This window comes from Hyaena hyaena, unplaced genomic scaffold (assembly GCF_003009895.1).
Source record: "Hyaena hyaena isolate Hyena2069 unplaced genomic scaffold, ASM300989v1 scaffold_10, whole genome shotgun sequence".
Classification (NCBI taxonomy): Eukaryota; Metazoa; Chordata; class Mammalia; order Carnivora; family Hyaenidae; genus Hyaena; species Hyaena hyaena.
Genome location: NW_024080642.1, coordinates 5,255,837 through 5,327,925, shown reverse-complemented (window position 1 = coordinate 5,327,925; position 72,089 = coordinate 5,255,837). Strand labels below are relative to the sequence as shown.

The following is a 72,089-nucleotide window of genomic DNA, read 5'->3' as shown; positions in this document are numbered from 1 at the left end:
AAAGTCAAAAAAAAGCAAGAGCATGCACTGTAGTCTGTGAATACCCCCTCATCCTCACCTATTTCCTCTCTGCTTCTGTCCCTCCCTCATCTATTTCTTCTTTTCTCTCCTTTTATTTATCTCTCAATATCTTTGTCGTTATCTGATCACTCCTCCATTTCAGGTCTCCTATGTCTTTCAGTATCATTTCATAATGATCCTTCTGAAATCTTTTGCCATTTATATTATTTTCTTCATTAATTTTTCCCATTTTTTAATCCAAAATTTTTTGCCATTTCCTTCTGCCATCCCAAATCTCAGCTTTCTGTTTTGAAGTGTTGCAAGCAGAATATTTTAAAATGTTTGTTCATTTAATAAAGTTTTATATTTTTATACATTTAATGAAACAATACAATTGAACATTTTATGCTTCTCATTCTAAGGAAAAGAACTAAGTGTATGTATTTGGGAGCTCTATCATTTTGCTATCATTTATGTTATTATCTGTCATTTAGTGAATAGAAAATATTTTATACCTAATATTAATTCATTCTCATATTCATAGTTAAGGATATAGAGAAACAATACAGCAATTTACTTTTTCACTGGAATCTCAGAACTGAAATAATATTTCTTGCCTCCAGAAAGATTTTATATCCTGCTCTTCCTCTATTCTCACTAAGCAATATAAATGCTAAGAACTAACTTCCTAGGGGTGCCTGGGTGGCTCAGTCAGTTAAGCGTCCGACTTATGCACCCTTTTAAGCTTGGCTTCTTTCATTAGCAATACACCTTAAGTTTCCTTCCATTCTTTTTTTTAGTCTTAAGAACTCATTTCTTTTTAAATTTCTTAATAATGTTCCATTGTATGCATGTACCACATTTGGTTTATACACCCATCTACTGAAGGATATATTGGTTGCTATAAAGTTATGGCAATTATTAATAAAACTGCTATTAATTAAAAAAATGTAATAGAGTGATTGTTATGAGTTCAAGGAAGGGGCAAGTTATGAGTTGTTTAACTGGTAGAGTTGGTTTTGCAAGATGAGAAATTTTTAGAGAACTTTTATGCAACAGTGTGAATACTTAACACTATTGAACGCTACACTTTAAAATGGTTCAGATGATATATATTCACCATATTTTTTAAAAAACATAATTGGCAATTAATGTAGTCTTCTAGACAAAGTCATTTTCATGGTGTTGAAGAGCTTCAATGTTTTGCCCTTGTTTTCACAGTCTGGTATACAGTTTTGATTCTGTCCAGTTTCTTAGCAACTAGAAATGTGTTTGAAATGGCATCCAGAGTAATCCATACAACATACCATTTCTAGTTAAAAGATTCACAAAGTTCTATTGAAAATGAAGACAGTATGTTCCAGTGTTTCTCCACTTATAGGATTAGTGACCACCAATAGTTTTATACCTGAAAGTTTTCCTTTGAGAATATGTCCTGTCAGCCATCTCTGATTCTTGATATTGACCACAATCTTCAACTGAATGTTAGTTTTGTCTTCAGTTAGTAGGAGCGGCTGCACCTTCTCCTGCATCTATTACAACCTCAGACTATTCATTTGTCCCAGTGGCAATGTTTCCTTTGATCTTAAAGGGAAAGTCACAACTGGCCATTCTATAGCTTCTTGAAGTTTTAGACTATTTTCACAACCATTTAAATTAATTTATTTGGACCCTCAGTAAGGTAAACAATACTTGGCAAATATCTGTGAATATTTATGAAGCATGATGATGTCAGAGAGGAAAATTGGAAAGTAGAAGGAATTTGGTTAACAAATTTCTTAGGACAAACAGTTTAAACTGTCTAGGCTAGATTTCTAAGGATGGATATAGTACACCAAAATCATGAACATTATGGGGTGCCTGGGTGGTTCAGTTGGTTAAGTGTCCCACTCTTGATTTCGGCTCAGGTTAGAATCTCACAGTTCATGAGATCAAGCCCCACATCAAGCTCTATGCTGACAGTATGGAACCTATTTGAGATTCTCTCTTTCTCTCCCTCTCTCTCTGGCTCTCCCCTGCTCCTCTTGCTCTCTGTCTCTCTAAATAAATACATGAAAATAAAACAAAACAAGTATGAACATTTTAACGTTCATTTTGAAAGTATTTCCAACCTTCAAGAAATTTTAATATAGATAATTTATTTTACCCATCTTCCCCAGGTGCTGGCATATTGCATAGCCATAGTAGAGTATAAAAACCTGGAAAGTAATTTTTTATAATATGGGGTTAACTAATCTAACTAAACTACAGACTTTATTCAAGTCTCATCAATTTTCCCATCACCCCCCCCCTTTTTTAAAAACTACTTTGGTGGAACCCAGGCTAGGATCACACATTGCATTTTGTAATACTCTCCTTTGTCACTTCTAATCTTGGATAGTTTCTTATTTTCATTGTTGTTTGTTTGTTTGTTTGTTTGACAGCTTTTACACTTTGGGATGTCATTCAGTTAGTGTTTTTCCTCATGTTTTCTCATAATTTGGAATTCAGTTTATAAATTCTGAACAGGAATACCACAGTGTATCATACTGGGGGATGGGAGAGGAATATGTCATGTCTTTATGTCTTAAGAACTTTGATAGCTTTGGTTGAGGTGGTCCTAGCTTAATTTCTCTGCTGAGGAGTTAGTATCATTTTTCGCCTTTGTAAGTAATACCTATCTTGTACAGAAATACTTTGTCCTACTAACCATATCACACACTGATAGATCTTGCCTGCAAAATTATTACTGTAGTGTGTGGCAAATACTATTTTAGTTGCACCCTTCTTTCTTCATTAACTGAGATTCTACTGAAGAAATAGTATGTCCCCTCGACCTCTACATATTTATTTACATTACTATGTACTAAACATCTGCTTTATTTTATAGGTATGGACACTTTTAAGAATTTTAGATGGAGGAGGAGAGGAGATGGAGTCTACTAGGAAGACAGCCTCATAGGTGTGTGATTGCAAACTGAGGGAGATAAAAACAGGCCGGGACATGGATGTTCAGAGCGGAGGGATCCCCTTCTGCTGAGAGACAAAGGAAAGAGAAAACGTGGCTGGGGAAATGTAGGATTGTATCCGGACAAGAGAAAAACCTCTGCCAGGGACTGAGAGGGATCCTATCCTATCCCCCAACTGGGGGACAAAACAAGTTACCTCTGGGTTAGGTAGTACCCAAGGGGCTCAGTTGGCATCAAGAGGAACCAACCCCTGCTCTAAAGTGCCTAGCTTGCAGGACTACATTTCAGGAAGCATCATTAACTGCACAGAGTGAGAGCGTGGAACATGGCTGGGCATAAGGCATTGACGGCCCACCTGGTTTCCACCTGTGGCACAGAGAGGACAGATCCAAAGGAATGATTTGGGACACCTGGTCTGAGGAGACGGGACTGGGGGTTGCCATTTTTCTCCCCACAACCACCAAGGCGGGGCCTTAGGGGTAGGCCCTTGGGACTCACAGTGGAGGCGGGACCTGCCTACACGAATCCACACCCATCTATGCTGGGGAGCTGCTTTTTTTCCGGGAAAGGGGTAGATGCTGCGGAAATCGATCTTCTCCCCCAAGACCAGCACTGCTGTACTGCCGTGATTAACTCTAGGTCAATTCTTGCTATTCAGATATATTACCCCTTTTCTCACTCTTATCCCTCCCCTCCTCTAGACTGGTTATTCTGGTTATAGGTTTGCTTAAATAGACATATTTAATCCATCATCCTGATACATGTTCTACACCTCCTTCTTTACCTTCTCTCTCTCTCTCCCTCTCTCTCTGGAACAATCAGACTATAATGTTTCTCTGGATAACATAATCTTCATTTCTTTCTCCTCACCTCCTACTGTATTCTCCTTTTTCTCTCTCTGGATTAAAGCTTTTAGTCTTCCTGCCTGGTCATTGTTCATTTTCTATTTCTCACCATCCCTGTCACTTCTCTCTTTGTATATGCTCTTCCATCAGCCCTACCTCCACCCTGCTCTTTATTAGAAGCTGTGATGTCCGTTTCTCTGCTTTTAGACTGTCCTTTGTTTTTTGTTTATTATTATTTTTGTCGCTTTGCTTGTTTGTTTGATTTGTTCGTATGTTTGCGTGCTTTTGCTCCTGTTTGTTTGTTTTCCTTTTCAGGGCTACTTCAGGGAACAAACCAAGGTGCACGAGGTGGAGAGTCCAAAATATCACTGTAAGTAGGGAAATAAAATAACCAAAGTCCCAATAAGAAGGACCAAGGGACACCCTTTTAGGAACACTTCCTGAACGACCAATCCCTGAACAGTCTATGAGCCTCATTTAATATAGCAACAGTCACAGGTGCAGAGCACATAACAAGACTTTAAAACTTACAAGAGATAGAAAGTTAGCCAAAACGATAAAATGGAAGAACTGTCCTCAAAAGAAATTCCAGGAAGAAGTGACAGCTGAAGAATTGATCAAAATGGATCCTTTCATCCTAAACTTTTCATCCTAAAGCAGAAGAATACACATTCTTCTCTAGTGCACATGGAACATTCTCAAAGTATATCACATACTGTGTCACAAAACAGCCCTCAGTAAATTTAAAAGAATTGAGATCATACTATGTACACTTTCAGATCACAATGGTATGAAACTTGAAATCAAACACAGGAAAAAGTGTGGAAAAACTCCAAATGCATGGAGGTTAAGGAGGAGCCTATTAAAGAATGAATGGGTCAATCAGGCAATTAAAGAAGAAATTTAAAAATATATGGAAACAAATGAAAATGAAAACACAACATCCCTTTGGGATACGGCAAAGGCAGTTCTAATAGGAAAATACATTCATTCAATCCAGGAAGTTCTTAAGAAACAGGGAAAATCCCAAATACAAAATCGAACAGCACACCTAAAGGAACTAGAAGCAGGGCAGCAAAGAAACCACGAGAGCAGAAGAAAAATTATAAAAATCATAGCAAAAATAAATAATATAGAATTTTTAAAAAGACAGTGGAACAGATTGATGAAATTGAGCTGGTTTCTTGAAAAAAATCAGCAAAATTGATAAACCCCTACCCAGACTTCCCCAAAACGAAAATAGGACCCAAATATATAAAATCATGGGTGAAAATCGACTTATCACCACCAATCACTCAGAAATACAAACAATTGTCAGAGAATACTATGAAAATTATATGCTAACAAACTCGACAACCTGGAAGAAATGGAAAAATTCCTAGACACCCACACGCTACCAAAACTCAAACGGGAAGAAATAGAAAATTTGAACAGACCCATAACTAGTGAAGAAACTGAATTAGTTATCAAAATACTCCCAAGAAATAAGCATCTTGGGCCATATTGCATCCCAGGGAAATTCTACAAGACATTTAAAGCAAAATTAATACCTATCCTTCTCAAGCCATTCCAAAAAATAGAAATGGAAGGAAAGCTTCTGGACTCTTTCTATGAAGCCAGCATTACATTGGTTCCCAAACCAGACAGAGACCCAGCAAAAAAAGAGAGCTACAAGCCAATATCCCTTATGAATAGGGATGCAAAAATTCTCAAAAATATACTAGCAAATCGAATTCAGCAGCTTATAAAAATAATTATTCACCATGATCAAGTGGGATTCATTCCTGGGCTGGTTCAGTATTCGCAAATCAATCAATGTGATATATCACATTAATAAAAGAAAGGGGAAGAACCATATGATCCTGTCAATAGATACAGAAAAAGCACTTTACAAAATACAGCATGCTTTCTTAATAAAAACCCTCAGGAAAATCAGGATAGAAGGGACATACCTCCTTGACCTCAACAGCAGCAATTTCTTACTTGACACATCCCCAAAGGCAAGGGAATCAAGAGCAAAAATGAACTATTGGGACCTCATCAAGATAAAAAAAAAACTTCTGCATGGCAAAGGAAACAATCAATAAAACCAATAGGCAACTGATGGAATGGGAAAAGATAATTGCAAATGACATATCAGATAAAGGGCTAGTATCCAAAATCTATAAGGAATTCACAAAACTCCACACCTGAAAAACAAACAATCCAGTGAAGAAATGGGCAGAAGACATGAACAGACACTTCTCCAAAGAGGACATCCAGATGGCCAACAGACACGTGAAACGATGCTCAGTGTCACTTATCATCAGGGAAATACAACTCAAAACCACACAGAGATACCACCTCTTGCCGGTCAGAATGGCTCAAATGAACAAATCAGGAGACTCTAGATGCTGGCAAGGATGTGAACAAACTGACACCCTCCTACACTGTTGGTGGGAATGTAAACTGGTGCAGCCCCTCTGGAAAATAGTGTGGATGTTCCTCAAAACATTAACGATAGAACGCCCCTATGACCCAGCAATAGCACTGCTAGGAATTTATCCAAGGGATACAAAAGTGCTGATGCACGGGAGCACATGTACCCCAATGTTCATAGCAGCACTCTCCACAATAGCAAAATCATGGAAGGAGCCTATGTGACCATCAACGGAAGAATGGATCAAGAAGATGTGGTTTATCTATACAATGGAATACTACATGGCAATGAGAAAGAATGAAATCTGGCCTTTTGTAGCAATGTGAATGGAACTTGAGTGTATTATATTAATTTAAATAAGTCAGAGAGAGAAAGACAGATACCATATGCTACCACTTATATGAGGATTAGGAGAAACTTAACAGAGGACCATGGGGGAGGAGAAGGGGAAAAATAGTTGGGGAGAGGGAGGGAGGGAAACCATGAGAGATTCTTGAATGCCGAGAACAAACTGAGGGCTGATGGGGGGGAGGAAGAGGGGAAGGGAATTTATGGGAATGGAGGAGGGCACTTGTTGGGATGAGCACTGGGTGTTATATGGAATCCAACTTGATAATAAACTATGAAAGAAAAAAAAGAATAATTATAGTCTACTTCTTCCACTGACATAAAAAAATAAGTCTCCCACTCCAACTAAAATAACTATAGATGAATCCAAACCATTGCCCAATGTTTGCCAATATCCATTAAAATCTGAGGCTATAAATGGAATTAGGCTAATTATTCAAGATTACTTAAAAAGAAGATCCATTCTTGGGACCTGGGTGGCTTAGTCGGTTAAGCATCCGACTTCGACTAAGGTCATGATCTCATGGTTCATGTGTTCAAGCTCCGTGTAGGGCTCTGTGCTGACAAAACTGAGCCTGGAGACTGCTTCCGATTCTTTCTCTCTCTCTCTCTCTGTCCCTCCTCTGCTAGTTCTCTCTCTCTCAACAATACACATTAAAATTTTTTTAAAAAGATTTATTCCTTTTATTACCCCTTGTAACACTCCAATATTTCTGGTACAAAATGCTCATGATAAAGGATGGAGATTTGTCCAAGATTTGAGAGCTATGAACACCATTGTCATGGCAGCACACCTTATAGTTCCTAACCCCCATACAATACATTTTGCTATACCCACCGATGCCCAAAAGTTTTCAGTAATTTACATATGTGGTGCTTTTTAAGCATTCATGCAAATAAGGATAGTCAGCATCCATTTACCTTCTCTTAGGAGAGTTGCCGATATGCCTGGACTGTAATACCACAGGGATATACTGAAATCCCTTATACTTTTCTCACATCTTGAGAAGTGATTTAGAAGACATGACTTTTCCTCAGCACTCTATTCTTGCTCGATATGTTGATTAATTATTGCTATGTTCATACACAGAAACATATTCTCAAAAGGACACTATTTTCTTATCACAACTGGTCTCTAAGAGCCATAAAGTCTCAAGAGACAAATTACAATTAATTTTGTTTACCTGTAGGAAAATACCACCTAAAACTCTCCTTTAACTATGTGCTTCACTCCATTGAATCCCTTCTGAACTCATTATATCCAACATTTCTCTGTTAGTCAACTTGTTTCCTATGAATTATTCTTATTATCTGCAACTCACATCACCCTAATGCAATGTCATAATCTTAACCTTGCCACCTTACTATCTACATAAGAGACACTTCACACCTTAATACCTGTGATTGTATTCCATTAACCAATTCTCTTCTTGCACTAGGAAATGATTTATAGGAAATGCCTCTTCACTGTAGACCTATTATGGTTCACAGATGGTTTTATCTTAGGGATGAACAAGAACATTACCAAGCTGGGTATACTATTACATCACTAACTGGTATTATTGAAAGCTCTTATGTACCAAGTGTTAAGTCAGCTTAACAGGCAGAATTAATATCTCTCATCAGGGCTTGCCAGCTAGTAAAAGATAAAATGTGTAATATTTATACTGATAGTCATTATGCTTTTGGCATTCTATGGAAACAAAGATGATTTCTGACCTTTACTCGACAAACTATTAAAAATAGAAAATAGGATTTTTTCATAATAGCGAGTTGTTTTGGTACAACAAAACAAAATCCTGGACATTCAAAGACAAACTCCACAGGAGCTAAACGAAATCATTTAACTGATTCAGCCACAAAACAGGCAGCCTTAATGGTTGAATCTACTCAGATTCTCAAATGTACCTTTAATCTTGAATAACTTTCATTTAAAAACCCTCTTTTACAGGCACAAGAAAGGTCTTCTAAGGAGGAAAAATGACTATGGCAACAAAAGGAGGAAAATTAGAGCCCCTATCACAGATATGGAAAGGATTTAATGGCAAACCCATTGTTTCTATTACTGACCATGACCCTTTTATTATATATTCATCAATTAACTCAATGGGGCTTGAAAAAATGATAATGTTGGAAAAACAATTCATTTGTAAATTGTCTCCAACAGTTGCTTATAAGGTATATAACTGGTATACAATTTGTCCCCCAGAAATCTGAAGGTCCTTTTCCCATCCCAAAGGGTCTCTTTGAAATATGGCAAATAGATTTTATTCAATTACCACTTGCTTAAGTTATAAATATATTTTGGTTATGAGTTGCATGCTTTCTCATTGGGTCAAAGCCTTTCCATGTCAGAAAGCTACTGCCTTCACAGTAGCTAAAATATTTTTTTTTATTTTTTTTCTAGGAGAGAGAGAGAGAGAGAGAGAGAGACAGCGTGAGCAGGGGAGGGCCAGAGAGAGAAGGAGACACAGACTCCAAAACAGGCTCCAGGCTCTGAGCTGGCAGTCAGCACAGAGCCCGACGCAGGGCTCGAACCCACGAACCTCGAGATCATGACCTAAGCGAAAGTCAGATGCTTAACCAACTAAGCCACCCAGGCACCCCCACAGTAGCTAAAATATTAATTGAAGAAATTATTCCTACTTGAAGAGTTCCTTCAGAACTACATACTGACAAGGTTTTCATTTCACAGAACAAAGAAAGGAGTATGCAATATTTGGGCAATAATGCAGCATTTTCACTGTGCTTGTCATTCCCAATCTTCTGGAGTGGTAGAAATAACTAATGGCACAATTAAAATTCAGTTAGCAAAACTTACTGAAACTTTTAACCTGCCATGGCCAAAACCTCTCTTGCTGTTGCTTTTAAACCTCAGGTCTACTCCTTTTGGCAAACATCAATTATCCCCATTTAAAATAAAAACAGAACAACCTATGAGGCTTAATAAAGGGTTATATGAACCCACAGCATTAAAATGGGATATACTCTCCTATTTCTAGGGCCTTATTCAGGTCCTAAAACAAAATAGTGCTTTGATTTCTGACTCCGTCCTAAATGAGTTCCCAAATGAAGAAGAAAAAAAGCGAGCATGGACTAATGCCAGGTGAGTATGTATATTGGAAGAGACATTAAATTAAAGACTCTCTACAACCTCGTTGGAAGGGAATTTAGCATGTACTGTTGACTAGTTCCTGCACCTCCAAATTAAAGGAAGTAAACTCATGGATGAGTTTCTTTTAAAAAAGCTCCTTCACAATGGACTTCAACTCCTATTTCTGGCCCTGGGCTCCTTCTAAGATAATATTCACTTTCAACCCAGGATAAGAAGTAGATGACAACCAAGTAGATTTTCAGGACCTGGCCTGTTCTAGTTTTCATTATGCTTTCAAACTCTGTAGACTTAGATAATCTTAATCTGCATGTTTATCTCCACCCCATTTTCTGTTACAAACCTGATAAAATTTTATGATTACCCACTAATTTTACTAATCTTAAAACCAAGAGCACCACTATCACAGTCCTATTTGTTGGCATATAATTTTTCATAGTATTCCCTGATAATTGTTTGTATTTCTGAGGAGTTGGTTGCAGTAAGTCCATTTTTGTTCATGATTTTGTCTATTTGAGTGCTCTCTCTTTTCTTTTTGAGAAGTCTGGCTAGAAGTTTGTCAATTTTGTTTATTTTTTCAAAAAACTAACTCTTGGTTTCACTGATCTGTTCAACTGTTTCTTTGATTTCTATATTGTTCATTTCTGTTCTGATTTTTGTTATTTCTCTTCTCCGACTGGGTTTGGGGTGCTCTTGTTGCTCTCCCTCGAGTTCCTTTAGGTAAGCTGTTAGATTTTACACTTTTTCTAATTTCTTGAAATAGGCCTGGAGTGCAATATACTTTCCTCTTAGGACTGCCTTCGCCGCATCCCATAGAATTTAGATTGTTGTATTTTCGTTTTCATTTGTTTCCATATATTTTAAAATTTCTTCTCTAATTGCCTGATTGACCCATTCATTCTTTAGTAGGGTGTTCTTTAACCTCCATGTTTTGGGAGATTTCCCAGACTTCTTCCTGTGATTGATTTCAAGCTTTATAGCATTGTGATCTGAAAGTGTGCATGGTTTGATCTCAGTTCTTTTCTATTTATTGAGGGCTGCTTTATGACCCAGTATGTGATCTATCTTGGAGGATGTGCCATGCACACTTGAGAAGAAAGTGAATTCCATGGCCTCAGGATGTAGAATTCTAAATATATCTGTCAGATCCATCTGGTCCAATGTATCATTCAAGTCCATTGTATCTTTACTGATTTTCTGTCTAGTTGATCTATCCATTGCTGTAAGTGGAGTATGAAAGTCCCCTGCTCTAGCACATTCTTATCTATAAGACTGTTTCTGTTTGGGATTCATTGTTTTAAATATTTAGGTGCTTCCGTACTTGGTGCGTAGACATTTATAATTGTTAGTTCTTCCTGATGGATAGACCCTGTAATTATTATATAATGCCCTTCTTCATCCCTTGTTACTGTCTTTAATTTAAAGTCCCGTTTGTGTGATATAAGTATAGCTACTCCAGCTTTCTTTTGACTTCCAGTAGCATGATAGATATTTCTCCATCCCCTTACTTTCAATCTGAAGGTGACCTCCAGTCTAAAATACATTTCTTGTAGACAACAAATAGATGGATTTTGGTTTTTTATACATTCCACTACCCTCTGTCTTTTGATTGGAGCATTCAGCCCATTTACATTCAGTGTTATTGAAATATATGGGTCTAGAGTCATTGTGTCATTTGTGGGATTCATGCTTGTGGCAGTGTCTCTAGTATCTTGCATTCCTTGCAACATTTCCCTCAGAGAGTCCCCCTCAGGATTTCTTCTAGGGCTGGTTTAGTGGTGACGAATTACTTCAATTTTTGTTTATTTGGAAAGACTTTTATCTCTCCTTCTATTCTGAATGATGGGCTTGCTGGATAGAGGATTCTTGGCTGCATATTTTTTCTGTTCATCACATTGAAGATTTCCTGTCATTCGTTTCTGGCCTGCCAAGTTTCAGTAAATAGGTCTGTCACCACTCTGGTAGGTTTCCCTTTGTATATTAGGGCCCTTTTCTCCCTAACTCCTTTCAGAATTCTCTCTTTGTCCTTATATTTTGCCACTTTCACTATGATATGTCGTGCAGCAGATCGATTCAAGTTACGTCTGAGGAATATTTTCTGTGCCTCTTGAATTTCAACATCTACTTCCCTCCCCAGGTTGGGGAAGTTCTCTGCTATAATTTGTTCAAGAACTCCTTCAGCACCTTTCCCTCTCTCTTCCTCTTCTGTCCTATGATACAGATATTGTTTTGTTTGATTGCATAGCTGAGCTCTCAAACTCTTCTTTCATGTTCCTGTATCAGTTTATCTCTCTTTTTCTCAGCTTCATCTTTTCTATAATTGTGTCTTCTAAATCACTTATTCTCCTTTCTGCCTCTTCAATCCGTGCATTGGACACCTCCATTTTATTATGTATCGCATTTATAGCATTTTTTAAATTCATCATAACTATTTTTGAGCTCTATAGTGTTTGTAGCAATAGTTTCTCTGATATCTTCCATGCTTTTTTCAAGCCCAGCGATTAATTTTATGACTTTTGTTCTAAATTCTTGTTCAGTTATGTTGCTTATATCTGTTTTGAGCTGTTCTTTAGCTGTCATTTCTTCCTGGAATTTCTTTGGAGAAGAATTCTTCCGTTTTGTAATTTTGGTTAGTTTTCTATCTCTTGTTAATTTTAAAAGCTTGTTGTCCACTCTGCCCCTGCGAGTTCTGCTGTATTAAAGAGGGCTCTTTGGCTGTTCAGGGCCTGTCTGTTCAGGAAGTGTTTTTTGAATGGTGTCTCTTGGTTTCTCTTGTTCAGAGTTTGGTTATTTTGTTTCCCTACTCGTCGCGGTATTTGGGACTCTCCACCATGTGTACTTTGGCTTGTTTCTTGAGGTAGCCCTGGAAAAAGAAAACAGACAACCACACAGGGAACAAAGGTACACAGACGCAAAGACAAAACCAATAAACACACAAACCCAGGCTCAAGTAAGAACAACAACAACAGCAAAGCAGTTCTCTGTCGGGGATGGGCGTGGTTTGGTGTAGGCAGGTCTAGCCACCACTGCTTCCTCTGGCCGCTCCCTGAGGCCCCGCCTTGGTGATTGTGGGGAGAAAAATGGAGTCGCCCCAGTCCCTTTTCAACCAAGCATTGCAAATCACTCCCTTGGGTCTGATCTCCCTGTGCTGAGGACTTAGCCAAGGTGGGCTGAGTTCTACGCCCCACGCCCCTCCTCGCTTCCAGGTCCCAGACTGCAGGCTTGTTTATACCACTGGAAACAGTCCCCGAAACAGTCCCGCAGGTCGCTGCTTCCCTGATGCTGGGGGTTGAGTGGGGGGTGGGGGAGGTGTCGCAGCGTCAGATCTGCAGGGGTTAAGCAGCGATACAACCTGGGATCCTAGGTAACCACGCCCAGCCTGCGGGGAACTTAGGAGCTTCAGGCCCAGCGAGGCCCTGAATGCTGCATTCCGCACATGTATTGTTTCTCCAGTTGAGAATACTGCACTTCCCTCATTGGTCTCCGCATCTGTATTCTAACATTACTACCATAGTGGAACATGACAGTAGTTAAATGATGCGTTCCCTACAATGTTCTTTCAAAGGATTGAGTGTATAACACTTAGCTCATACTTCCCACGTGTGTTTCCACACATTACCAGCCTAGTGAAGCAACCTGGTAACTGAATGCTGCATTCTGCACAGTGTAGTCAGTTTCTCAGAGTCGAGCATACTGCACTCCCCTTATGTGTTCTCCATAGTGTTTTTTCCAGAGTTGAGGATACACACTTTCCGTATACTTCTATGCATATGTTTTCGAACATTACTAACTTAGTGAAACAAGATTGTAAGCGAATGCTGCATTCTGCACGATGTAGTTTCTCAGAGTTAAGCATACTGCACTTACCTCATTGGGCCTCGCATCTGTATGCTAACACTACTAACACAGAGAAGCATAATGTTAGATGAAAGATGCGTTCGCCAGTGTTCTTTCACAGAGTCGAGTATATGACACTTAGCTTATACTTCCATACCTGTATTTTCAATCATAACCAACATAGTGAAACAACCTAATAACTGAATGAAGCATTCGCCCACTGTGGTTTCAAAGAGTTGAGCACACTGCACTTCCCTTAATGTGCTCCGTATCTGTACTCTAACACTACTAACATAGTGAACCGTGACATTAGTTGAATGATGCGCTCCCCACAGTGTTCTCTCAAAGAGTTGAGTGTATAACACGTAGATTCTACTTCCATGCATGTGCTTTCAAACTTTACTAACATAACGAAACCATATTGTTACCGAATGCTGCATTGGACACAGTGTTCTTTCACAGAGTTGAGCACACTGCGCTTCCACATTGGTCTTCGCATCTATATTCTAACACTACTAACAGAGTGAAATACATCGTTAGTTGAATGATGCGTTCTTCACAGTGTACTTCCACAGTGTTGAGAATATAAAACTTACCTTATATTTCCAGCACGTGTTTTCAAACATTACCAACTTAGTGAAGCAACCTGGTAACTGAATGCAGCATTCCTCACGGTGTTGTTTCTCAGAGTAGAGCATAGGGCACTTCCCTCATTGGTCTCCGAATATGTTTTCTAACAATACTAACATATTGAAACATGACGTTAGTTGATTGCTGCGTCACCCATAGTGTTCTTTCAAAGAGTGGAGTATATAACACTTAGCCTATACTTCATGCAAGTGTTTTCTACCATTACAAACTTAGTGAAACAAGATTGAAAATGAATGCTGCACCCGCATAGTGTGATTTTCAGAGTTGAGCATACTGCGCTTCCCTTCACACAGTCTCCGCATCTGTATTCAAATACTACTAACCTAATGAAACATGACGTCAGTGGAATGATGCGTTACCTACAGAGTTCTTTAAAAGAGATGAGTGCATAGCACTTAGTTTCTACTTTCATGCACGTGTTTCCAAACATTACTACCTTAGTGAAACAAGATTGTAACTGAATGCTGTATTCTGCAGTCTTGTGTCTCAGAGTTGGCCATACTGCACTTCCTTCAATGTGCTCTGCATCTGTTTCTAACACTACTAACATAGTGAAAGGTGACATTAGTTGAAGGATGCATTCCCCACGGTGTTCTTTGACAATGTTGAGAGTATGAAACTTACCTTATATTTGCAGCATGTGTTTTCAAACATTACTGGCTGGATGAGGCAACCTGGCCAGTGAATGCTGCATTTCTCACAGAATTGAGCCTACACATCCCCCATTGGTATCCGCATCTGTATTCTAACGTTACTGACATTGAGAAATCTTACGTTCCATACATGCGTTTCCAAACATTACTAACATAGTGAAACAACAGTGTAACTGAAGACTGCATTCCACAGAGTGTTGTTTTTCCGAGTTGAGCATACAGCATTTCCTTCAACGTGCTCTGCATTTGTATTCTATCACCACTAACATAGTGGAACATGATGTTTGTTCAAGGATGCGTCCCCCATAGTGCTCAATCACAGAGTTGCATATAGAACACTTAGCTTATACTTCCATGCCTGTGTTTTCAAACATTATTAAATTGATGAAACAAGATTGTGACCGAATGCTTCATTCCACAGTGTTGTTTCTCAGAGTTAAGCACCCAGCACTTCCGTCAATGGTCTCTGCATCTGTATTCTAACACTACTAACATAGTGAACCGTGACATTGGCTGAATGATGCGTTCCCCACAGTGTTCTTTCACAAAGGTCAGTACACAACATTTACCTTATCCTTAATGCATGAGTTTTCACACATTACTCACTGGTTGAAACAAAACTGTAAACAAATGCTGCGATTCCGCACAGTGTTGTTTCTCAGAGTTGAGCATGCTGCACTTCTTTTAATGTTCTCCGCATCTGTATTCTCACACTACTAACATAGTGGAACATGATGATAGTTGAATGGTGCGCTCCCCACAGTGTTCTTTCAAAGAGTTGTGTGTGTAACACGTAGATTCTACTTCCATGCATGTGTTTTCTAACATCACTCACTAAATGAAACAAGAAGGTAACTGAATGTTGCATTGGGCACAGTGTTCTTTCATAGAGTCGAGGACACTGCACTTGTCTCATTGGTCTCTGAACCTGTATTCTAACACTACTAACATAGTGAGATAAGACGTTAGTTGAATGATACATACAGATATTACCAACTAGAGATTATGGCACCACCAGTGATAGAAATCCTGAACTCCCCAAATCATTATTCTCATCCAATTTGACATTTCTAGTGTCCTGAAAGCATGCTTTCTTTCAATTGGAAGAATTCTTTTTTAGATTTTTATTTTTCAGCAAGCACAGGTGGGGAGGGGTAGAGAGAGAGGGACAGAATCTGCCGTGCTGACAGCAGTGAGCCTGATATGGGGCTTCAGATCACGACCTGAGGTAAATTCGGACGCTCAACGGACTGAGCCACCCAGGTGCCCCTCCTATGGAGGAATTTAATTGAAAATTGTCCCTGAGACAGCTACTGAAAGACTGAAGACCAGGGAGACCTCTTCACCGGAGGATGACAGTGAAGGCTGGGCAAACAGTGTCTTCCTCACCCTGATCCCATCAGATAGTTGCTCCTGGTTCTCCTGCACCTATGCTCTAATTTGTGCTTTTAATGGGTCACCTGCTTAGCCAGCAAAAGCTTCTGCAGCTGCGCCTTCCCAGTAGCCAGGAAGTGAAGCAACCCAAAGGTGACGTAGCCAGAGAGGCTGAGTCTGCGTTGGTGGTGGCAGATGAGAAGAAAATATAGCAAGTGTGAAACCACAAGGAAATTCGTAGTTGGTTCCAAGGTTCAGCCTTTGCAGCAGAGTCCCAGAAAATCCCGAGAGCCTGAATGCTGACTTAGCTTCATGCACCTGCCTAGGAAAGAGGTGAATGGACATTGCAAAGTGAGGTGGTCCAAGAATTCTCAGTGGCTACAGTCTACCCACTTCATATTTTATTACATTAGCATAACTAATGATATTTATGCTAATTTAAATAAAGAGAATAACAAAATTCCTTAATGGTATAGCCACACGTATTTACATAATCGGTGTCATGTGATTAATATAGTCCCAGCATTTGTATACATACATATCAAATAAGACTTTATTTTTAAATGTTGATTTGTTTATTTTGAAAGTGCAAGTGGTGGAAGAGCAGAGAAAGAGGAAGAGAGAGAGAATCCCAAGTAGGTCTGCATTGTCTGCACTGTCAGTGCAGAGCCCAACATGGGGCTCAAACTCACAAACCATGAGATCATGACATGAGCCAAAGTCAGACGCGTAACCAACTGAGGCGTCCAGGTTCCCCTCAAATAAGACTTTAAATGTATTTTCTGTGTTTTTTTTTTCTCCTAGGTAAGTAGTTTGCAGCAGAAAAAAGTCTATGCTAAAGCACATTCAAAAGAATAATTAGCTGGGGCTCCTGGGTAGCTCAGTCAGTTAAGCATCTGACTCTTGATCTAAACTCAGGTCTTGATCTCAGGGTCATGAGATAAAGCCCTGTGTTGGGCTTCATGCTGGGCATGAAGTCTACTTTAAAAAATATCACTTGGGCCACCTGGGTGTCTCAGTCTATTAAGCCCCTGACTTTGGCTCAGGTCATGATCTTGGGGTTCACGAGTTCAAACCCCATGTTGAGCTTTGTACTGACAGCTCAGAGCCTGCAGACTGCTTCAGATTCTGTGTCTCCTCCCCTGTCTGCCCCTCTCCCACTCACGTTCTATTTCTTTCTCTCTCAAAAATAAATTAACATTAAAAAAATGTTTTAATCACATACTGTCAGGAAAATCACAAATATGGACAACACACTTTTTTAACGCCTTCCAATGGGGATACCCATGCTCAAGCTCACCATGCCCAAGCTCTCATACTCTATGCCAGTCTATGTCTATGTTTCTATGGAGAGGCCCTTCTCACCCTACTTGGGCTCTGACACCCTCATCAGATCACCTCCATGCGTGGACATCTTCCCCATTTGGCTTGGACTCTGACGCCCTACCCTCAGCCACTGCCACCATCCCATATAGACACCCTCCTCACCCTTGCACAGGCTCTGACTCCTTGCACTCAAGCAGCCCTCCAACACCAGTACCCTGCACAGATCCTGAAACCTACCCTGTGCGGGCCTGCTCCCCTACAGGGATGTCCTCCTTGCTCCACTCAGACTCTGACACCCTGTGATGGGCCACACCACCACTTGGATGTCCTTCTCACTTTGCATGCCAGCTCCTTTTCTTTGTTCAAACATGTAGGACCTATTTTGTAATTACCTGTAATTGTTTTGCTTTATTTCTAGATTTACATATATTTGACCTCATGATTAGTCCTGTATCATATTTTCCCCATTCCTTAATTTTTTATTCTGAAATGTCTTAGTTGGTTGTATTTCATCATCAGGTAGCTTTTTCAAAAAGTAGTCCCATATGCTGTACCTTCGTTAAGCTTAAGCATACGTGAGACTATTTGTTGATTTCCTTCATACACAGGTAGAAATTTGGCTGGGTATAAAATTCTTGGGTCACACACATTTTTCCTTAAAACTCTGTAAACAGTGCTCTGTCATTTTCTGACATGCACCGTTGCTATAAATGAGTTTTGTCCAACTTTACCTCTTCCTATTACAAGTGACTTGTGTCTTTTGCCTAGATATGTGTAGGATTATTCACTTGTTCATTAAGTTTAGTCATTTCATGTGACTTTGTCATGATTTCATGCCTCTGGCATTGATTTTTCTTACAACACAGTGTATAATTTAAATTTGTAGATTTTGTTCTTCATTTCAGGAAACTACTTTTCTCTTTGAGTATTTTTATTCTCCATTTGCTCAGCTCTCTACTTCAGGGACACCAAGTATATATATATATGGTAGACTTTTGTTGACTTTTTTCAAAGTGTATCATTTCTATGACCGCAAAATTCTAGATAGATGTAAAATGTTTTAGTTTGAGCTGTTGTAGCAAAAATACCATAGTCTGGGTGGCTTACAAACAGAAAATTATTTCTCTTAGTTCTGAAGGCTAGGAAGCCCAAGATCAAGGTTCCAGTAGATTCAGTATTTGGTGAAAGTCCACTTCCTGGTTCATAGACAGCTGTCTTCTCACTGTGTCCTCACATGACAGAATAGGCAAGAGAACTCTGTAGGGTTTCTTTTACAAGTGCACTAATCCCATTCCTGAATGCTCCATCCTCATGACCCTACCACCTCCCAAAGGCCCCACCTCCTAAAACAATCATATTGGAGGTTAGGATTTCAGCATGCGAATTTTGGGGGAGACACAGACATCCAGTTTATAATATAAGCATAATAATTATTATTTTAGGTATGATCCAAATACGGGAATTACAGTGTTCTTTTTCGGCTTAGGTCTTAGATAAGAAAACTTTGTGGACAGTCTTTAGTGTGTGTGTATGTGCTTGTGTGCATGTATGTGAATGTGAGTGCATAGTTTTCACATGAAGCATTAAAAAAACCCTCATATATGTGCTACATGGTTGCCACTGTTTATAGGAATATTAAAGGGGAGAAAACAACACTTATTTGGGGACAGATAGAACACAAGGTCGCATATAAGTGTGTGAATGTGTAGTCTCTGATATAGTAGGCTGAGATAAAAGATAACATGGCAGCTAATTTGTTTTCCAAGGACTACAGAGACCAGACAATAGTTAGAACCAATTTTTATTTAATGTTTAAATAACGTTTAAAAACTTTACAAGGCAAGGACATAAGTACTTTTTGCAGCTAATTCGATTTGCATTTGCACAGTAACTATGTAAAATTATTATTGTCAGGCTATCATTTAATAATCGCCCATTTAATAGTGGGGAGGACTGTCTTCAAAGGATTAAATAAGTCTCCAGAGTTGCCTAGCTGGTAAGTAGTAGAGTGTGTTTGGAAGCTGAGTTTCCCAGAGCAGTGTCTGCACGTGAATCTTCTGGATTCCCTCTCTCCCCCACCTTCTGCTACTGTGGAAAGTCCTGAAGGAGAATGAGAGATGCATGTGCCTCTAAAGGGTACACATATTTTGAGAAGTCAAATCTGTTGGCTCCCTGAATACATATTATCTTTACAGCAATATGTTGGAACTGTAAAACATATGGACTGGAAAGTCATTTTTAGCCGCTGTCACCCACTCTCTTTCTTTCAACTACTCCTTTGATCCTCTCTTAAGGTCCCAAAAGGCACTCAAGTTCAACACGGTTAAAATAAAATTCATTGTTTTGTGCCCCAATAACTTTCTTCTCCTCAGTTAGATCACTGACACCTCCCTCTCCTTGCTTTCTACGTGCCATCAGTTACCAAAGCTTATTACTCTGTCCTCATCACTTCATTTTCTTGAATCTGTTCCTCTCCATTCAAAATGTCACCACCCTTATTCAGCCTTTGTAATAAAAAAGGCTGAATAGTGGTAATAAGCCACTGACCCGGAATGTTGCACACCAGAGGTGCCTGACTGGTGTCCTATCATCATTTTGTCCCTCTCTTCTTTAATCTCCTTCGTAGGTGCAGACTTCTTTCTAAGTAGTGGTTTTCAAATTCTAAATTTCAAACTTCAAATTAAAAGCACACCCTCTCAATAAAAATGTTTGAGCACGAATCTCTAGTATATTTCTTTATTTCCAAGTAATGCACACGTATGACTAAACATATATGAAGACTGTAAAATGGGCACAAGAATATAAATTAAAGGGGCTCTTGGGTGGCTCAGTCGGGTAGGTGTTCAACTCTTGATCTTGGCTCAGGTCATGATCTCATGGATTGAGCCCCAAGTCTGCACCCCAAGTTGCACCACAGTGCAGAGCCTGCTTGGAATTCTCTCTCTCTCTCTGCTCCTCCCTGCCTCCTCAACACGCACAGTCTCTCTCTCTCAAAATAAATAAACTTTAAAAAAGAATATAAATTAAAAGGAAATAGAGAGGAAATAAATATTATTACTTAAATTTGTATTTGATTTTTCAGAGATCAAAAACATTTTTGTTCTCCATATACCTGAATAAATTTCACTGTTTTTAAAAAACTTTATTTATTTTTTATAGAGAACACAGGAGGGGCAGAGAGAGAGAGAGAGATAGAATACCAAGCAGGCTCCACAGTGTCAGTTCAGAGCCCGACGTGGGACTCAAACTCACGAACTGTGAGACCATGACCTGAGCTGAAACCAAGAGTCTGACAATTAACTGACTGAGCCACCCAGGTGCCCCAAATTTCACTGTTTTTGTTTTAATGTTGGTTTAATAATTTGTGACTCAGAGATTCAAAAATATGTTTCTAACTTCAGGTTATTTTGAAAATAGTTTTTATTCATCATCATACTGAAAATGATACAAAGTAATATGGCATTAAAATGCACTAAAACTGCATTACTAAATCCTAATATTCATTTCCATCCACCAATTAAGCGAAGTTTTATTGAAATTCAGCCAATACATTTACTGGTGTCAAAGAGTTATTTTTGCAAGCCAATTGAAAGATATTGTAAACGTATGTCTGGAATATTAATAGGTTCGAGGGCTTTGTTTCCAATATTTTCTTTAAGCACGAAGATATAAATGTTTCTTAGGTAATGATACAGTTTTGTTAATTTCAGGAATAAAATAACACTGGAATCATTTCCAGGCATCCAATTTAAAATGGCCTCTCAGTAAAGAATTTCTCTGCTAAAGCATTTACTTTTACCTTCACTATTAAACATCTTTTCTTTAAAGATACTGTTTAAATGTATTTATAATTGTAATATCTGCTACATAGCATAGTATTGAAGATCACTTGGCATAAGAGAAAAGGTCAGAAATTTTAGAATGTTAGTCTTTTTGTAAGAAAAAATGTGTAATTCATCTTTAAGTAGTCAATTCTTTTAAGTTCTCTCCTCCCAAAATGACCTGTGAACCTGTTTGATAGAATTGATTTTTATGGTCCCTCCCTATTTCATTGCACAATATTATAAAGATTCTACTACTTAGGGCCACTTGACTGGCTCAGTATGTAGTACCATGCGACTCTTGATCTCAGGGTTGTGAGTTTGAGCCCCACCTTGGGCATAGAGCTTACTAAAAACAAAAAAACAAATACAAAACAAAAACACGCCCCTCTCCCCACAAGATTCTACTACTTAAAAGTCTTGGGGGTGTTTTGGTCTTGTTTTTATAAAAATGTCCCTAACAAAATGGCCTCAAAATGGCCCCCTTCAGCATGCAGATTCCTCTCAGGAGACTTCACTTACCATTTATGACATTTTAACTCACGTACAGACAAGTGTGCCTGCCAGTATCAATCCAGATATTAGATATCAGATATCAAAAAACTTTCATTTTTTTTAAAGAAAGAGAAATAGAAATTGTACTTTTTTTTTCTGTGCCCCAGGGCATCCCCAGGAGTGAGCACACATACCCTCTCTGATCCTTCACTCTCCTGCCAAAAAACCAATATCGGCAGCTCACTGGCCTGGGCCAGTTTTTCTGCTGGGTACAGTCTGACTTTACCATCTTAGTTGCCAGGTACAATTCTCCTGTCTTGTGTCTTCATTCCTTGGTTCTTAGGTTTGAGTCCCAGACTTAAGAAAACAAATAAAATAAAATAAAATAAATAAAATAAAAGCAAGTGATACAAAGCCTACTCCTGACCTAGTATTGTTCTGATATTTACTTAGTCATCACAACTCTATGAAATAATATTACTGTCCCTGTTTTACAGAAGATGAAACTTAGAGGTTACTTAACTTCTCCCAAGTTAATATCTAACAAGTGATGGAGGTAGGTGGGTTTGAGTCTAAGCAGTCAAACTCCAAAGACTGTGCATATCACACCTGATTTTTCTGCCCTCTTTCATGTCACTGTTCCGTGGATAAGTGTAGAAGGGGTGAGAGACATTTCCAAGACAGACAGCTTTCAGCCAATAGCATGGCCAAGACCAGAAGCCCACTACCAAGTTCAGTAGGAGGCAGTGCTGCTTCTGAGTAGATCAGATACTCAAGTTTGGCAACATTGACACTGGCTGAAATACAAAAGACTAGGAACCAGAGATGGTTCAAAAGCTGGAGTGAAAAACAGAGGCTGTTGCTGACTCCGAGGAAAAGGGCCTGGTAGCCAAGAAACGAGCTGACACAGGAATATGAACAATAGCCACTAGTTATTAAGACACTGTCTTAACCACTTTATGTTCACTGTCCCTCTAACTCCCACAATGACCTGTAAAAAAGGTACAATTATGTTTTCATTTACTAGACAAAAAAAATGAGACTCGGAAAATTCACGTGATTTTCCTAAGGTGCATAACTAAATCAAGTGGGTCAGCCAGGATTTAAATCTGGATATGTCTGAATTATATATTCCAAAGAGCAACTTGTTGTGGAGGAGTTCCACATCACCGGATTCTCCATAATTTCCATTAGATGTCCACAGCCACCCCAAATAAATATACACTCTAAGGAAAAACAATTTGTTAATGCTGTAAATGCAGTTTCAACACAAGACCTCCTTCCAAACAGATTGCTGCACCCTTGAACTTCCCCAGTCTTATTCCAAAGGTGAACTGTGAACAGTGGAGCTCTATACCTACTCACCACTGGGAAGCATCCACAGGTAAGAGAAACGAGGAGAAATGAGCTTGCACCCTCCTTTCTCCAACTTTGGATTGAGAGCAAGTGACACAAAGAATTGGGAATTGGTTGTGGTGACTCCTGACAGCAGCGGTGGCAGAAACATCCATTTAGGTGCTACACTTTTAGCAGTGGGGCAGTGTCCAGTGCCTCTGGGGAGCATGGTCCGACCTGTGACGTTCGATGGCTCAGCAGTCATAGTGATCATCTCTTCGTGGACTGATTTATGGTAATATTTAGACTGTGGTTCTGGTTCCTGATGGTACACCCCTTGTTCTGACCATTTTCAGAGCCTACATTCCCTGAAATATCACCTTAGTAAATTTTCTTTTGTGCTTAAATCACTTAGAGTTAGTTTCTGTTGCATGCAACTAAGAACTCTGACTGAACAATAATTAAATTTGCATTTTCATTGCTACTATTGTAGTGCACTGTATTTCCAACATTTTAAAAAAAGAACTAATGGCTCAAAAGTAGTCCATTAAAATATTAATACAGCCCACATCTAATGGTAAAAGACTGAAAACTTTCCTTTAAAATAGGAATAAGTCAAGGATGTCTACTTTTACTACTTCTGTTCAACATTGTACAGGATGTTCCATTTGGGACTACTAGACAGGAAAAAATAAATAAAAGGCATTCAGATAGGAAAGGAAAAAGCTAAACTATATTTTCAGGTGATATAATCTGATCTTATACACAGAAAATCCTAAGGACTCCACTAACAACTATTGGAACTAATAAATAAGTTCAGCAAGGTTGGAGAACACAGGATCAGCATGCAAAAATCAACTGTCTTTTGAGGCCCCTGCGTGGCTCTGTCAGTTAAGCGTACAACTCTGGATTTCGGCTTCGGTCATGATCCCTGGGTTGAGTATGGAGCCTGCTTAACATTCTCTCCCCCTCCCCCCCCAACTGCACCCCTTTCTCCTGCCTGGGTGTATCTTCTAAATAAATACTTAAAAAAAAATCAACTGTATTTCTATAAAGTAACAATGAACAATCTGAAAGTGAAATTAAGAAAGCAACTCCATTTATAATGGCATCCAAAAAAATTAAAATACTTAGGAATCAATTTAACAAAAGAAGTGTAAGTCTTGTACTCCAAAAACTGCAAGATATCATTGAAAGAAATTAAAGAATATCTAAGTAACTGGAAAGACATCCCATACTCATGAATTAAAAGACTTGATATTGTTAAGATGACAATACTCCAAATGCTACACAGATTCAGTGAAATTCCTATCAAAATACCAGTGTTCTCTCCTGCAGAAATCTATAAGTTGATCCTAATGTTCATATAGAAAGGCAAGGGACTTGTAAAAGCCAAAACAATCTTGAAAAAGAAGGTAAAAGTTAGAGGACTCCTACTTCCTAATTTCAAAACCTAGTAAAAAGCTATAGTCATCAAAACAGTGTGGTAATTGCATAAGAATGGACATATATAAATCAATGGAATAGAATTGAATGTCCAGAAATAAATCTTCCCATTTTTGGTCAGTTGGTTTTTGTCAAGGGTGCCAACACCATTCAGGGAAGAAAGAATCGTTTTTTTGACAAATGCTGCCCACACAACAAGATGTCCATATACAAATGAATGAATTTGGATTCCTATCTCACACTGCATGTAAAAAAATAACTCAAAATGGATAATAAACCTAAATGTAGGAACTAAAACTGTAAAACTTAGAAGAAAACAAAGGAGTACATCTTTGTGATCCTGGATTAGGCAATCTTGTCTTACATATGACCAGAAGCTTATGCTTGACATGACAGAGAAAAAAGTAGGCAAATTAGACTTATTCAAAATTAAAAACTTTTGGGGGCACATAACAGGCTCAGTTGTTGGAGCATGTGATTCTCGATCTCCAGGTTGTGAGTTTGGGCCCCACGTTGGGTACAGAGATTACTTAAAAATAAAATGCTTTTTTAAAAAACGTAAGACTTTTGTGTTTCAAAGGACATTGTCAAGGAAACAGAAGTACAGCCCATAGAATGGGAGAAAATGTGTGCAAATAATATATCTGATAAGGGATTTGTATTTAGAATATATAAAGAATCTTACAACTCAACAATAAAAAAAATAACTTAGTTGAAAAAGGGCAAAAGATTTAAGCAAATGTTTTTCCAAAGATGATGTACCAAAAGCACATGAAAAGATGTTCAATATTGATCACGAGGGAAAAGCAAATCAAACCACAATGAGATTGCTAAAGGGAATGGAGTTTCTTTTGAGGATGATGAACGTATTCTAAAACTGGGTGATGTTTGCACAACTGTAAATGTACTCAAAACCACTGGATTGTAAACTGTTTAAAAGAGATTTTATTTTGGGGGGCACCTAGGTGGCTCAGTTAGTTAAGCATCCAACTTATGATTTCAGCTCAGGTCATGATCTCACGGTTCATGAGGTCCAGCCGCGCATCAGGCTCTGTGCTGACAGTAAATCCCTGCTCTGAATCCCTGCTTGGGATTCTCTCTCCCTCTCTCTCTGCCTTACCCTCTGTCTCTGTCTCTCTCTCAAAATAAATAAACTTTAGGGGCACCTGGGTGACTCAGTTGGTTAAACATCCAACTTTGACTCAAGTCATGATCTCATGGTTCGTGGGTTCAAGTCCCAGTCAGGCTCTGTGCCCACAGTTAGCTCAGAGCCTGTAGCCTCTTTCAGATTCTGTGTCTTCCTCTCTCTCTGACTCTCCCCTGCTCATGCTGTCTCTGTCTTTCTCTCAAAAATAAATGAAACATTTAGAAATAAATAAATAAACATTAATAAAGTAAATATGTGTGAATTGAGTGGAGGTGGATTATATCCCAATAAAGCTGTTAACCAAAAATCCACAATGAGATGCCGCTTTACACCAAAATATGGCTAAAGTAGAAAAGACAATAACAAATTATGGTGAATACACAGAAAAATTGCAACCCTCAAACATTTCTGGGGGGGATTGTAAAATGGCACAGCCACTTTGGAAGCTCTTCAGAATGTTAAACATAAATTTACTATAAGACCCAGCAATTCGTCTCATAGGTATGTACTCAAGACAAATAAAAACACATGTCCACCCAAAACTCTTACAATGAATGTGTATAGCCATGTTATTCGTGATAGGTAAAAAAGTGGAAACAATCTAATTATCCACAAACCGATGAAAGGATAAGCAGAATGTGTCATAGCCATATAATGGAATCATATCTGGCCAAAAAAAGGAGTGGAGAAAATGATACATGTAATAGCATAGATGAATTTTGAAAACATCAAGCCAAGTGAAAGATGTCACACAAAAGACCACATATATATTGTGTGATTACATTTATTGGAAATGTCCAGAATAAGTAAATCCACAGAGACAGAAAGTAGATTAGTGGTTTTCAGGGGCTGGAGCGAAGGGGGAAATAAGGAGTGATTACTAATGGGTAGAGGGTTTCCTTTTGGGGTGACAAAAATGTGCTAAAATTTGATAAAAGTGATGGTTGCACAACTCCATGAATATTCTGAAAACCACTGAGTTACACCCTTTCAAAGGGCAAATTTTATGTGAATTGTATCCCAATCAACCTATTATTAAAATTTCCTTTAAAAATCACAAATATAGTAATGTGAATGCCAGAAATCAAAAGAGCATTATAAATAGTGAACAGGACTCTAAGTGAAAACATAGAGAATGATTCTGTATGTTTAGCATAAGCATCTGAAGATGTGATTATTTTGCACAAGTGGGCAAAAAAACCCACAACGCAAATAGTAAAAGGGATAGGGAATATCTGAAAATTGGATATTACTGGGATAGCAATTTATTCATCTCTATTCCTTAATGTATTATTATGAACTTGTTCATATAGAATGATAAAGCCACCCATGACTTTTTACTGTCTTTTTTGAACTAAACACGGTGACGTCTCAGTAAAGAACTTTTTTTAAGAAATATTTTTTTCTAGAATAAGAGCAAAATAATGCTTTCCAAATTGATGTATTTTATTTGTAAAAGCAGACAGAAAATATCATAACTATAGCAACATGATTGAAATCTAGATTTCAGATTGAAATTTCTGCAGCAAAAACAAGGCTATAAATCATTCTATTGCCAAAAAGGTATAAATCCAGTTACAGAGCTAATGACACATTTTATGCTTGAAGAGAAAGCAAACAAAAGTCCTTAATCTAGTGATACTCTAGGCCATTGCAAAAATTCAGAAGCATACAATCAAAACGAGCAATTACTATTATGTGAGCATCCTGGGAGATACTTCCCTAAACATTGGAAGGAAATAGCTGATGTTCTATGTACAAAACAGCCCTTGGCATACGTGTGCTACATATAGAATGAGAAGATACTCCATGATATTTTATTCTATTCATCACTGCAGATTCATGCTGTGGTAGAAGAGACTTTTCATCTGTAATAATTACCACGTGAGAAAGTAATGTTTGGGGTCAGTACTGATGGAAATCTGGCCATACACTTAGCAAAGAGGAGAGTCGTTCTAGGAAGAAAAGGTTGCACCTGAATGCCAATCCACACACTGCTTCACTCACAGAGAACAAAGGAAACAACAGGTGTCCAAACTTGAATCAGGGATAAAGGAAAGAGAGAAAGTGTAACTATGCAATACAACCAATGACGGACTGTCTTTTCAGAATGTTTGAGAAGGAACAAGATTCTGCTTTTCTAAGTGGAACTATGTTGTCTGTTGAGGAAAGGCACTCTCACACATTTTTTTTTTTTTAAAAAGAAAGTGATGGGGGCGCCTGGGTGGCTTAGTCGGTTAAGCGTCCGACTTTCACTTGGGTCATGATCTCGCGGTTCGTGGGTTCGAGCCCCGCGTCGGGCTCTGTGCTAACTGCCAGCTCAGAGCCTGGAGCCTATTTCAGAGTCTGTGATTCCCTCTCTCTCTGACCCTCCCCTGCTCATGCTGTCTCTATCTCTCTCTTAGAAACAAATAAAACATTAAAAAAATAAAAAAGAAATAAAAAATAAAAAAGAAAGTGATGGTGTTGGGCTCCTGTGTGGCAGTGGCGGGGGACTTCGGCGCTAGCTTCAGTGGTGATGTTTCACTTCTTCAGAAAGTCGGCGGAATCTAAAAAGCCCTCAGTACCAGAGACTGAAGCAGATGGATTTGTCCTTTTAGGGCTACCTCAAGAAACAAGCCAAAGTACACATGGTGGAGAGTCCCAAATACCACTACGAGTAGGAAAATAAAATAACCAAGGTTTCAACAAGAGACACCAAGAGATACCATTCAAAGAACACTTTCTGAATGGACAGGCCCTGAACAGTCAAAGAGCCTTCTTTGGTACAGCAGCACTCAGAAGGGCAGAGTGCATAACAAGTTTTAAAACTAACAAGAGATAGAAAGCTAACCAAAATGATGAAACGAAAGAACTCTCCTCCAAAGAAATTTCAGGAAGAATTGACAGCTAAATAACTGCTCAGAAGAGATATAAGCAAAATAAGTGAACAAGAATTTAAAACAATAGTCATAAAATTAATCGCTGGGCTTGAAAAAAGCATGGAAGATATCAGAGAAACTATTGCTACAAACACTATGGAGCTCAAAAATAGTTATGATGAATTTAAAAAATGCTATAAATGCGATACATAATAAAATGGAGGTGTCCAATGCACGGATTGAAGAGGCAGAAAGGAGAATAAGTGATTTAGAAGACACAATTATAGAAAAAGATGAAGCTGAGAAAAAGAGAGATAAACTGATACAGAAACATGAAAGAAGAGTTTGAGAGCTCAGCGATGCAATCAAATGGAACAATATCCGTATCATAGTAATCCCAGAAGAGGAAGAGAGAGGGAAAGGTGCTGAAGGAGTCCTGGAACAAATTACAGCAGAGAACTTCCCCCATCTGGGGAAGGAAACAGACGTTGAAATCCAAGAGGCACAGAGAACTCCCCTCAGATGTAACTTGAATCGATCTTCCTAATGACATATAGTGAAACTGGCAAAATATAAGGACAAAGAGAGAATTCTGAAAGCAGCTAGGGAGAAAAGGGCCCTAACATAAAAGGGAAACCTACCAGAGTGGTGACAGACCTATTGACTGAAACTTGGCAGGCCAGAAAGGAATGACAGGAAATCCTCAATGTTATGAACAGAAAAAACATGCAGCCAAGAATCCTCTATCCAGCAAGCCCGTCATTCAGAATAGAAGGAGAGATAAAAGTCTTTCCAAATAAACAAAAATTGAAGGAATTCGTCACCACTAAACCAGCCCTAGAAGAAATCCTGAGGGGGACTCTCTGAGGGAAATGTTGCAAGGAATGCAAGATATCAGAGATACTACTACAAGCATAAATCCCACAAAAGACACAATAACTCTAAACCCATATATTTCAATAATAACACTGAATGTAAATGGACTAAATGCCCCCAATAGAAAGACATAGGGTGGCAGAATGGATAAAAAAACAAAATCCATCTATTCGCTATCTACAAGAAACTCATTTTAGACTGGAGGACACCTTCGGATCGAAAGTAAGGGGATGGAGAAATATCTATCATGCTACTGTAAGTCAAAAGAAAGCTGGAGTACTATACTTATAACAGACAAACTGGACTTTAAATTAAAGACAGTAACAAGGGGTGAAGAAGGGCATTATATAATAATTACAGGGTCTATCCATCAGGAAGAACTAACGATTATAAATGTCTACACACAGGGGGAGGGGCAAGATGGCGGAGAAGTAGGGAGCTCCATGCATTGCACTCACCCCCATATCTCACGCGGAAAAGATCTGAAGCCATAGGAAATCTTACAGAACCCAAGAGACTTGGGGAAAAAGGACGCAGAATCCACTGAGAAAGCCTTGTAACGTGAGCGCGAACTGGGGAAGATAAAATCTGGCTGGGATTGGAGACTCACAGGGACGGGGGCGATCCCCCTCTGTGGGGAGTGAGAGGGGAAAGAGAGAGTCCGAAACTACTCAAGACACTGTCCCTGTCGCTGGGAAACAGAAAAACCTCCTCTCGGGGCACAGAAGGACCGTGAGCGCCAAATCCCTGCGCGCCAGGTCCCCGCGCGCCAACTTGTCTGGGAGCGGCCACGTGCCGACTGCTCCTTTGAGCTCCTGGCTGGCTGGACCCCTAGAGGGAAGGCGAAGGGCTTAAATCTGGGAGATTTGCCTGCGAGTTCGTGTTTCGGTTGACGAGACACAGAGGGGCCCAGTTTCTCGCTGTCCAGCGGGCCCGGCGCGGCCCCCAGACAAACCCCCATCCTTGATCACCAACCTGACCTGGAGGAGAAGGGAGCAGCGATTCTGGCTCCGTCCCCAGGGCTAGGCAAGAGGCTTGGAATTGCCCTGAGGAGATCGCCTGCGAGGTTGTGTCTATGGCTATTTCAGTGGGGCGCGCGGACTGGGTTTTGGAAACTAGGCCTAGCCTGGGTTAAAGAGTGCGACCCACTTTGGCTGTGCCCCCGGCACGGAGAGTTTACACACCCAAAAAAGCGAGGTGCAGCGCTTGGTTCAAAAAGGGACTGGAGCGCCGCCACTCTCCCCTCACAACCGCCAAGGCAGAACTCCCGCCTGACGCATTGGATCACACCACGCCCATCACTGCTAGAGAGCTGCCCTCCTCCGTTTTGTGTGTCCGTGTGTTTGGTTTTTTTCTTTTTTTTCCTGGAACGCTGACCTGAATAACTCTGGTCACCCGTTTGCTTAAACAGTCACATTTAGTCCATTGTGTAGATGTAAAATCTACACCTACGTACCTTATCATCTCTTTCTCTCAGGAGTAATTAGACTATATAGTTTCTCTGGATACCACTAGCATCCTTCTCTCACCTATCCAACCATATTCCACCCTTAAGCTTCTTATCCCTTCTGTCTGTTCATTCTATTTCCAATTTTGCCTCATCCCTGCCCTGTCTTCTCTCTCTTTCTCTATGCTCTTCAACCAGCACTGCATACACCCGGCTATTTAATTGTAGCTGGGAAATCCGGTTATATGCTTATTCAAACCATTCTTTGTCCATCGGTTTTCTTCTTTTTTCCTTTTCTTCTTTTTGACCTTTTTATGTATTTTTTATTTTCTATTATTCGCCTTCCCTCCTCCATCTTTTCTCTTAACTTTTTCGTTCTACCTCTCGGTTTGCATGTTTGTCGGATTTGTCTGTGCGTTTGTGTGCCTCTACTACCTGTGTATTTGCCTGTCTGTTTTCTTCTTCAGGGATACCTCAAGAAACAAGCCAAAGTACACATGGTGGAGAGTCCCAAATATCACTATGAGTAGGAAAATAAAATAACAAAGGTCTCAACAAGAGAGACCAAGGGATACCATTCAAAAAACACTCTCTGAAGGATAGGCCTGGACAGTCAAACAGTCTTCTTGGGTACAGCAGCGCTCACAGGTGCAGAGAGCATAACAAGTCTTTAAAACTAACAAGAGACAGAAAGCCAACTAAAATGACGAAACAAAAGAGCTCTCCTCCAAAGAAATTCCAAGAAGAAATGACAGCTAATGAACTGCTCAAAGCAGATACAAGGAGCATAACTGAACAAGAATTTAGAACAATAGTCATAAAATTAATAGCTGAGCTTGAAAAAAGCATAGGGGACATCAAAGAAACTATGGCTACAAGCAGCATGGAGCATAAAAATAGGCATGATGAATTTAAAAAATGCGATAAATGAGATACATAATAAATTGGAGGCGTCCAATGCACGAGTTGAAGAGGCAGAAAGGAGAATAAGTGATTTAGAAGACACCGTTATAGAAAAAGAGGAGACTGAGAAAAAAAGAGACAAATTGATCCAGGAACATGAAAGAAGAGTTCGAGAGTTCAGAGATACAATCAAACGCAACAATATCCATATCATAGGAATCCCAGAAGAGGAAGGAGAGGGAAAGGTGCTGAAGGAGTCCTGGAACGAATTATAGCAGAGAACTTCCCCAACCGGGGAAAGAAATATACGTTGAAATCCAAGAGGCACAGAGGACTCCCCTCAGACGTAACTTGGATCGATCTTCTGCACGGCATATCAGAGTAAAAATGGCAAAATATAGGGACAAAGAGAGAATTTTGAAAGCAGCTATGGAGAAAAGCGCCCTAACATACAAAGGGAAACCTATCAGAGTGGTGACAGACCTATCGACTGAAACTTGGCAGGCCAGAAAGGAATGGCAGGAGATCTTCAATGTGATGAACAGAAAAAATATGCAGCCAAGAATCCTCTATCCAGCAAGCCTGTCATTCAAAATAGAAGGAGAGATAAATGTCTTTCCAAATAAACAGAAATTGAAAGAATTTGTCACCACTAAGCCCGCCCTAGAAGAAATCCTGAGGGGAGGGAAATCCTGAGGACTCTCTGAGGGAAATGTTGCAAGGAACAAAGATACCAGAGACACCACCACAAACATGAACCCCACAAAGGACACAAAGATGCTAAACCCACATATTTCAATAATAACACTGAATGTAAATGGACTAAATGCTCCAATCAAAAGACATAGGGTAGTGGAATGGATAAAAAAACAAAATCCATCTATTTGTTGTCTACAAGAAATGCATTTTAGACTGGAAGATACCTTCAGATTAAAAGTAAGGGGATGGAGAAATATCTATCATGCTACTGGAAATCAAAAGAAAGCTGGAGTAGCTATATTTATATCAGACAAACTGGACTTTAAATTAAAGACAATAACAAGAGATGAAGAAGGGCATTACATAATAATTACAGGGTCTATCCATCAGGAGGAACTAACAATCATAAATGTCTATGCACCGAATATGGGAGCACCTAAATATTTAAAACAATTAATCACAAACAGAAACAAGCTTATAGACAAGAATATGCTAATAGTAGGGGACTTTAATACTCCGCTTACAACAATGGATAGGTCAACCAGACAGAAAATCACTAAAGAAATAATGGACTTGAAAGACACATTGAACCAGATGGATCTGACAGATATATTTAGAAGTCTACATCCTGAGGCCAGGGAATTCACTTTCTTCTCAAGTGCCCATGGCACATTCTCCAAGATAGATCACATAGCAGCCCTCAATAAATAGAAAAGAATTGAGATCATATCATGCACACTCTAGATCATAATGCTTTGAAACTTGAAATCAATCACAGGAAGAAGTCTGGAAAACTTCCCAAAACATGGAGGTTAAAGAACACCCTACTAAAGAATGAATGGGCAATCAGGCAATTAGAGAAGAAATTAAAAAATATATGGAAACAAATGAAAATGAAAACACAACAATCCAAAATCTATGGGATGCAGCAAAAGCAGTCCTAAGAGAAAGTACATTGCACTCCAGGCCTATTTCAAGAAATTAGAAAAAGCACAAATCCAAAATCTAACAGCTCACCTAAAGGAACTAGAGGCAGAGCACCAAGAACGCCCCAAACCCAGTAGAAGAAGAGAAATAGTAAAAATTAGAGCAGAAATAAACAACATAGAGACCAAAGAAACAATTGAACAGATCAATGAAACCAAGAGTTGGTTTTTTGAAAAAATAAACAAAATTGGCAAACCTCTAGCTAGGCTTCTCAAAAAGAAAAGAGAGAGCACCAAATAGACAAAATCATGAATGAAAATGGACTTATTACAACCAACCCCTCAGAAATACAAGCAATTATCAGGGAATACTATGAAAAATTATATGCCAACAAATTGGACAACTTAGAAGAAATGGACAAATTCCTAAACACACACTCACTACCAAAATTCACATGGGAAGAGATAGGAAATCTGAACAGACCCATAACTAGTGAAGAAATCGAATTAGCTTTCAAAAATCTCCCAAGAAGTAAGAGCCCTGGGCCAGGTGGCTTCCCTGGGGAATTCTACTAGGCGTTTAAAACAGAATTAATACCCATTCTTCTCAAGCTATTCCAAAAAATAGAAATCGAAGGAAAAATCCCGGACTCATTTTATGAAGCCAGCATCACTCTGATTCCCAAGCCAGACAGAGATCCAGCAAAAAAAGAGAACTACAGGCCAATATCCTTGATGAATACGGATGCAAAAAATCCTCAACAAGGTACTTGCAAATCGAATCCAACAGCACATAAAAAAGAATCATCCACCAAGATCAAGTGGGATTCATTCCTGGGTTACAGGGCTGGTTCAACATTCGCAAATCAATCAATGTGATACATCACATCAACAAAAGAAAATATAAAAACCATATGATCCTGTCGATAGATGCAGAAAAAGTATTTGACAAGATACAGCATCCCTTTTTAATAAAGACCCTAGAGAAAGTCGGGATAGAAGGAACTTACTTAAACATCATAAAAGCCATCTATGAGAAGCCCTCAGATAACATCATCCTCACTGGGGGAAAAGTGAGAGCTTTCTCACTGAGATCAGGAACACCACAGGGATGTCCACTCTCACCACTGTTGTTTAACATAGTTCTGAAAGTCCTAGCATCAGCCATCAGACAACAAAAGGAAATAAAAGGCATCAGAATTGGCAAAGAAGTCAAACTTTTACTTTTCACAGACGACATGATACTCTACATAGAAAACCTGACAGACTCCACTAGAAGCCTACTAGAGCTGATCCATGAATTCAGCAAAGTTGCAAGATACAAAATCAACATACAGAAATCGGTTGCATTTTTATACACCAACAATGAAGCAACAGAAAGAGAAATCAAGAAACTGATCCCATTCACAATTGCACACACACACAAAAAAACCCATAAAATATCTAGGAATAAACCTAACCAAAGATATAAGAGGTCTGTATGATAAAAACTATAGAAAACTTATGAAGGAAATTGAAGAAGACACAAAGAAATGGAAAAGCATTCCATGCTCATGGAGTGGAAGAATAAATATAGTTAAAATGTCATTACTACCCAAAGCAATCTACACCTTCAGTGCAATCCAAATCAAAATTGCACCAGCATTCTTCTCAAAACTAGAACAAACTATCCTAATATTTGTATGGAATCACAAAAGACCCTGAATAGCCAAAGGAATATTGAAGAAGAAAACCCAAACAGGAGTCATCACCATCCTAGACTTTAGCTTCTACTACAAAGCTGTCATCATCAACAGAGTATGGTATTGGCACAAAAACAGACACATAGATCAATGGAATAGAATAGAGAACTCAGATTTGGACCCAAAAATGTACAGCCAGCTAATCTTTGACAAAGCAGGAAAGAGTATCCAAAGGAAAAAAGACAGCCTCTTTAACAGATGGTGCTGGGAGAACTGGACAGCAACATGCAGAAGAATGAAACTAGATCATTTTCTCACACCATACACAAAGATAAACTCAAAATGGATAAAGGACCCAAACGTGAGATAGGAAACCATCAAAACCCTAGAGGAGAAAGCAGGAAACAACCTCCTTGACCTCCACCGCAGCAATTTCTTACTTGATACATCCCCAAAGGCAAGGGAATCAAGAGCAAAAATGAAATATTGGGACCTCATCAAGATTAACAGTTTTTGCACGGCAAAGGAAACAATCCATAAAACTAATAGGCAACTGACAGAATGGGAAAAGATAGTTGCAAATGACATATCAGATGAAGGGTTAGTATCCAAAATCTATAAGGAACTCATCAAACTCCACACCCGAAAAACAAACAATCCAGTGAAGAAATGGGCAGAAGATATGAACAGACACTTCTCCAAAGAGGACATCCAGATGGCCAACAGACACATGAAACGATGCTCAGCATCCCTCCTCATCAGGGAAATACAAATCAAAACCACACTGAGATACCACCTCACACCAGTCAGAGTGGCTAAAATGAGCAAATCAGAGAACTCTAGATACTGGTGAGGATGTGGAGAAACGGGCACCCTCCTACACTGGTGGTGGGAATATAAACTGATGCAGCCTCTCTGGAAAACAGTGTGGAGATTCCTCACAAAATTAACAATAGAACTCCCCTGTGACCCAGCAATAGCACTCCTAGGAATTTACCCAAAGGATCCAGGAGTGCTGATGTATAGGGGCACATGTACCCCAGTATTCATAGCAGCACTCCACAATAGCCAAAACATGGAAAGAGCCTAAGTGTCTATCAACTGACGAATGGATCAAGAAGATGTGGTTTATCTATACAATGGAATACTACATGGCCATGAGAAAGAATGAAATCTGGCCATGTGTAGCAACATGGATTGAACTTGAGGGTGTTATGCTGAGTGAAATAAGTCCAACAGAGAAGGAGAGCTACCATATGTTTGCACATATAGGAGGATTAGGAAGAACTTAATGGAGGACCGTGGGGGAGAAGAAGGGGGAAAATAGTGGGGGAGAGGGAGGGAGGCAAACCATGAGAGACTCTTGAATGCTGAGAACAAACTGAGGGCTGATGGGAGGTGGAGGGGAGGGGAAGGGGGGTGATGGGCATGGAGGAGGGCACTTATGGGGATGAGCACTGGGTGTTATATGGAAATCAACTTGACAATAAATTATTTAAAAAATTAAATAAATAAACATTTTAAAGAATTAAAAATAAATTTTAAAAAGTAAAAATAAAAAGAAAGTGATTTGTAGTATTTGTTTGTGACACTCATACTGCCGGTAGAGATATTTCTCTAAATCAAGGGGATTATTTCAGCTCCTGCATTCACATTCTTGCATGGCCTGAACTTGACCCTTCAAGACTGATATAGCAACAAGTTTTAAAAGTTGAGCATGGGATTAAACTAGTGGAATTTCTTAAGAAGATGTAAACAACAAAAACTGCTTATTTATTGCTGTGTAAAACGTTACCCCAAGACTTAGCCATTGGTAGCAATAAACATTTATGATCTCACAGTTTCTGTGGGGCAAGAATCTGGGAGCAGCTTAGCTGGGTAACTCTGGTTCAGGGTTCTTCATGAAATGTGGTCAAGCTATTGGCGGGCGCTGCAGTCATCTCTAAGGCTTGACTGGAGAAGGATCCATTTGGAAGCTCATTCAGGTGGCTGTTGGCAGGCCTCCATCATCTCTGGCTGTTGGATGGAGACAGCAGTTCATTGCCATAAGGACCTCTTCATGGCAGCTAGATTCCCTGAGTAAGTGGGAAAGATGGCAAAAGAGGGAAAGCAAGACAGAAGCCACCGTCTTTTTGTAACCTAATCTCAGCAGTGACATCTTATAGCTTTTGCATATTCTATTTGTTAGAAAAGAGGCATTGAGTCCTGCCCACACACAAGGAGAAGTGATTACACACAGGTTGGATACCAGGAGGAAGGGATCACTGAGGCCTTCTCCGAGACCTTTTGTCACACTATTCATACACTTCCATGTGTATGACTTTATTTGGACCAACAGTGCCCCATGATTCACAAGGTGTTGGTCAGTGAAGCTCTCTATTCCTCCATCAGGCATGGCCTGAATTCTCAGTGCTCTGTGATCCAGGAAGCATACCTTGACCAACCGTGTTACTCACTGAAGATAGATACAAGGTCTAAATCAAATCCTAATTTAGAAGTCCAATGCCCTTGGGTACACATCTGTTATAGAGCTGGTGGGCTTCCCCCTGACTCCTTCATTGGCATGGCTATTTGGTGGACCAGCTCTAAGTCTATTCTCTCCTATGGCAGGGACAAAAGTTATCTTTAGATAGCATGTCCTCTTTTCCAGGATACATTGAAAAACTAATTATCTCTATCCTTCAAATGGAGTCAGTCTGACCTGACCTGAGAGGTCAGGAGGTTCGAACTGAGAGGATGCTCCATCTTTATGGCTTGGGAGTTGGCTCTCAAATAAGAATGGCCTGAATTGAGGCAATGAGTCTCTTACTGATCTGCTTCATCAGGAAGTAGAGATAGCTGGTTGTCCTTCAATATCCATTTTCCTTGTACTTAGTAATAAAATCCCCGATTATTACCTGGGCACATGGCTGCCTGGAGTAAAAACAACAATGATCAGTTTCTTGAAGTTAGATGTAGTCTTCATGCATAACCATGTTCTGGCCAATGATATATAAGCAGTAGTTGGTATGAGCAATATAAATAGTTGGTATGAGCAATATCCAGGAAATATCCTTACAAGAAGGTAATATGCCCTGCTTTGCCCTTCTTTCTTTATGTTGGCTACAGTATGGATGCAATGACGGGAAGTCTAGCAGCCATATTGAGATAACCTTGGGAACAAAAGCCATGCAGGATAAAGCAATATGCAAGAAGGACACTATGGCATACCTTTCCAATCCTGGAATGACTATCTGTGGACTTCTTAAATATGAGAGAGAAATAGATTTGCATATTTAAGTTATTTCTAGATTTTTCTATTACCCCTGATTCTAATCCTAACTAATGATGTGGCTTTGATCAAGTCTAGATCCTAAATGTATACAATTCGAATCTACTGTTGCCATGACCTGAGCTCCCCCACTACTTCCTACAATATTCTTCTAGTAGGCAGGTATTGTCTCTAAATATCAGGCAAAGAATTAAAGCAAACATTGTTAGGTCCCCATCAGCAACTCTGCAATTTGCAGAGAGCTGAACGCTCTTGCTAACTGTAGGCACGGGGCTTGGTCAAGGCAGGGGCTAGTCCTTGGGCTTCTCTTTAGATAGTAGCATCAACAGATGCCTGTGGGGCTCCGAACTGAGCCCTTCTGCCATCTGTCCTGGATGTTGCCTAAGTCCAAAGGCCTGACAGGTCAAGATGTGTAGGTCAAGTCCTTGTCTAACTCAGATACGCAGAGCCAGCAAATATCTTTAAGAACAAGAAGTGGGAGTTGCCAGGGACGAGGAAATACAGATAAAAGACAAGTAAAGCTGTCTTCTGGAAGACGGCAGGGACTGGACACAAACAAAAAGCCCGTATCAAGCACCAACGTGGACAGTGTTGGCGTTGTGTGTGCAATGCCAGTCAGAGGGCCCTGGGAAACAAAGGCCATGTCTGTTTTCCTTTCATGGCCTCTGCTCCACGGTGTCAATTACTTTCTCTAATGAAACCCACACCCAGGCTTATGCCAGAGCTATGCTCAGCTCCCACTTTCCTTTTTACTGCATGCCAAGGAAATAACTTGGCTCCAGGCATACATAGAAGGCATTTGTGGGGTATTTTGTGCTGAAAGGGAACCCAGAGTACCTATCAGTTTCTTCTCTTTTTTTATGTTTTTGTTTATTTTTGAGAGAGAGAGACAGACCACAAGTAGGGGAGGGGCAGAGAGAGAGGGAGACACAGAATCCGAAGCAGGCTGCAGGCTCTGAACTGTCAGCACAGAGCTGGACACAGAGCTCAAACCCATGAACCATGAAATCATGACTTGAGCCGAAGTCAGACACTTAACTGACTGAGCCACCCAGCTGCCCCTACCCACCAGTTTCTTGGGCCCATAGCACCCCTAATGTAAAATGGAAGTCCTGCCTTGTAGAAAGGGCAGGAAATCACCTTCGTCAATAGGAGAATTTCAGCAAATTATAACCTGCTATCAGAATTCTGGACTGTGTGCATTTTTTAATGCTTCTGCATTACACTTTAGTTTGATAAACTCACTTCAAGATCTTGAGACCGTTCTGTGTTGGTAGACGCTGGCCCAAGGACGCCTCTAGTTCAAAATCCATCAGCTAATGCTTCGTATTTTTAAATATAGTTCCCAAAATTAGGCAGAGGGACAGGCACTGGCCCAGATGTGGTCTCTGTGAGAGCCTTAGTGGAAACGGTGTGGGTCCTCAAGTCAGGGAGCCCTGCAGTGAAGCCAATACTCTCACACTATAGTCCAAAGATATTATCTGCAGTTCGTGGAATGAGAAATAAAGGAGCATGTGCATTACTTAAGAGTTACAAAGGTGGCTAGCTGAGGAACTAAAAATAACAATAAAGCCTTAATGGGAAACAGTTGGGGAGGTGAGAGGGAAATGTTAGTACACTAGATCCTTATCTTACATAGCAGGAAGCCAACTGATAAATCAAGAAATGGTGGTATTTTTTTTTTCACCAAATATTTATGATGTGCTAAGGCAATGAGGATACAGACAGAAAACAAACTAAACAAAGTCACTATGCTCATTATTTTACTAATAAGCCTGTTGGGCTTATAGAAATATTAAGGTGACTACCCAAAGAAATAGTAAAAGTCTAAAAAGATTTGCCTTGGGGAGCAGATTTAGGAGGGTGGAGAGACATACGACAAGGGGTTGTTTTTCCTGCAAGTTCTGTTATATACTATGTGTATATTAAATCTGTTAAGTTACTAACAAAATATTCTATAACCTATTAGCTACGTATCCTTGAACAGATCACTTAAATTCCCTGTGCCTCCGTTCTTTTGTCTGGAAACTGGGAATAATAATGATCTCCCCAAACTGTTTGTTACAACACTATCTGCATAACATAGGCATGAAAATGTCAGTCCCCTCCCTATGTCTCCCGTGTAATACTTTGCAGCTCCAGACTTTCAGGCTGAGAAGTGATGTATGCTCCTGGATCTGGCCTGGGCAAGCCACGTGACTTTTCTCTGACTGATTCTGTCCATCTGACACCAAGATGCTCAGCTCAAATCTCTCCAAGTGCTGGGGGAACAGGATGCACATTGGTGAAAACCATGCATCTTGAAAGAACACTGACCAAATATTAACATGATCTCCATTTGGACAATATTGTGCAAGTTGTTGATACGATCTTCACTGCTCACTTATGGGCACCTAAGGTAATTTGCTGTCCTGTTTTAGTGCCTCAGAAGCTTTCACAATTGGTTACTAAAACACTTGAGGTGCTGAGGACCTCATGATGTAAGAGAGAGAACAATTGTGAATTCAAGAGAGACAGAGAGAAAAGAAGAGAGAGAGAGAGGGAGAGAGAGAGAGGGAGAGAGAGATCACTGCCTGGGATCAAGTTACGATTAGCAAAAAAACACTAAAAAATATCAACATGACAGAGCAAGAAGTATTGCTAACATCCAGGCTGGCTATGAACGAGAAAGTGTATAAATATGATCCTCTGTGTGTTTACCCATCCACAGATACACACACAGGGGGACATGCTTGCAGGGTCTGTGATCTGTCACTGTGGAGGGGGGACAATGAGGAGAGGCTTTAGGGGTGAAGCACAGGCAGTGATGTGCTGATAAAAATCTAACAGCCAGTCTGGGCAGTTGCCAATTTCAATGGTGTAAATACTCCCAATGTGTAAATACTCTGCAGTAGCTGAATGCAGAATTGGGAAGAAATGCACAGAACCAGCTCTTACCAGCCAGTACCAGTCAGTTCCAACATACTGCTGGCTGCAGGTTTCCAGCACCATTCTCTTTCAAAAACAGAAAAAAATTCCCAGCTCCTTACACTCATTTGCTTCCAAAGTTGTGGACATGGATTTAGTTTTTATTCCAGGATTCATCTATACCTCCCAAACAGCACTGTTCATTCAACCCAGATTGATTATTCACTCTTTTGTAAAGTTCATGGCTCATCACAGTTCATAGGAATTCTGGGACTGAAGTATTCCGCCCCCCCCCCAAAATCTACACAATGGTTGGCAAGATCATTTGTTTATTCAGAAAGCAGCCAAAAGGATGCTGCTGGCCGGTCATTGAACCACCCTGTCCCTCAAGTTTTGGCAAACTCCTGCTGGCCAAGGAAAGCTCCAAGCAGGCAAGAGGGAGCTCCCTCACTTCTTGCGCCCCCACCGTTACAGCTCTGTGGAAATTAAATGCTTGCCTGATTGTTTGGCACATGTATGATTCTCTTCCTCATCCCACAGGAAACTCTCCCTCATTAGTCTTCGTGGCGGCCTCCCTTTGAAACTCCCCCCACCCCTTTCCTCTCTGAAACCCTGCATCCTGGAGCCAGAGGAGCTATGTCCAGGCCTGACATTTATATACTTGGGGGTGGGGAGGGGGCAGGGAGGCTTCTTTAAAGAAAAGAATACACCATTATAAATGTAAAGCTGCTAGAGTCAGGACCTTTAGAATGGGCCTGGGCCAATGAGAGTCTCCAGAGGAAGCTTCATTAGCTTCTAGAAGACACACCTCTGTAGCCAGACTATGCTCCAAAGAAAACTGGATGTTTGCCTGGTGACGGAAGTGGTGGAATGTCCTGTGTTTGTTTTTTTGTTTTCATTTTGGAGGAGGAGGAAGCTCCAAACACTGTTCTGCTTCAACACTCTGCCTTGGAGTCTGATACTGGAAGACATTATCCAACTTCTGAGGAAGCCATTTTATTCTGTATCGCTCTCACTGTGTCACATGGCTACTCCCCCAGCGCTTGGCACAGAATACAACAGAATGCCTGTAACAGGCAGAGACCTTCCCCAGCGGTCCAAGAAGTATGTTCTCTAATTTCCAGGAATCTAACTTCAGGATCACTACAGATGAGAAGGGACCTCTAGTGGTCAGTCTCCAAGGTCACATCACCGCAACCTTCTTAGTCTCTCAAAGGTGTTCTGGTCTGTCAACTTTGGGTTGTCAGTCCTAAGAGGTAGAAGAAGGAAAATATAGGGCAGATGAGAGGAATTTGGGGTTTTGATATAGGTAGGTTACGGAAGGTGGGATGACCTCTGCTAAATGGCATGTAGAGGATGTGATGAATACGCTTTGTGTATACTCTGACAAAATCTACCCGGTTCCTAGTGAGACAGGGCCCAGCGCCATGCCAGGGAGTGAAGGGTCAGAGGGAAGCAGAAATGTGACTTCAGCCCAAAGTAGTAGATGTTCTGCATTTTTGGAGGCAGAGCATAATATTGTAAAAGAGCGGCTTTTAATCTCTTAAAATCATGACTCCTTTGGGGTGTCCGGGCAGCATAGTTGGTTAAGCCTCCAGCTCTTGGTTTCGGCTCAGGGCATGATCTCACAGTTCATGAGTTTGAGCCCTGCACTGGGCTCTGCGCGAATGGCACAGAGCCTGCTTGGGATTTCTCTCTTGTTCTCTCTCTGTCCCTCCCTGGCTTGCTCTCTCTCTCTCCCTCTCTCTCTCTCTGTCTCAAAATAAATAAATAAAAGTAATAAAATCATGACTCCTTTGAGAAGTTAATTAAAAAACAGAAGCCATCTTCTCAGAAAAATAATCGTGTGTGCTTGCACACATAGACACACATCCACACGCCCATTTTTGCCTGAAATTCAGGAATTTCACTGACACTCTGAGGCACATACACAGTGGTTCCAGAAGCCAAGTTAAACTCTGAAATAAGGCACTTGGATAAGAGTGCATTGCGACAGCCAGGAGTCTTGAATGGACTCTAACCCGTTCACTTGGGTCAAGTCCCTTTACCTCTCTGAACTTCATTTCCTCATCTATTAGAAAAAGGAAGGGTATGGGGCGCCTGGGTGGCTGAGTCAGTTGGTCATCTGACTTCAGCTCAGGTCATGATCACATGGCTCGTGAGTCTGAGCCCCGCGTCGGGCTCTGTGGTGACAGCTCAGAGCCTGGAGCCTGCTTTGGATTCAGTGTCTCCCTCCCTCTCTCTCTCTGCCCCTCCCCTGCTTCTGCTCTGTCTCGCTCTCAAAAATAAATAAATGCAAAAAAAAATTTAAGGGAAGGGTAGACAGATATAGAATTTCCAGATAAAAGACAGGATACTTAGTTAAATCTGAATTTCAAATAAACACAGATTTTTTTTTTTTTAGTACAACCATATCCCAAATGTTGGCTTTTTCATGAATGAACAGATAGTAGTTGCACAGGACATACTTATACTAAAAAGTGCTCATTGTTTACCTGGAATTCAAATTTCACAGGGGGTCCTATATTTTTATTTGCTAAATCAGGCAAGCCTAGACAGGTGGCCTTTCGGGTCTTGATTTAAGGTCTAAGATTTTTGGTGATGAAGGAATCCTAATGGAGATTGGGAAGTTGGAGGATCATTAATCACTATTTAGCTAGAAATGCTGATGTCCCATGACTGAGTTTAAGCAGTTTATTTTTAAAGTCTTTTTTCCTTTGGTTGTTTTTCATTTGTTCCTTTAGTAATCTCTACTCCCAATGTGGCTCTTCAACTCACGACCTGAGATCAAGAGTCACATGTTCTACTGACTGAGCCAGCCAGGTGTCCGTGAGTTAAAGCAGTTTAGTGGACACTGTTGGATTATGGATGGTAAAGTCACCACATCGGCTCCTTACATTGCTCAAAGAGCCACTCTATTGTTGCCTGGCTGTGACTGCCAGATTCCTAGCTTTTCTGTCACTTTAAAACCCTCAATGCATTCCCAGTGGCCCGGCTGGATGATCCTCCTGACCCGCAACCCTCCAGCCATTTGCTGAGCTGCTACCTCTGTCCCGTAAAGTTCTGGGACAGAGGCTGTGAAGACTGTGGCTTAAAGACCTTTGGAAATAGTGCTGGTTAAAGTGGCTTAGAAACTGTGTCCCTCAGACGTTTCCCACATTCTGGTTGCTTGCTTCCCTCTCCTGTTGTTCATTCCCATACAACAGGAGGTACTGTGAGTTCTGCGTACTTGTGGAGTGAGTCTCTCTCCATCCCTTCCTCCCTCCCTTCTTCCCTTACCTCCTGCTAATATTTCTTGAGTACCTGCCACGCAGTAGGCTCTGTGCTGGGCCCTTCCCCCTTGCCTGAGGCCCTTCCACGGCCATCACTCTCATCAACACTTGGTCCATAGTCTGTGGTTCTCAAAATGAGAATCCTGAACATAGTGTGGGTCACTCGGTAGGTTGTTAAAGATGACAATCTCGAGTCTCATGAGAACTGCTGAAGGAGGGGTGCCTGGGTGGCTCTGCCAGTTAAGTGGCCAACTCTTGGTTTCGACGGAGGTCATGATCTCTCGCCTGTTTCATGAGTTCGAGCCCCCTGTGCTGGCAGTGTGGGTGGAGCTTGCTTGGGATTTTCTGTCTCCCTCTCTCTCTGCCCCTCTACCCTCTCATTCTCTCTGTGTCTCTCAAAATAAATAAACTTAAAAAAAAAAAAAAAAGAACTGCTGAAGGAAAAGTGCCTGGAGACTCCCCATGTGTTTCTCAGGCTCACCTTAATCAGAGGCTGTGTGGGGCGCCTGCATGGCTCAGTCAGTTAAGCCTCCAACTTCAGCTCAGGCCCCATGATTTTATGGCTCGTGGGTTCAAGCCCCATGTCTGGACTGACAGCTCAGAGCCTGGAGTCTGCTTTTGATTCTCTCTCTCTCTCTCTCTCTCTCTTTCTCTCTCTCTCAAATAAATAAATAAACTTAAAAAAAAAAAAAAGGCTGTGGCTTCTAGTTCTTGGACCCCCTTCTTTGTCCAGAAGTGCACAGGCCTAATGTGGAGCCGATTGGTTTCTACTCCCAGGAAATTCCAGATGCAAAGCTGCCTCTCTCAAGCCTGTGATACTTGTTGAAGATGTGAAGTGCTAGACTCTGTTAATACTGCAACCAGCCAAACTACTTAGGCTTAATGGTTGACTACTAGGCTTAACTATTGATGGCAAAAATAGTTTCCCCTGTCTGTCAGTTTTAAGAAAGAGGAATGTTCCAGGAAGGACTTTAATGATGGTGGACAAACCTTGTCACTTCTTTGAATCTCCAGAAGGGGCGCCATGATATCATTTTTAAAATTTGAAAACCCACTCCACTGCTGAATGCATGCTACCTGGCTCCTAACTATCATTAACTTTCCCTTCTAGAAGAAGGTAAGACCCTTTAAGACAAGGAGCTTAATCATTTTTGTGTCTCTCAGGGCATCCACTTGATGTTGTGGAATTTAGGGAGCACCATTTATCTTGTAGACATCATGGTTTTCCAGAGATGGCAGTAGAGTGGCTAAAGAAGCCAAGTCTTTTACTTATTCATGATAAAGACACCATATTGGCTTGGATGACGCTGGCACTTCCAATACTCAGCACATAGAGGATACTCAATAAATATCTGCTAAATACTTTCTCCCAACATGAACATGTCAAATATACAGAAAAATTGAAACTGGATATCTATTTAACCTTATATAGATTCTAGATTCAGTACATGTGAATTTTTGCTATGCTTGCTTTGTGTGTGTGTGTGTGTGTGTGTGTGTGTGTGTATTTATTTTTGCTGAATCATTTGAAAGTTCATTGCAATCATCATGACACTTAACCCATAAATATTTCAGCAAGTATCTCCTAAGAATTAGGACATTCTCCTCAACAACTGCAATTCTACTATTACATCTAAGAATAATTAACCATTATTTCCTAATATCACTTAATATCCAGTTGTAGAAGCTGGTGTTGGTGCCTTGTCCACGTCCCCTTGGCCTGACTGCAAATATTCCCATATCGCAAAAAGTTCCTGAGTGTCTCTCCTGGAACATTCATGTCTAGATCAAAAGAGGGCACTCCCCCCTCATAGGATGGTCTGGCGATGCTGGGGAGTCAATACGCCAAGAGTATTCCTTAACCAAGGATGGAGAGAAGTTAGTAGATAAGCACCCACTCATTCCCCTCCTGAGTGCTCCACAGAACCTGTCAAAGGGTCCACAGTGACAGTTGCCCACAGCGGTGACCTGTCCATTAACACACACCCTTTCTTAGTTGCCCTTCCTTCCCTCTCTCATTTCCTTACTGTGTTTCCTGAGATTACCTTTAAATAAACTACCTGCAGCCAAAGCTTTTGTCTTAGAGTCTGCTCTGGAGGGACCCAGAACCAAGACATCGATTCATCGCTAAATTCATTTACAAATGGTGATAGTAAAGCAGACTGCTCTTAGATCCACCGAGAAGCAAACTCAAAACCTCTTTATGGGGCGCCTGGGTGGCTCAGTCGGTTAAGCTTTCGACTTCGGCTCAGGTCATGATCTCACAGTTGGTGAGTTTGAGCCCTGCATCGAGCTCTGTGCTGACAGCTCAGAGCCTGGAGCCTGCTTCAGATTCTGTGTCTCCCTTCACCTCCTCTGCTCATGCTCGGTCTCCATATCTCCTCAAAATAAATAGACATTAAAAAAAAAAACCTTCTTAGAAGGTGCTTGCAACTTAGCAACAGAAACTGCTCTTAGTTTAAATGATTCTTACTGGAACAATGCTGTATATGAAAGCTGTGTGTTTATTTATTACTCCCTGCCCAGCCTGTATTAATAATAATAATAATAATAATAATAACAATAACAATAGCTACTGTAAATTAACAGCTTCACATACTTTATTTCACCTGATTCTCACGGTGACTTTGTAGGGAAGGCACTATTATTATTCCCATTGTATTGACAAAGAAGTTGAGGCTCACAGAGATTACACAGCTTTTTAGAAGTCACGTAACTAGGAAGAAGTAGGTCTCTTCTGGTATGCCTACCCAATGTGTTAAAATGTGCAGAGAACCATTAATATTCTTTATCTTATTCTTCCATAAATGGGGACAATAGTAGTAGCCAGACAACACTGGATAATACAGTGTAGTAACACCACAAACATACATATTTTTTTAACCAACAAAAACATGTTATCTTCAACTGCGAATTCTTGGAAGTATAACACAAGGATTCCCCAATCATGTGAGAGTCTCAAAGGGATAAAACTTGTCCCTGTTGTGCTTGGCTTAGTACAGCTTATGCACTGGGCTGGGGTTACCAGCATTGCTTAAGTTGTGGACTCTTCCGATATTTTGGCTGCCATGGTCAAGTTAGATAACTTTGATAGTTTGACAGCCTGAGAATGGTAATGAGGCAAGGCTGAGGAGAGGGTAGGTTTTTACAGCAGCCAAAATATTGGAAGACTCCACAGCTTAAATAATGCTTGAAAAGTATCACTTCTTACTGGTAACCCAAGCCGAGTGCATTATCTAACTTGAACATGGAAATGTTCAGTGAAACTTGCTACAAATTTTTGCACAAGGTCAGGTTCTCTTGGAATAATTGCATCCCTGTTAGTAATATCTGGCCCCACCTAGTAATTTACGGACACATGAAAACAGATCTGAGGAAAATGTCTTTCCCAGTTAGTGTCTTCTCTAAGAATCCATAAAAAGAAACGGACTTTGAATCCAATTTATCTTGTGTACTTGACCCTACTGTCATAAAGTGTTCAAATTCAAGTATTATAAAGATGCTAACAGGCACAGAATTCAGGGCTCCCAGATGAAGAAGCAATTGGCCAACGAAGTCACCTTTTCAGAGCTTAGCAGGTAAGTGGTAAAACTTTTGTCTTCTATGTAGAGAATCGTAAAAATTAAAAACAAGTCAAGTAAGGGAAATTCATTTTGAAAAGGCGCTGTCTGATGTGGTAGAAGGGAAGGGGAGACATCAGTCCTCCTCTTTAATTAATAGGGTAGCGTATGGTCAGCAATTATTAGGTACCTACAGTGGACAGTGCTTGAGAAAACTCTATTACGACCAGATTCTGAAATCATCACTGTGACAGTACTAGGACGGAAATCTTTTCTTGGCAAAGTTTTAAAATTACGGCAGAATTGATGTTAGTACTAATTGCATCTTATTGAAATATTGGTGCAGGCTTGCCAGCCACAAAGGGTGAGTCTGGCAGGAATGAAGCTTGCTCTTGTCAGAACAGGCCTGGGGCGGAGAGAGGCAAAGCCCGCCTAATGAAATCGTAGGAATGTTACAGCTCTTGAAGGTTGATATTTGGATCAAGGGGACGAAACTCTAAGTCGCTGAGGTCTGTAGAGTGACCGGGGCTCCAAAGGGATTAACAGCAGCTTCTTAAAGAGGAAAAGAATATCAATCTAGGCAGTGTGGTGGTTAAGAGTCTGGCCCTGGGAGTCCTGGGTTCGAATCCTAGCCCTGACATTTACTGTCTTTGGAACCTTGGGCAAATTATATAATCTCTCTAAACCTTTAGAAATAAACTCAAGAGGGTTGTTAGGGACGTCACTGCGATTGGAATAATGTATGTGAAGTGTTTAGCACAGTACCTGTTGCATAGAAAGCATTCAACATGTGTTTCTATCACATTCATTGTGGTACTCTAGATAGCAAGTAATAAATATGTGTTTTTCCTAGAGAATATCTTGGAAAAGGGGTGGCAGCAGCAAGAGCACAAAAGGGAAAAAGGAGGACTTGGTTATCTATTATTCTTAGTCTATTCTGGGTTGAGGGAAATGGGTATTCTGAGGGATCGGGGAGGGATGGGGAAAGCAAAGAGATTAACTTGGTTTAAGACTAGAGACTTGGGGGGGGGGCGCCTGGGTGGCTTAGTCGGTTAAGCGTCTGACTTTCGCTTAGGTCATGATCTCGCGGTTTGTGGGTTCGAGCCCCGCGTCGGGCTCTGTGGTGACTGCCGGCTCGGAGCCTGGAGCCTGTTTCAGAGTCTGCATCTCCCTCTCTCTCTGACCCTCTCCTGCTCGCGCTGCCTCTCTCTCTCCTAGAAATAAATAAAACATTAAAAAATTAAAAAAAAAAGACTAGAGACTAGGGGCACCTGGGTGGCCCAGGTGGTTGAGCCTCCAACTCTTGATTTCAGCTCAGGTCATGATCTCACGGTGAGTGAGTTTGAGCCCCATGTCTGGCTTTTTTGCTGACAGCAAGGAGCCTGCTTGGATTTCTCTCTCACTTCTCTCTCTGCCCCTCCCCCCACCTCTCCATCTCTCAAAATAAATTAAACTTAAAGAAGAAAAAAGGACTAGAGTCTATGATGCAATGGAGACGTTTCTAAGGTACTAATCATTTGAGTCTATGGGATTTGGAACAGTTTCAACAACTCTCTTTTGCAGAAAGCAACTTTTACAAAAATGGCCCGAGAGAGGCTTTCAAAATCAGAATTACTACAGTTCAGTAGAGATTGTCTGTGAATGAAACAAGTTTCTTTCTCTTCCTGTTAAAATGACATTCTCTCAATTTCTCCAGGGAAGACTGATTCTACCTTCCCCAGGGCTGCCCTACAGCTGCCCTGTATGTTATAGCCTATTTCCTGGTGGTTTTCTTTTTCTTGCCTTAAAAAAATCCTGAATACTAAAAGTACTTTGGACTCAGTAATCAGAACAAGATTGTTTAATTAAAAACTAGAAATAGTACTGTTACAGCTGGGATGACTCATCTGGGATTTTATTTTAAATGCATAAGAGAGAAGAGAAAGTTTCACAAACTCAGCATAGACCAAAGTACAGAACCAACGACACCTTTCTCCCCTCAGCAGATCAGACGTAAATTTGTTAAAGATGGCATGGAAGATCAGTTGCCTAATGAGAACGTGCAGATTTCTTCTCTTAGTGATTTTGCGTCTGCCCTGTGAGGTGACAAGTAAGTTCACATTCTTTTGGTCTCTTTTTGAACAAAGAAAAATTTCAGATTAACAAACGATCAGCGGGCATTGGGAAAATCCAAAATCCAAATCACCAAATACATGGCTGGTGTGGCTCCGAGTACAGGAGTCAGGCAACATGATAAAACATTAAATGGAAAAATATTTTTATGGTTCTGATATTACGAGACAGAGTAAATGTTCTGTTCTCTCCAGAGCCATAGCCAGAATTTTCCTACATTTTAATGCATTTCATTACTAATCACATCCCAAAGAAGCTCTGCTGTTTAATTGAACATACCTCTTACAGAAAAATCCTCCCTGTACTTGTTCTCTATCCCAATCTGGAAGTGGATCCCACCCAACCATCCCCACCCACGTACATCTCGTTTTAAAAGTAATACATATTTGGGGTGCCAGGGAGGTTTAGTCGGTTGGGTGTCTGACTTCAGCTCAGGTCATGATCTCACAGTTTGTGAGTTCAAGCCCTACTTTGGGCTCTGGGATGACAGCTCAGAATCTGGAGCCTGCTTCGGATTCTGGGTCTTCCCCTCTCTCTGCCCCTCCCCCACTAGCACCTTGTCTCTCTCTCTCTTAAAAAAAATTTAAAGTAATACATAGTCATTGTAGCAAAAATTAGAAAATATATAAAAGAATAAAGAAAACTAAAAGTCCCCCCAATCCCATCATTCAGAGATGGACTCAACAATATTTTGGTATAGATTTTTCTAGATTAAAAAAAAAATCAGGCTGCAAAGTCACATTATTTTCATCAGTAGTTTATGCATTTTAAAGGAAAATTTCATGTGTTTACAGACTATATTAACAAATGTCATGTAGGGGGCAAGTCTATGGCAGCTAAAGTTATTTTTAGCTTTTGTTAACTTGCTTCTGAACCTGGAAAGTAAAAACTGAAATTCAGGTATGTTACAGTGAATGCATTTCTGAAAATCAGAGAGGAAAACTAACTGTTATATATCCTGATCATCCACTCTATAACTTGTCTACCCTACAAACCAGTTGTTTAAACATCAATTATTTTACCACACTGCCAAAACAACATCAAAACATCAGAAATGCAAGACCACCTTTCCCACAGTCCTATCAGAAATCAGATATCTTTTCAAATAAGCCCTTTTGCCCATATTCAATTGCATGTTCAATTTTTATGTATTTGTAGGAATTATTACAGATGTAAGTTACATTCTGCCTATTTACCTAAAGTTGTGTCTTAAGTATTTTTCAATTTTGTTTTCATTTCTACTTCCCCACTTACCCCCTCATTTTGCTACTTCCAACCCCTTGAAGTATACAATTTAAGTCTGGAAATAATTTCTTTACTTTTATCAATCCTATTCAGTATACACAGGGAGATGTTTCCCCAAAATTTTCCTCATAAATTGTGTGTGTGTGTGTGTGTGTGTGTGTGTGTAAATGAGGGTAATTCTGCACATACTCTTTTCTAATCCAGTAGTTCTCAAACTTCATCGCACATTAGAATAGCCTGAAGGCTTTTTACTAATGCAATGCCCAGATTGCACTCGTATCAATTAATCAGAATGTCTGGGGCTGGGAACCAAGCATCAGTATGTTTTTAAAGATGCCTAGGTGATTCTGATGTGCGGCAAGATTTCATAGCCATCATTTTAACATTTTCCCCTTTTTTAGTTAATAATACATTATTTTTATCTTTATTAATTTATCTTTTTCCTTGTGAAATCATATAGGTCAATATGACTATTTTTAAATATTGCAGAATATTTCATTGTACTGGTGTAACGTGATTTATTTACCCAATGCCTTGTTTATGCCATTCAGTTTGTTCACTCTATGTTAATAGTTTCCTCCTACCCTCTCAGGTTCTGTCTTAACTGTGAATGATAAAACCGAGAACTATATTCTGGACACTTGGCTTGGCTCCCAAGAATCTCTGAAATGTGCTGTTAAAAACCACACCAGAGAGGAAGAACTTCTCTGGTACCGAGGACAGGGGACGGTGGATTTGAAATCTGGAAACAAAATCAACTCCAGTTCTGTCTGTGTGTCTTCCATCAGCGAAAATGACCACGGAACCACCTTTACCTGCAAGCTACAGAGGGATCAGTCGGTGTCCATCTCAGTGCTGCTGAATGTCTTTTGTGAGTGAGGGGAAGAAACTGCGAGTCAGTCTGTGTTATTAAGTGGTACTTGAAATCTGGAGCTAAAGAGTATGTGCATTTTAACATTTGCTTGGTATTGCCAAATTGCCCTACTTATGCTCCCACAACAGTGCAGGTGGATGCCTATTTCCCCACACCCTCGTGAGCACCGAGTATTCTCAACTCTAAGAATTTGCCAGCCTGACTTGAGATTTCATTTTCATTTTCTAAATTACGAATGAGCATGTCCACCTGTTTATCAATGTGTTGGCTGTTCATGTTTCTTTTCTGTGAAATGCCTGTTCATGTTCTTTACCCATTCTTCTATTGGGTTATTTGCCTTTTATTTTTTTTTAAATTTTTTTAATGTTTTATTTATTTCTAGGAGAGAGAGAGACAGCGTGAGCAGGGGAGGGTCAGAGAGAGAGGGAGTCACAGACTGAAACAGGCTCCAGGCTCTGAGCTGGCTGTCAGCACAGAGCCCGACGCGGGGCTCGAACCCACGAACCGCGAGATCATGACCTGAGCGAAAGTCGGACGCTTAACCGACTAAGCCACCCGGGCGCCCCGGTTATTTGCCTTTTAAAAATTGATTTGGATAAGGTCTATATATTAAGGAAATTAACCTTTTGTCATTTGAGATTATAAATATTTCTTGTATTTATTTTTTGCTCTTTTTATAGTTCTTTTTTGGGGGGGCCAGATTGAAATTTTAAATGTTTATTTAAAATCACTGATCTTTTCCATTGTGATTTCTAGCTTTGTGTTCTACTTAGCCATTCATTGGGAATCTTTTTTTTAAACCTTCTTTATTTTTATTTTAGAGAGGGCAGAGGGGCAGAGAGAGAGAGAGAGAGTGAGAGTGAATCTTTTTAAAAAGATTTTTAAATGCTTATTCATTTTGAGAGAGACAGAGAGAGAGAGAGAGAAAGCCATGAGTGGGGGAGGGTGAGAGAGAGAGGGAGACACAATCCAAAGTAGGTTCCAGACTCTGGGCTGTCAGCACAGAGCCCAACAGGGGGCTCAAACCAACGAACCGCGAGATCATGACCTGAGCTAAAGTTGGACGCTCAAACGACTAAGCCACCCAGGTGCCCCCAGTGAGAGAAAACCTTAAGTAAGTTCCATGCTCAGCACGGAGCTTGACGTGGGGCTCAATCCCATGACCCTTGGATCATGACCCAAGCTGAAATCAGGAGTCAGACATTTAACCGACTGAACCACCCACGTACCCTGGGAATCTCTTAACATCACCTTTAAACCCAAAATGGTGAAGCTCTTAGATGGTTGGATTCAGGTATTGGTAACCCACTGCTAGAACTATGTGGGGGTAAGGGAGTCTTTCAAGTAATTCCATGTAGGTGATCACATAGGTGGTTTGGGTAGAAAGCTGGTCCTATGTGAGAGAGGTAAGGATAATGAAGAGAGGGGTGATGTAGGATAAGGTGATGATGTGGTATGAATTGGTGGAAGAGTGAGCTCTGGACTCAGAACCTAGTAATAAAGTCAAAGGCATTTGACTTCATGAGCTCAGCAAACTTTTCGGTGAAAAATTGATGTCATTGCTCTTGAAATAAAAAGGTAGAAAAATGGCCGAAGAACCCAACTTTGGAAAATACTGGCATCTTACAGTTTGAGTTTCCAGAGTGAAATATTTGCATGTTCCTAGGCAAAGGAGCTTTGTTTTTTATTTTCTATGAATCAGTAAAATGTGGTTTTTAGCAAGCTACCTCTTGGCTATCAGGGGATCTTGGAGGTCTTGTAATCTTTATAAAATGACAGATAAGAAAACAGAGGCAAAGATTGAGGGCCCAAATGATCACAGCTGAAGCTGAGAACAGAACACCATTCCCCAGGCGCCTGACTTAGTGTCCTTCCCATTGCACCTTCTTAAAGGAGACATGGCAGATAGGATGTGGTGGCTTCAAGAAATGATTGTCAGTTTTCCAACCTGAATCCATATTTCAGACCACCTTTACAACAACCTCCTAAATATGGCTGTTGCTAAACATATATATAAAAAAAGCCAATTGGTCAGTGATCCGTAATGACAATAATTGGCACAAACTCACTCATCAATAAATCAAAATGAGCTCATAAAAGTGACAAGAATATAACGTACAATTCTGAGGAAGTATTATTATTGTTATAAGTAGCAGGCTGAGAACTACACAGAGGCTTGATGATACACTATTTGGGGGAAGGTGTTCAGAAAGAAGTTTTTTTCATAGAACCAGAACCTTCTTTCACGGTTGCTGCTGAAAGTATAAATCGAGTCCACCTCTTGTACAATTTTTATCAAAATTTAAACGGTGCCGATCCTGTGATCCAATGTTTCTATTTCTAGGTGTTTTAACCTTGAGAAACGTGTGCAACATGTGCTTAAAGAAACATATACAAGGATATTTATTGAAGCATTAAAATTTTAAAAATAAAAATAATGCCCATCAATCAAAATGATTAAAGAGTCTTATACTGTAGCACTCTAAAAGCAATGAGCTAGATCTCTGTGGTTCAAAGTGGATATATCTCAGAAACATGCAAGCTACTGAGAGAATAAAGTATTTTTATATGACTCCTAAAATATACAATGTATTTCCTATTGGTACATCATATGTATAAAAAACTGTTTCTTCAGGACACTTGGGTGTCTCAGTCAGTTGAACTTTGGAGTCTTGATTTGGGCTCAGGTCATGACCTTGTGGTTTGTGGGTTCAAGCCTTATGTCAGGCCCTGCACTGACAGTGCAGAGCCTGCTTGGGATTTCCTGCCTCCCTCTCTCTCTGCCCTTCCCCCACTCATGCGCGCGCGCGTGCGCGCGCGCGCGCTCTCTCTCTCTCTCAAAATTAAATAAAGAGACATTTTTAAGAAATTTGTTTCTTCAAAAAAGATCTGCAAGGATTTACATCAAACTCATAGCAGTGGGTATCTTTGGAGAGGAAGCGAACAAGATGGAATCAAGGAGGACTTTACTTTATCTGAAATGTACTAGTTTTTACAAAAGGGAATACTCACATATAGCTGATATGCTTTAACATTAATCTTAAATGGTTAAATCAAAAGGAAAAACTAACAGGGCATGTCCACAGGTCCTATGGTTTATTTGATAATTACATTCTCTATTGTAGCAGCTTCCTACATATCCAAATGCCATATAACATCCTTGTTGGATATGGATACAGAATTCAAGCTCATTCCAAAGAGCAGCAAAATGTCATTCTTCTGAAAGAGTTATTAATAGCACAGCCTACTCAGGGTCTAATTATTCAGTGTGCAGATTACACAAGCTCCTTTTTTCCTCCTTCCCTGACTCTAGCTCCTTTCTACTGCCCGCTTTGCAAGCACTTTATTATTCTTCTGCATCTGGAGCAGAAAATGCAAGGGGCATGGAAAAGAGGAAGAGTCAGCTCAGGCTTTTCTTCCCCTTGGTGTTGGAAAGCCCTGGTGCAGGTGCGAGTTGGAATTATTTGGTGAATTATTTGTGTTCAAGTATCTGTGTCTCTAAGGACCGCCCTTATAATGGAGGGAGTAAGGACTGGCTCTCCCAGAAGGATGAGAGGGACTCAATGTCACATTCACCATCCATAGATGTCCGAGTTGGCAAAATCGGAGCACCTTCTGGGAGGAGGACATTATTTCTAGAGGATCATTGAGGAAATGCAAATATGCATTGGGAAATCGGGCCAGGGCAAATGCGGTTGATAAAATGCAAAAATAGAGGATGTGAGGAGACCTCAAAACCACCACGGCAGCCACGGCTTCTGCCACCGCCAACACCACCACCATAAAAATAGTAACTAGCACTGTGGTAAATCCTTTACAGGCGTTATCTCATTTAATCTTTACAGCACCTTGTGAGGTAGGTATTGTCCCGCTTTTTAGATGAAGAAAGTGAGCAGTGACTTAGCAGTTAAATAACTTTCTCAAGGTCACAGGAGGTGGTGTAGAAATGGAATTAGGGATAAGTGCAATCCCTGCTTTCTTCATATTATACTGTTTTCTCCAACGTATTAGTACAGATTGGTTTCAGAGCAAAGACTCAAGGCTTATCCTTTTAGGTAGTGTTATAAATTGTCTACTTGGTATAGATTCATTATTATAGACATTTGTTTCATGGTTTATCTTCTCTACTACATAGAAGTTCTATGAGGTTTGGAACTGAATGTGTTATTTACCATTGTATCCCTGGCTCCTAGGCCAGTGTTTGGCATAAAGTAGGAACTTGATAAATTTTTGTCCAATGAATAAATGACTACATGAGACAGACTGAAGGCAGATCTTGAACACTGACAGTAAACTACTGCTTATTCACTAATTAAGCCTACATGCTTGGGTCTTATAGTTCCTCCTCTTCTGAGTGGAGATGACTTGAAAACAGTTGAGGAAGGCAATGATGTGAAGTTGGTTTGCAATGTGAAATCCAACCCCCAGGCTCAAATGATGTGGTACAAAAACAGTACCATCCTCAATTTAGAGCAAAATCACCGAGTCGAACAGACAAGTGAATCTCTTCAACTGTCAATCACCAAAGTCAAGAAATCTGACAATGGAACCTATAGCTGCATTGCAAATTCATCTCTGCAAATGGAGACCAAGGACTTTCACCTCATTGTCAAAGGTAACTCTCTTTTTAAGTAATATCAGCACAGTGCAAAAGTCAGAATAGGTTCTCAGTAAATATTTTGTGTGGCAACAAAGTCATGATGCTAATTAGGATTAATAGCTAATGATTTTCTTTGGAGAATTACCCCTATCCAAGAAATCTCTACTAAGAAATCTAATTCGTGGGGCACCTGGGTGGCTCAGTCAGTTATGCATCCAACTTCAGCTCAGGTCATGATCTCATGGTTCATGAGTTCGAGCCCCATATCAGGCTCCGCACTGACTGAACCATGAAAAGCTTGCTTGGGATCTTCTCTCTCTCCTTTCTGTGTCCCCCCCCCCCCTCCACTTGCACATTCTGTCTCTCAAAATGAATAAGTGAACCTAAAAAAAAGAATTCTAATTCTTCCATTTAGGGGATCATGCCCATTCCATATGAAACACTGCTTTTTGAACACAGGTCCTTTCTAGAACCAAGTGGTAGAAGACAATTCTGGTTGGCTTTTAGGAAGGAGTAATTCCATAAATTCTCCTGGGCCACAAGGTTTGTAGGAACTGGACTTCTGAGTTTGCAGCCTAATGATAAACAGAGAGAGAAGTCAGAAACACATAGAGAAGGGAAGACGGGTGAGAAAATGAATCTAAATACACTCTCAACTCTGAAATTATAATCTATAGGCTAATCAGTAGTGAGGGAGGGGAAAGATGGTGGAAAAATGTCTTTCTCTTGGCTTCATGCCCCATCCACCCAGATTTTTCACCTCTGCAAAACACAGGGACCAAATGAAATTTCGAATGTTCTTCCCTCCTATTTCTCATTCATACAATAAGAGAAAGGGGACCTACGAAGAGAAAGCAAGGAAGACAGTAGAAAGAAATGAGGTCAGAGAGTAAATGGAATAGAGACTAGCATGCCCACATTTCCACTTACCACTGGCGATTGTGGCAAAAATTGACCTTGAGGTGAGCAGCACAAAAAGAAGCTTTCAAGAACGCAGCTGTGATGCCTGGGTAGGAACAGCCATCTTGATACCAGGGTAAAGAAAGCTGCAGTCTTAGCAGAGCAGAAAGACCTGTAGAGGGTGTTGGGTCTCGAGGACTTCTTTAGACAATGCCTCAGCCCAGGAATGTGTTGGGGAGCAGGACAGTGTGGGATGGGACTTAATCGGCAACAATCAAGCCTGTCAATCATTCTTAGCTGCTGTTCCCCGAATCCAAATTCAAAGATAACTTCCTTTTTGATACAGATCCTGCAAGTTCAGTTAAAATATTTAAGTTTTCTTAGATAACATCTCTTTTAATTTGAAACAAACATTTATTAAGACCCTCGAGTGTTAATTTTGCGCGGCGCCTGGGTGGCCCAGTCAGTTAAGCATCTGACTCTTGACTTTGGCTCAGGTCATGATCTCACATTGGGCTCTGCGCCAGGCATGCAGCCTGCTTAGAATTCTCTCTTTTTACCTCTGCCCCTCCCCCACTCAGAGAATGCACTGGCACACTTGCTCTCTTTCTCTCTCGCATGCTGTCAGAAAAATGTTAATTTTTTTTTTTTACAAATAGTTTATTGTCAAGTTGGTTTCCATATAACACCCAGTGCTCACCCCCACAAGTGCCCTCCTCCATGCCCATCTATCCCCTCCCCCCCATCAGTCCTCAGTTTGTTCTCAGTATTCAAGAGTCTTTCATGGTTTGCCTCTCTCCCTCTCCCCTACTATTTCTCCTCTTTTTCTCCCCCATGGTCCTCCATTAAGTTCCTCCTAATCCTCCTATATGTGCAAACATATGGTATTTGTCCTTCTCTGCCTGACTTATTTCGCTCAGCATAACACCCTCAAGGTCCATCCATGTTGCTACACATGGCCAGATTTCATTCTTTCTCATTGCCATGTAGTATTCCATCGTATAGATAAACCACATCTTCTTGATCCATTCGTCCGTTGAAGGACATTTAGGCTCTTTCCATGTTTTGGCTATTGTTGAGAGTGCCGCTATGAACATTGGGGTACATGTGCTCCTATGCATCAGCACTCCTATATCCCTTGGGTAAATTCCTAGCAGTGCTATTGCTGGGTCATAGGGGAGTTCTATTGTTAATTTTTTTGAGGAACTTCCACACTGTTTTCCAGAGGGGCTGCACCAGTTTACATTCCCACCAAGAGTGTAGGAGGGTGCCCGTTTCTCCACATCCTCGCCAGCATCTAGAGTTCTCTGATTTGCTCATTTTAGCCACTCTGACTGGCGTGAGGTGGTATCTCAGTGTGGTTTTGATTTGTATTTCCCTGATGAGGAGGGATGCTGAGCATCATTTCATGTGTCTGTTGGCCATCTGGATGTCCTCTTTGGAGAAGTGTCTGTTCATATCTTCTGCCCAGAAAAATGTTAATTTTGATTGCTGAATACATAGGCAAAAACATACAAAAAAATCTTTATGTTTGTTGTCATGTTAACACTGCCTTTATGCAGCTGAGAGACATATCTGATTATGTCATCTGCAAACTTGGGCAAGCTATGTCAATTTTCTGGTTAGAAAGCCTTAGTTTGGGGACATTCACTAACTCCCTTCTTACTCTGATTGGATATTATTGATCAGTTGAAATAAAATTCTATTTTTCTGAAAAAACAAAACAAAACAAAACAGAAGAGAGAAAGTCAAGATACCTGGTATATGTAGCAGATGCAGAAAATGCTCACACACACATTTCCTGGTCTGAGGCCAGTATGCCAAGAGCAGCCAAACAAGCCGACGCTCCTATTTCATGTTAGAACAGTATTCACGCTGTCGTTTGCCTCCCGTGCCCACTCATTGCCTTTCTTGCTAGTTCCTCGGAAGCCAGATGAAATTCTTGCCAGAAGGGTTGGACCATGTGACCAGAGGGATTATATCCTGCCCCTCAGGGGGGTCTGGGACACCAACAGAGAGGCTTGTGGGAAGGGAGAGCTGCGGCCGGTTGAATGCCCATTACTGTGATTACTGGTGTGTCCAGTAATTTGTCCTGCAGGGAGGGCAGTGACAATACCCCCAGGGGGCTGCCTGCTTTAAAAAATCAAACCCACAAATAACCCAAGTACGCATGGGGTAGGAGTGGCGGAACGGGCAGCTTATTGAAGCTTGTAGCTATTCACCTCCCCACAAAAGCACAGTTGGTGGGGCCTCCAGCCATGCCGTTCCAACTGGCTGTAAAAACTACACGCAGAGATTAGGGGATTATATCATCCCTCTTGGTTAAGAAGGAGTTGTAAGTGACATAAAAAACACACAACTTGTGTGGCAAGCAGGATGTCAGCTTGACAAATTGGCTTTCAGGTGGGCAGGATCCTGTTTGCTATGGAACGCTTCCAAACCAACTTGTTTTTCTTATTTCTTCCTGCTCTATTATTTCCCAGGCTGTCGGCTGCTTTCACAGCATCAAGTGCCCTGCTGCCTGTGCTCAGGATAAATGTGTTTGCCACGAGCCTCTCCTGGCTTCAGGGCTCGGTAGGGTAGTTTCTAAATAGGGCCATGCAAAGCTAGAAGTGTAATCACAGATCTTGAGTGCAAGAGGTTAGCCTGTGTGTTGGGATTATCTTGCATAATAAATATGGAGGGGGGAAAATGACCAAATCTAGTTACAAACAGGAGAGTAAAACGGGGGAGATGCATTTATACTTATGAAAGTCACTTTCATCAAAAACGAAATCCAAAGGGAGTCCCAGCGGATCAGGCAGTTTATTTCAGCTTGTTTAAAGAGTAAAAGCTGTCATTTCATTCAGCTTGGTAAAAATATTCAGATCTTGGACTGAATTCGGATCTTTTCCTAATTGTCCCTCTTTTGCTTCCCCTTATTTCGACATTTTTCCTTGGCACTGAAAGTAGAAAGGGCCCCTAATAAGGTGAAGGCCCTCAGGTGTCTCCCAGGGCTGGCTCTCACAGGGTCCATGCTTACAAGAAGGCCCATGGAGGAGAATTTCTCCAGAATATTGGTGCAGCTCACACTCTCATGAAAAAATTTTTAGTAACAACTAAAAGAGAGTAAGAGTAAGGGATGGTTAATCTACTTACTCCCCAAAAGTATCCTGAGCAGGAACTGGACAAATAGGAAAGAAGAAAACAAGTAAAAGGTTAGTGGTTAGGTGTGTCATATATTTATGGAGGGATAAACCCTATGTTATAATCTTGAGGCAAATAGGTCTTGGGCTTTGAAATGAGATTCATCTAAAGTGTTCCCCTCCTCTCCACCTTTCACCCCTCATATACTTTTTCATGACCAGATGTCCTTTTATAACACTGATCTCAATCTATGGTTTTTGTTTGTTTAATGTCTGTCTTCACTACTAGAGGGTCAGCCCCATGAAGGCAAGAGCCTTCCATGTCTGACCTAGTTTTTGCAGGGCTGAGCACTGTACCTATGACACAATAGTCAGTAAAAATTTTTTGACCCCACTCATTCTATAAACTCAAGGGCACAATAAATAGCATACTTTTATTTCCTATAAATTCCTAAAATATTATCTTAGCCAAGATTGGAGCCTCCCACCACCACCCCTGGGGTGGTATCGAAATCCAGGGGCTTAGGAGAGATCATTTAAATATCTTTGTTGGGGGGCGCCTGGGTGGCTTAGTCGGTTAAGCGTCCGACTTTCGCTTAGGTCAAGATCTCGAGGTTCGTGGGTTCGAGCCCCGCGTCGGGCTCTGTGCTGACTGCCAGCTCGGAGCCTGGAGCCTGTTTCAGTCTGTGACTCCCTCTCTCTCTGATCCTCCCCTGCTCACGCTGTCTCTCTCTCTCTCTCCCCTAGAAATAAATAAAACATAAAAATAAATAAATAAATAAATAAATATCTTTGTTGGGGGGCGCCTGGGTGGCTTAGTCGGTTAAGCGTCCGACTTTCGCTTAGGTCAAGATCTCGAGGTTCGTGGGTTCGAGCCCCGCGTCGGGTTTTTTTTTTTCTGTCAGCTCAGAGCCTGGAGCCTGCTTCAGATTCTGTGTCTCCCTCTCTCTCTGCCCTTTCCCTGCTCGTGCTCTGTCTCCCTTTCTCTCTCAAAAATAAATAACATTTAAAAAAAGAAAAAATAAAATAAAATAAAAATAAATACCTTTGTTGATCTTAAGCACTCTTACTTTTAAAAGTTTCATCCCATGTCATATCAAACATATTAAAATGAAGCACATGGAGTATGCTTTTTGCTGTAAAAGTTTTGAAAGGATGTTTGTAACTTGCATACATTTTGAATTTTATTACATATTAGTTATTAATGTGATTCTTAAGGTTTAAATATCATTATTTGGCTGTTGGGTTACAGTTGACACAAAGTTATGTCTTACAGGTATTTAATCATTTATTAATTTGACCAATCTGCCACTTTATTTTCATATTTTGGAACCAATATGTATTTTTCCAGGCATTTGGGAAGCGTGCAAGCTGTGCCCACAGTGTCTGATGAACAAAATAGCTCTGAATTTACATGGTGTTCAGGAAATGATGGGATGGGTTTTTTTCTTAAGTTTTTAAACATTTTTATTTATTATTGAGAGACAGAGAGAGACAGAGCATGAGCATGGGAGGGGCAGAGAGAGGCAGAGACACAGAATCTGAAGGAGGTTTCAGGCTCTGAGCTGTCAGCACAGAGCCCAATGCAGGACTCAAACTCATGAACCACAAGATAATGACCTCAACCAAGGTGGGTTGCTTAACCAATTGAGCCACCCAGGCACCCCTGGGATGGGTTTTCTTTTCCAGACTGTCATGATTGCTGCTGATCTCTTTCTAACCCAGGTTCTAAATAGACTCTCTGGGGTGCCTGGGTGACTCAGTCGGTGCATCCAAGTCTTGATTTCTGCTCAGGTCATAATCTCACAGTCATGAGATTGAGTCCCACATCGGGCTCTGTGTGACGACATAGAGCCTGCTTGGGATTCTTTCTCTCTCTCTCTCTTTCTCTCACTCTTACCCCTTCCCCACTCACACACCCCCTAAAATAAATAAATAAACATTAAAAAAAGAAGCAGATTCTCTGTTCTTCCATGATGTTTAGAAAGGTATGAAAATCTTTGCCAAGGTTGGAAAGGCTGCTCAGAGTCCCATTTCCCTAGGGGCACTGTGCAGCCATCTTGTATAATGTCCTTTCACCTGCATGGGGGACTATCACAGTACAGCTACAAGGGTCCCCTCTGCTCCTGGAGCCCACAGGCCTCTCTTCCCTTAGTCCAGCAGGCGTCTCAGCTTTTCTTGCTCTTAAAGCCTTCCTTCCTATGTTTCTCCCTTGGAGACATCTCCCAGTATCTTCTGGGCTTTCAAAGGGCAGGAAAAACCATTGATTTTAGTCTATCTCTGCCTTCTGCATGGAAAACTTTTGGATGAAGAAAGCACAAAATGGTCTGACTACCCACTTTGGGGGAATGATTCATATTATAGTAAGTTATCCTTATAATAATAAATAAATCCACAAAGGGACGGATTCAAAACCTATCTCTGCTAGTTACTAGTTCTGTGACTTTGGACAAGACGCTCCTCACTGTAACCATACTGTAAAATGAAGTTATTAATACCTACCTTGTTAGGTTGTTTGGAGGATTTAATTAAGAGGATGATATATGTTGAGTGCAAGGCGCCATGGCTGGGACTTAGTAGAAACATATAAATTAGAAGCATATATATGTTAGCTCTTATTTCCTGTGTTTGCATTTCCAACAGATAAAGCTGTGGCTATTCCAATAGAACCCATTATTGCAGCGTGCATTGTGGTCTTTCTGACATTGTGCTTTGGACTGATTGCTAGAAGAAAAAGTATAATGCAGGTATTGAAGTATTCTAAGATATTTATGTAAAAAGTCATCTAAATACAAGCAGAGAACTGGCTACATAAGCGACTCTAGAATTGGGAACCATACTTGGACAATCTGGTCTCTCTAAAGACCTAAAATGGAAGTTGCTCAAGGGCATAAAAATTGTATATATGTTATAAGGATGGTTTTAACAAAAGAATGGTAGCACATATGGACAAAACCTGAATGAAAATAGCTGTGGTGTTAGGAGTAGGGGATTGGGGCCTGATTTTTTCTTCCTTTTAAATTTCTCTTTATTGTTGCCATGGTACCTCTGGTAAAATAAATAAATACACAGGGGAACATCTGCTGTGGGTTCAGAGATCTGCATGAAAAAGGTGGCACTTTCTGCTCACCTCCTGAGCACAGCCACAACAGGCAGCTGCAGCAGCTGCCGGGGGGGGGGGGGGGGGGGGGGGGGGGGGGGGGGGGGGGNCTGTGAACGGAACTCGGTGTTTGGATGACGTGCAGGCACGTCGGTTGTGCAAAACAGCCTATCTCCACCTTCGGTCTCCCACCCCAGACCCCGGGGGGGGGGGGGGGGTGAGGGGGAAGGGGAGGAGGGCAGACGCTGGACTCTGAATTGTTGACTAGTCATCTTCTTGGTTAGCTTGATGCAGAGCATGTGTGTGTATTGGTGAATGCCTTGCATTTGGCTCTACCAGTTAATTCAGTGCCAAAGGGAGGCAAAAGGGGAAGAGAGCCTCAAAGGAGAGGCCAGTATGGTCCAGGCTGAGTTAATTACACAGCGAGAGGCGTTCTCTTTGAAATATTTGGTAACTGGGTGTAATTCAGGACAACAATGTCTTCCAAGAAGAAATTCACCCAACCCCTGGTTCTAATCTAAGGCAAATTTTTCCTACAAAAGGAAGGAAGGAAGGAAGGAAGGAAGGAAGGAAGGAAGGAAGGAAGGAAGGAAAGAAAGAATCAACTACCAAAGAATCCTGGAAGCATTTTAATTCAAGGATTATATCTCTGTAGGTTCAATACAGAAATCATTAACATTGCCAAAGACATAAGACCTGGACTAGTGCAGAAGTGTCTGTATTTCCAGGCACCTCTATATTGTGTATTTTTCTAGGTAGGAGATTAACAGACATTTGGGTTTCCTATCCCCTGAGCCACCTTGGTGCATTCAAAATGTTTATCCACTGCCTTCGAAAAGCAAGCAAACTCATTGCCCTTGTGTTTGGTTTTAGCTCTGCATAAAGGATGAAGATCCGCAAAGAGACACAGCTTTGTAAGTACTCTGGGCTGGGGCCAATGATTTCCCAGAAGCAGATGGGTAGCAGTGGTGTACAACGTAAAGCCCATCCTGGGCAAACTCCTCCTGAGATGGGAGAGGTGCTGGAAGGTGAAGAGGTTCAGACAAGAATGGAGGGTGGAGGAGAATTTGCCTTCACTTTATAGGTAGACAGGCGGGGCTAGGTTGGAAGGTTGCCTAGGACGGGAGAGTACCGTTGGTCTTAAGCCTGCTCTCTGCTTGGGAAGTTTTGGGCTAATGTTTAAGCAGCACCTGCATTGTATTGCCACATGATGTAAATGACTGAGAGGGCCTATCCTGGGGGAAGCCACGCTACAGTCTCCCTCACAAAGTCGGAAGCCACAGTCCTCATTCTGAATACTGCCTAGTCTGTTGGCTCCAGCATTGGAGAAGTAAGCAGTGGGTTAAAAGAACAAAGGCATTCCTTCCGAGAGCATGACGCTGTTTTGTGCAATTGTCAATGGGATCAGTTTCTTGATTTCTCTTTCTGTTGCTTCATTATTGATGTATAAAAATGCAACCAATTTCTGTACATTGATTTTGTACCCTGCAACTTTGCTGAATTCATGGATCAGTTCTAGGAGGCTTCTGGTGGAGTCTGTCGGGTTTTCTATGTAGAGTATCATGTCAGCATGATTCTTGGTTTGAATTTTTTTCTCATTGCTATGATCATTATTATAATTAATTTCTTGGTTCATTTCAGATGAGAAAGCAGAGATGCCATCTAACACAGCAAGAGTTTTGCATCAGGACTTCCTTGATTTATGTAGTCCCATCTGTATTTATTGCTATTATTAAATTCACTCCTGTCAAATTGTCAGAGGTTATGAAGAAGTGTTTCATTAAGCACTGAAGAGTAGTTGTTATGACTAATTTGATATACTTGCTGAACATTTTTATGGAGAACACTATTAAGAATGAAAATTAAGATTCAGTTAAGGCTTCTCCTTGAAGGGTGTGTTAATTAATTGAGATTGGTTCCAGAAAGGTTGGTAAACATTTAGCATATATCTTCTACGTAGGAGATTAATGGACATTTGGGTTTTACAAATAAGTGTAAAACCAAAATCAAAAGGGGAGCTGAACATAGAGTGATCGATATTTTAAGTTTGCCAAGAAAGCACATAAATAATATCAATTATCATCTACTTTTGCTGCCGTTTCATAAAAGAAATGTTTTAGAACTCAAAAAAGGAAGGATGCAATCTCAGAATATAAGGCACTCCTTTAAATGGAATAAATTTAGCATTATGAAAAAGTCAGCATATGTCCTTATTTTTCTCCGCTCATCGTGGTTTGGTGACACAGTCACAGACTTGGTGAGCTTTACGCGGTGATGGGACAAAACTCACGGGGCACGGGGGCCACAGTGGGTCTGTTCACAAGCAGCCTTTGCCCTTTCGGAGCAGTTCCTTGCCTGGATCCAGGGACAATAATTATGAATCAGCCTGTACTCTTCTCATATACCTCAGTTTTAAGTTGAAGCTCTTCTAATTTGTCTTATACTTTGCCCACTTCCGTTCTTTTTTCATTCTTTTCTCTTAAGAGTCTCTGGTTTGCTTTCCCACACAGATGGGATGCTGAGGCCATCCTGGCCAGAACAACCTTTTTTATTTTTATTTTTTAGTTTATTTTTTGTTTTGAGAGAGCACACAGGGGAAGGGGAGAGGCAGAGAGAGAAGAGAGAGAATCCCAAACAGGCTCTGTACTGTCAGCATGGAGCCCGATGGGGGGCTCATACCCACAAACCTTAAGATCAATGACCCGATCTGGGGCGCCTGGGTGGCTTAGTCGGTTGAGGGTCCGACTTTCGCTTAGGTCATGATCTCACGGGTTCGTGGGTTCGAGCCCCGCGTCGGGCTCTGTGCTGACTGCCAGCTCGGAGCCTGGAGCCTGTTTCAGAGTCTGTGTGCCTCCCTCTCTCTCTGACCCTCCTCTGCTCACGCTCTCTCTCTCTCTCTCTCTCTCCTAGAAATAAAGTAAAAAAAAAACATAAAAAAATTAAAAAAAAAAAAAAAAAGATCATGACCCGATCTGAAATCAAGAGTCAGATGCTTGATCAACCTGGGAGCCCCCCAGAACCACCTTTGATGTCCCTGCCATACGCACTTTCTCATTTAGAGAAAAACAATTTTTTTTGGTCTAATATTGCAGTAGCTAAATGTGCCATAGCAAGAGAGAGATGTGCTACCAGATAGGTGGTTAAAAGCTTCTATTGATATGAAAGCAAAGAGAAGAAATGAACGGAATATACGAAATCTGAATTGTCTTGTTTGTAAGAGGGACCTCCCCCCATCTTCTCATTAGGCTTCTCTCTGCTTCCTTGGAAAACTTCTGCATGAAATGGAGAGAGAGACTATTAAAGACTATGATTTACAGATTTCTCTATCTGGTTGGAAGCCCCAGCAGGCTTTTGAGGGATTTCAAATCATGTTCCTCATTCAGGATTTCTCAAAGTAGAATTTGGAAGCCCTGTGAAAATGGTGTAAGAACAAAGTAGGAGGAGTGTGAAAATCTGAAAGTTTAGACAATTAAGGAGAAGCCTGGAGACTAAATGGAAAAAACAGATCTCAGGCAATGGTGGGTTGGGATAGTTTAAAGTAGAAGAGGAAACAGGGAAAACTTACTGCACCATATCTAATTTGACTTAGAATACAAGAGACCTGAATTCCAGTGTTGGCTGTTTTATTTTGGACAAGTCCTTTTCTCTCAGGTGTTTGAAAAATGAGAAGGTTGGATTAGAAGAAGGAATAGGATTAATTTTCGTGTTAAATTTCACGTTAATTCGTGTGATTCTTAAAAGATTCCCAAATAGTTTGGTTAAATGCTGGAAGGAGTTGGCAAGGAAAACTGAAAACGTAATACCTTTGCCCTACCTAGTAGAAATATGAATCAGCTTTGTTCTAGGACATATAGCAATTCTTGAGTATTACAGGTCATCAGTAGAGAATTTCATCACCCTTATAAACTACAGTGACCTTGTACATTAGCACAGGCGAGCAACATTAACTAGTTTTAACAGAGCATAGCAATATTGTAAGTGGTCACTGTATTTCATTTTGCCTTATAGTTTTGAAAAAAACCCAGAGCCTTTATTAAAAACTGTGCTATCACTTACTTATTTATTTTAAGTTTATTTATTTATTTTGAGAGAGAGACAGAGACAGAGTGTGAGCAGAGGAGGGGCAGAGAGAAAGAATCCCAAGCAGGCTCCCTGCTATCAGCACAGAGTCCAATGCGGGGCTCAGTCTCACAGACTGCAAGATCATGATCTGAGCTGAGATACAGAGTCAGACGCTTCACTGACTGAACCACCTACGGTGCCCTCCAAAACTGTGTCTATTATTTAAAATTAGAAGTTTAGCCTAGGGTGCCTGGATGGCTCAGTCAGTTAAGAGTATGACTTTGGTTTAGGTCATGATCTTGCAGTTCATAAGCAAGCTCCATATTGGGCTCTGTGCTGACATCTCAGAGCCTGGAACCTGCTTTGGATTCTGTGTCTCTTTCTTTCTGCCCCTCTCTCACTCGTGCTCTCTCTCTCTCAAAAAAAAAAAAAAGAATAAACATTAAAAAACAAATTTAAAAAAAAGTTCAACCTAGAAACTGACTTAGAAGGATGTGAAATTCCAGAACTTAAAAGAAGTCCCCATAGCCTTTCCCTAAATGTGTTCTAGATCTACTATGAGATACTTGAAATGCCAACATTTATTATTAGTCTGTTTTTGACACTTTGGACTACAGTTACCAGTGCAGAAATGACAGACAAAGCCAGTTGCTCCCTTTGCAACCTTTCTACCAATAGGGACACCTTTTGTAATGATCATTTCTCTCCTTCTTGGGCCCCATTAAAAAAACAAAACAAAACAAAAAAAACTGGTCTACCGAGCAGCCTGTATCTATTAAATAATAGTAATCTGCTTTCCCCCTTTTTAAAACATCAGTGATATCTACTCGCCAGTCTGAACTTCTTTTATGATGACACAATTACCCGGTTGATGTAATTTCATTTCAAAGCAAAGAAATCTGGTACTTTACTGAACGTGGGCAATCTTTCATGGGTTAAAAATATATCACTGCCATTAGGTTTTTTGAATAATTGAAAATAGTTTACAGACTCCTTTGTTCACCAATTTTACCCCTGTTATCGCTACCTTGAATCTACTAGCCATAAACTCAAATTCTGACAGGAGTCAAGCAGATCAGTGAAATAGTGAAGATGTAAAACAATAGAGTGGTGGGATCTGTGGCAAACGGAGAGCACATCTTTGTCTAAACAAGGGTTAACAGCTACCATTCAGACCGATCTTCTGATGCTTGAGAGAAGTCAGAACTCTGAATTTGCATGTGTAATTCTTCTAATAAAAAAAACCCAGGTTTTTTGTTTGTTTGTTTGTTTTAATCCTGGATGTCTAGGAGTAGAAGAATTCTCTCACCCCAATATATGCTAATCTCTGTTAGTTAAGTTCCAATCCAGTGTTGCCTTGGGCTTTCATTGTCTTGTGGAGATTTCTGTGAAACAGCTCTTGTAATTTTCACACCTATCCTTCTTTCCCCCAAAGCTCAGGCAGGATCATGAGGATCATGAGGACAGTTCGTGATACCATACTGAAGACTTGACCTGCATTATTTGATCCTGTGAAAAACCTTTATGGAGTACTCATGGCTGTTCCAACTTTGATGATGAGGACACCAGGGCTCAGAATGTTTAAGTGACTTATAGAGAATGACTAAGCTAGGATTCATATCGGGCGGATCCAAAGCCTGGGGCCTGGAATGGGGGAGAGGATATCACAGGAGGGACAAAGGTTGAATAATAAAGACAAAGTCACTTCTCTCATATATTTCAAGAATGATGTCCAATCCTACTTCTAGTAACCTATGTATACATTAAATATTTTAGTAAGTAAAGGGGATTTAAAACCACGTTGGCCGGTGAGCATTTTGAAGATGTGACAACACTCCCTGAGATCACTTGCAATGTCCTGCGGTGTTGTAGTGCTGCAGCTGAGAACTGCTGCCCTAAATATTTGTTTGTCCTTCTGATCACAATAATCACCAAGTATTAATCTTTGCCGAAGGGCTTGCGTAGATAATTTCTTATCATTGCAACAACCCTAAAAGGTAGGTGTTGGAATCCTCATGTTACAGATGAGGAAACTGAGGATTAGAGAAACAACATAACTTGCTCACACTTGCACAATTAGCATGGGGTGGGGCTGAGAGTCAAACCCAGGGCACACGGACCTCAAGGTTCGTGCTCCTTCACTACACTGCACTGTCCTGGGGCGGGGGGCCAGGGATAAAAGTACTGAAATGTGTTGAGAGCATCTTACTGACTGGAGGCTTGGGAGCTGTGGCAGAGATATTTGTCATTGACTGAATATCCTCGTGCTCATCACATTTCCCTGCGCAATTTGCCATTAGATAGTCCATGAGACTAGTCTCCGTCAAGACGCTGTGGATAGAATTAACCGTGTCACTTCCGGGCAAAGCAAAACAGAATGGGTACATGCTCCTTAGGTTCTTGGTTCCCCTGACATGGCAACCGTGGGGACATGTTGGAGCATCTATCGGCCTGGGACTCTGAGTCACTATGTGGACCAGAGCTGCCTATTCACATATAAGTGAGAAATAGACCCTTGTGTCAAACCACTAGATTTTAGGATTAATTTGCTATTGCAGTGTAACTTAGCTTATCCTGACTAACTGTGTTTCATTACAATAAGAAATCAGGAGAACATTTAATCTACTTCAATGAAATGATGCTTAATTTCAAGCACAGGTTCACAATAATCCCCACCCTTTCCCAGCAGGGACTGAGTCATTTAAAACGCTGCAAAAAAAAAAAAAAAATCACATTTTCCCCTGTGAATAAACTTGCATCTATCGACAACACATCTTTAAGGAAACAGGGCAGCAGTAGGGCAAGCCAGAAAAACATTAACTTGTCTCATTAAAGGGATACCTGGGTGGCTCAGTCGGTTAAGTGTCCGACTTCAGCTCAGGTTATGATCTCACGGTTCGTGGGTTCAAGCCCCGCGTCAGCCTCTGTGCTGACAGCTAGCTCAGAGCCTGGAGCTTGCTTCAGATTCTGTATCTCCTTCTCTCTGACCCTCTCCTGCTCTCTCTCTCTCTCTCTCTCTCAGAAATAAATTTAAAAAAAAAATTAAAAAAAAAAATCCAGGGGCACCTGGGTGGCTCAGTTGGTTAAGCTTCCGACTCTTGATTTTGGCTCAGGTCATGGTTTGTGAGATGGGGCTCTGTGCTGGACATGGGGCCTGCTTAAGATTCTTTCTCTCTCTCTTCTTCTGCTCCTCCCCTGCTCTCACGCATACTCTCTTTCAAAAAATTAAAATTAAAAAAATTCAAAATCCAAATAATAATTAATCTTATGCCAAAGACTATAGAAAACAAAACCTATACATAAATAATAAATTCTTTAAATGTAGGACTCTTTTCAAGAGTCTATCTCTGCAACACCAAGGTTATCATGTAGCAAACAACTTAGAGCATCGGTAGTTTTCACTTACAGAATACTGGAAAACATGTAAGACATCACTGTGAATTCCCAAAAACCTGACTTCTCAGAGAACTGTGGACACGTTGAGGAAAAATTGGAGATCTGGAAATCTGTGCCAACAGATTCCTACTGTAAAGCATTTCTGTGGCAGCTCATGAAATATTTGTCTTTATTTCTTCAGACACTCTTGACAGCAACAATAATAGCTTCAGCCTTCATTTAAATTCTGGTTATTAGCAACATTCTCTTACACTTTCAAGCTACCTTATAGTTTATGAAACATTTTTACATTTATCTTGTTTGGTCCTCACAGCTACTCTGGGACACAGGTAGTGCTGTCTCTCTTTATGATCTGCAATGGGAAAGACTAAAGTTCAGAGGGTTTAAGTGATCTCCCCAAGGTCACACAGCTAGTAAGAAGAGTCATCCCTCCCATAACCCTGCCTTTGGGCTCTATGTAAGTACTGCAATTGCTTTCGGTTTTATACAAGACGCTAGCACACACAATTATTAG

General features: G+C 40.6%; 1 protein-coding gene across 1 annotated transcript; it reads left to right on the top strand.

Annotated features, from left to right (window-relative positions):
• The first annotated feature begins 50,168 nt into the window (after positions 1–50,168).
• Positions 50,169–65,035, top strand: TMIGD1 (transmembrane and immunoglobulin domain containing 1). The gene is made up of 5 exons (XM_039254018.1): positions 50,169–50,250; positions 52,111–52,389; positions 56,732–57,007; positions 63,661–63,764; positions 64,991–65,035. Exons 1-5 carry the CDS (start codon positions 50,169–50,171, stop codon positions 65,033–65,035), a joined length of 786 nt encoding a protein of 261 aa, XP_039109949.1.
• Positions 65,036–72,089: the final 7,054 nt, after the last annotated feature.

Bases quoted from the DNA above. Each gene is read 5' to 3' on its own strand.
- TMIGD1 (XM_039254018.1), top strand. From the start codon at position 50,169: ATGGCATGGAAGATCAGTTGCCTAATGAGAACGTGCAGATTTCTTCTC. The intron at 52,390-56,731 runs GTGAGTGAGGGG...TGGGTCTTATAG, and splicing joins AGTGCTGCTGAATGTCTTTT to TTCCTCCTCTTCTGAGTGGA. The intron at 57,008-63,660 runs GTAACTCTCTTT...CATTTCCAACAG, and splicing joins CTTTCACCTCATTGTCAAAG to ATAAAGCTGTGGCTATTCCA.